Source organism: Cnephaeus nilssonii (assembly GCF_951640355.1).
Source record: "Cnephaeus nilssonii genome assembly, chromosome: 4".
NCBI lineage: Eukaryota > Metazoa > Chordata > Mammalia > Chiroptera > Vespertilionidae > Cnephaeus > Cnephaeus nilssonii.
Window position 1 is genome coordinate 77,553,471 of NC_137075.1, and position 72,089 is coordinate 77,625,559.

Below are 72,089 nucleotides of genomic sequence, written 5' to 3' on the forward strand. Positions count from 1 at the left end.
TTTCCTAATTATGTTCCTTACACTTTTTTCTAAAATATTTTTTATCTTTCTGAGTCTTTGGCTGTATATGATTAAATCCCTCAGTGCTCTTTTCCAATTTATTAGTTTTCTATGTAATTGTGTTCAGTCTAGAGTTTGTCCTATCTACTGAATTTTTAATTCAAATTACTATAATTTTTAGTCGAAGATTTTTAATTGTTTATGTTTATATTCACATAATCTTATTTAATGTATGCCTATTTGTGCTTTAGTTCCTGCTCTTTAAATATTGGGAGGTAGTCCTTCACTTTATTTCTTTGAACACTCTAAAAACATACTTATTTTCAAATTATTTTCAGGCTACTATAAAATAATTTTATTTGGAGTAATTTGTTGACTGCTTTTATTAATAATAGATTCTTTGTGGGGGGTTGGGACTTGGAATTTTGGGTTGCAGGCTTTCCAAATCTTATTTGGGAAGATTTTTACTCTTTTCTCTCCTACCTCCCCCAAATAGTAGTTTGCAGTTCCCTCCCCTAGCCCAGGACCAGGTGAGGCTCCTGTCTTCTGGTGAGATTGGGGATACGTGGATCTAGGCACTGAGCCAACAGGTAGCTTAACTCATTTTCTATTCATGAGAATGTAGTCATATCCTCTCACTTCCCCAGGCTCACAGTTTGCCAAAAGCCATCATCCCAAATGAGAAATTATCAGATTCTAGATAAATGTTGAAGGTAGATTTAATATCATTTCCTGATACATTTGTTGAGAGCATGGTTATGCCAAGGTTTGGAGACTCAGCAACTGAAGGGTGAAGTTGCCATCACCTGAGATGGGAAAAATTGAGGGTGAAGTAGATATGGAGGCCAGGGAAAATCGGGAGTGGATTTGAGTTTTAGATTTCTATTAGACATCCAAATGGAGATATTAAGTAGGCTGTTGGATATATTGGTTTGGAGTTTGCAGAGAGATCTGAGCTGAAGATTTAAATTAGAACTGATTAGAATATAGATATTTAAATCTATGAGCATGGAGAAGAGCACCACAGGAATGAATATGGATAGAGAACAGGCCCAAGGACAGACTCTAACCATTCTCCAACATTAAGATTTGGGAAAGAAGAGAAGGAACCATTAAAAAAGAAACTGAGAACCCAACTGGCATTTCTCAGTGGTTAAGCATCGACCTATGAACCAGGAGGTCACGATTGGATTCCCAGTCAGGGCACATGCCCAGGGTGTGGGCTCCATCCCCTTTGGGAGCGTGAAGGAGGCAGCCAATTAGTGATTCTCTCTTATCATTGATGTTTCTATTTCTCTCTCCCTCTCCCTTCCTCTCTGAAATATATATATATAATTTTTTTTAAAGAAACTGAGAGAAGTGGCCAGTGAGGTACGAGGAAAACCAGGGAAGTGGTATATCTTCACACAGAAAAGCAATCTAAGAGAATCAACTCTACAAAGTTTGCTTAGTAAAATAAGGACTGAGAACTGACCATTGGTTTCAGCAAAGTCAGTAGAGTGGGTGGAAAGGAGAATGCCTGATTGGAGTAGTAATACTTGGCAATTTTTAAAGCCTCCTTTCAGGAGCAAGTAAATGTGGGTGTGTTATTTACCCCACCAACTCCTGCCTTCAAGAAATATACTGGCTTTCATACCCTGCCTCAGGTGGAATTCCTTTACTTTGTAGAGACCAAACTCCCTGTAGATTTCTGGTTTGTGGAGATGTTTACCCATGTGCCAGCTCTACAGTTTTTCTTTTCTATTCTATTTCTTATTACTATGAGTTTAGACCATCAACATTGTATCAAAGCATACATTTGTGGAGCCATATTGTTTGAATTACACTCTTCAAACACCTGAACATTTTGGATGGTCTGTTAGTTAACTATTGCTGTGGAACAAACAATCCTAAAACTTAGTGGCTTAAAATAGCAACCATTTGTTTAACTCGTGAATCTGAAAATCAGCAATTTAGGATGGATCAGCCCTACATTTTTCTGGTCTTTGCTGGGTTCTTTCATGTATCCATGGTCAGCTACAGGTCAGCTAAGGAGCTCTACTTCTGGGGATTAACTGGCTGTCAGCTAAAGCCAGCAGGGGTAACAGGGTTGACTTGGCCACGTGATCATTCACTATCTAGCAGGCTAGCTCAAGCTCGTTACGTGGTAGCTGTATAGAGTTCTAAGAGAGAAAACAGAAACTCAAAGGTCTCTTAAGGGCTAGGCTTGGAAGTGGTACAATGTTACTTCAATGAATTATTAGTCAAAGCAGGTCACATGGCCAGCCCATATTGAAAGGGTGGGAAAATAGATTCTATCTCTTGACTGGGGAAGATGGGAAACCACATTACAAAGAGGCATGGATACAAGGAAGAAAATGATTTGGGCCATTTTTGCAGACAATGTGCTCCAAATAGAGTATGAAATGGACTTCAATTCTGGGATGAAGTTAAATCAGATAGAAAGAGAAAATAGGTCAACCCAATACTAGTAGTTTTTGAGCATTGCATGTAGTGATAGAGGCTCTGCATCAGATTCAAAACAACCAACTGAGTATTTGCTATAATCAAGATAGGTGCTGGGAGCCATGGGAGAGTCACAGAGGAACTTCTTCCTGCCTTTCAAATATCTATTGCTAAATAAGGAATGCAGGGCAAGCCTCCGGCTCTATAGGCAGAATATTAATGCTATAAGATGACTGGTCAAGGGAATGTCTTTGGAATAAGGTAGACTTCAAATGTAGGCCGAAAGTAAAAAGCCAGGGGAAGATTAAAGACTCAAAAGAAACAAAGATTACAGGCAGTGGTTACACTTTGGCCAGCAACCTTATTTAACTGGTAGAGAGGCCAAATGCTGAGGAATACATCAATCATCAGAAGACAAAGGGAAAAGACTCCAAGTTCTCCAGACTGATTTTTTTTTAAAGTTAAACCAGAAGGAATTTATTGGTTTTAACTTAAAGAACACTTGTATCGACAAGAATTCTGTCCACCTCAGCAAAGATGGGTCCTAGCTTGTGGTAGCTCTGGCAGATTTTCAGGGTGTTCCCCAGACACCCCTTTCATACCATAGCTATCCAGTTGTTGATGTTGTTGATGCCCAGACCAAATGAGGCCAGAAAGAGACCCTAGAGACTGGAGCATTCACCTGTGGGTCTTTAGCCCATGACTCCAGCAATCTCAATAGTTTCTTTTTTTGTGGCGTTAGCTTGTTCAATAAATTCTGCAGAACTGAAGGCTGCCAGTCAAAATGTCTTTTGGCTACTTTTTTTATTTGTCTTAATTACCCAGTGATTTTTTTTCATACTATTAAAATTTGACTAGGATTTTTATTCCCAAAAGTTATTGACTATTCTGGCTAACTCTTAGGTTGAAGGCAGGGATTAGGGCTCGTCTTCAATGAGTCTTAAAGGGCCTGAGGACCACAGCTCCCAAGAGAACCATATCTATCTAAGTCATTGCTCCTCACCAAGACTTTGTTATCCTTGGAAACGACCAGAACTCCACCCACTGGAGCAGAATGAATCTGGCACAGGTAAACCAGGCATTCCCATAATGCTTAGTATTTTTCCCCAAGGGTGAGGAGAGATGATACAGAGATTATTCAATCATCCCAATACAAAAACTAGTGCACATTTCTGGAAATATGTAGCAAATATTTAATAACTGTCATTTATGCTCCATCTCTGAAATGAATTGAATTCAACACTGCATTATGAGTATGAATTTGGGGGAGATGGGATTTTTACATGAAAAATTCTATTCTAGACTCAGGAAGAGTAAAGAGATGGAAACAAATAGATTTGAGTGTGACTCTGTGCTAGAAACTATACTTTACTTTGGCTCATTTACCAACCACATCAAATCAATTCCCCTGTCCTTTCAGTTTTGACTCTCTAATATTTCTATGATCCAATCCCTTCTCTGCATCCCCATTGCCACCACTTTAATGCACAACCTCATCATCTTTCGGTAGAATTATTGTAATAGTCTCTGTTATGGACTGAATTGTGTCTCCCTCACCCCCCCCCCAAAAAAAAATTTTTTTTGTATGTTGAAGTCATACCTCCAGTACCTCAGAAGGTGACCATATTTTTAAAAATATTTTTATTGATTTCAGTGAGGAAGGAAGAGGGAGAGAGAGAAACATCAATGATGAGAGAGAATCACTGATTGGCGGCCTTCTGCTCACCCAACACTGGGGATCAAGCACAGCCCAGGCATATGCCCTGACCAGGAATTGAACCGTGACCTCCTGGTTCATGGACTGATGCTCAACCACTGAGCCACACTGGCTGGGCAGATGTGACCATATTTTAAGAGAGGGCATTCAAAGAGGTAATTAAGGTAAAATGATGTCATGTGAGTAGTACTTAATCCTATATAATAAAAGCCTAATATGCAAATTGAACAACCGGTCACTCTGACGCGCATTGACCACCAGAGGGCAGATGCTAAACTAAGGAGCTGCCCCCAGCCCACAGGCCTTAAGCCAGCCAAGGTGGGTGCCAGCAGGGGCCCCCTGATCACCCAACCAGTAGCCTCACAGATAGGCCCTGATCGCCGGCCAGGCCTAGGGACCCTACCCATGCATGAATTTCATGCACTGAGCCTCTAGTCTAATGTAATTGGTGTCATTATAAGAAGAGGAGATTAGGACACACATGCAGAGGGAAGGCCACATGAAGACAAAGGGAGAAGGTGGACATTGACAAGCCAAGGGTATAGCTTTAGAAGAAACAATCCTGCCAACACCTTTATCTCAGACTTCTAGCCTCCAGAATTGTGAGAAAATAAATTTCTATTTTTTAAGATACTCAGTCTGTGGTACTTTGTTATGGCAGCCTGAGCAAACTAATATAGGCTCTTGTCTGGACTCCTTGTTTCCAGCCTTGACCCTTTCACATAGATACTTCTAAAAGTGGAATTGTTAGCAGAGAAATGCATGGATAGCCTTTCTCCATTGCTGGTGGATGTGGGGTTCTTGGGGTATTGCTGGAATAAATATTTCTGGAGGCCCCCCACAGGAAGATGAGATTTGAAAGCTTTATTTGCATGGAATTGCATCTGTTGGTTTAAAGTCCCATTTCTTGGAATAGGTGAAGTTGGGGATTCAGCAGAGCTAAAAGCAAAACCAGTGTCCAGAATTTCCATTCCGTGATGGAGCCGGGTCCGATGTAGTCCATTAGTCCATTGTGTGTGAGGTTCACATGGCAGTGGGCCGTGTGGGCGAATGTAGCAGCATGAGAGCCATACAAGCCAGGAGTGCAAACCAAGAGAAAGAACCCCTTTGTCTAGGAGCTTATGTATCTCAAATTTCCCACACTTGCAGTGGCCACATCTACTCTGTTCCCAGGTGTGACTGACAGACAAGGGCCTTCCCTATTTCACCCAGACTTTACTGGGCATGCATCTAAATTGCAGCTTTCTGGAAAAGCTGCACAAATGGCGTGCCTATGAAATTTGGCCTCCCCTCTTTTTCTTTCCTTTTATTCATAACTAAGTTCTTTACAATGGTGTCAGAGTTATTCATCTCAATCACTAGTTCAACTTCGTCATTTGTCTGTTTAAAACACTTTAGTAGCGCCCTACCTCTCACTGTAGTGTTTTCTACACTAAGTTTTCTGGAACATTACTTCTATAAGATGTCCCCAGTGATATAAGTTTGGGAACTCTGCAAGTCTCCTACTTGAGGGGTGGGGAGCATGTCACAATGTACATTTGGATTTACATTTGCTCATTAAAGGCTTGAAGGTGTTTTGTAGTTAAAAAAAAAACAAAACAACAACAACACCTGCTTAACTGGATTTAACCCAATGTTTGCCAAATTTATTTGACTATGGAGTTTTCTTTCTTAGTGTACTAGTAATACACATTATACCCACTGCAGCTGTGTTCTGGTACACAAACCAGGAAAGGCTGCCCCCGACAATCAAGTCCACAGACTCTGGCATGTCCTGCAGGTTGAGAGTCACCAGATTTGGCAAGCAAAAATACAGGATGCCTAGTTGAATTTGGATTTTAGATAAGTCTAAAAAATAATTTGTTGTTTACCTAAAATTCAAATTAATTGGGTGTCCTGTATTTTATCTGGCAACCCTATACAGCATGGGTGGGGAACCATTTTTCTGCCAAGGGCTATCTGGATATTTATAACATCATTTGCGGGCCATACAAAATTATCAACTTAACAAATAGCCTGCTATGTTTGGTCAAACACTTAATTAACTCACCCCTAATGCCTTGGGAGGGCCAGACCAAATGATTTCGTGGGTCTGATATGGCCCGCGGGCAGGACATTCCCCACCCCTGTTATATAGGGTGCTTTGTGATTCATAATATGGTGAACACACTGAACCAAAATGAATTTGATAAGATTTTTTTAACCCAATTAACAGAGCAGGAAAAGATCAAGTCAAGGTTGATTCTTGGCTTTCAATTGGAATATTTTAATTTGCCACCAATCCTCATTTACTTAAAGCAGTCTCTCCATCCCCACTAGAGATTAGTATCATCTCAGAAACTTTTTTAAAAGTATATTTTTGGGGAAGATCCAAGATGGTGGCATAGATAAACATCTGGGTTGCTGCTGTCCACAACAATTTCCAAAACTACAACTAAAAAACAGAACGTCTACCACCCAGAACCACGGGAAAGCTGGCTGAGCGGAACCTCTACAACTAGACCGAAAGAGACGGGCACAATCAGGGCACTAACGCTGAAAAACTGAGGTACAGGGGAGTGTGTGTGCAATACGAACTGGCGGCGGAGCCCAGCTGGAGGCGGGCATTGCTTTCTTCAATTGGAGAGAGACAAGCCCCCAATCTCTCTGAAATCCAGTTTCTGGGGAGAGACTGGGCTGTCTGCCATTGGGTTGGAGTGAGGGTGGCTTACTAGCAGAGCTGCGTGGAGGTAGAATTGTTGGCTGTACCGGGGTGCCAGATGGCGAGGACGCGGTCGGAGGCGCGGGGAGGAGGTTGGAGGCGGCTCACTGCCAGTCATTGCTGTTTGACACGCCCTAGCCTAGCGATGCCCTGAGACTCCGCCCCGCACAATGTACAAACACACCCAAGCTCCTAGCAGCGGCTTTTGCATATGAATGGCCTTCTCTATTGCAGTTTAAACTAGTAAACTTGCACCCCGGTACAGACAGCTCCAAGGACTCCAAGCTCCAAGCAGGGAGGAGAGGACGGCAGTTCTCACTGTAGCTCCTACAGGGTGGCCTCAGACAGCAGCTGAACTGCACCCCATTGGAGATTCAGAAGCCAATGCACCTAATGGTCAGTGTGAGGCACCAGATTTCAACTCCTCACATCCATAAGTGACACATTCGGGAGGCGGACTCAGTGAGCACCAAAGCCCCACTCAAACAAGCCCTGTACCACAAGCGTGTCTCCAGCACAGCAGTGCTTCCATTATAGACACAGCAGGTCCTCACAGCCAATTGGCCTGGAGGTCAATTCCTCCCAGTGTACCAACAACAATCAAGGCTTTTAACTACACCAAGACTTTCCACTCAGCCCACAAAGGGGTGCACCAAGAGTGACCACCTAGGGTGATCGGGGAAGCTGAGCTACCAGCCCCTATAGGTCACTGACCACACAAAGCCACTCCATCAACACAGGGAAGCAGCCAAAATGCGGAGACACCAAAGTATGTCACGAATAGAAGAGATAGAGGAAAGTAAACTAATGGATGACACAGTGTTCAGAACCACATTTATAAGGTTACTCAAGAATCTTCTAAAAACCGCTGAGAAACTTGAAGAGACCTTCAAGGACCTTAATGAGAATACCAAAAAAATGGAAAAGGACCAGTCAGAAATTATGCATACACTGTCTGAAATAAAGAATATATAGAAACTCAACTGTAGATCACCGTACCCGAAGAGTCAAACCAAAGATCTGAAATATGAGGAAGCAAACAACACCCAACCAGAGAGGCGGAAAGAAAGAAGAATCCAAAAGTGTGAGGATAGCATAAGGAGCCTCTGGGACGGCTTTAAGCATACCAACATCCGAATTTTTGGGGTGCCAGAAGAAGAGAGAGAGCAAGATACTGAAAACCTATTTGAAGAAATAATGACAGAAAACTTCCCCCACCTGGTGAAAGAAATAGACTTACAAGTCAAACTGTCCAGGCCTCAGAAACTTTTTAAAATCCTATACCCCATCTTAAAACAAGAGACTTAGAATTGGAGGACTACTGAATGGGGAGCTTGAAAGTCAGGGCATGAGTGAGGAAAGTGAGGCATGTAGGGAGCAAGATTTAAGGCGGCCCTCACTCTCAGGACTGACCCTACGCTTGCACAACCCTGAGAGAGAGAGAACCTCCTTAAATCTTGTGTCCTGAACACCTGCTGGCCTCCCCTGGTCAGGCCCTGTCCAGAGAAGTACACGCACAGGATTGTGGAGAAGAGTTTGCAGGGGATTTCTGAACAACTCTGGATCTCCTCTCTGCATTCTGTTGCTTTACAAGGAAATGTCAGCCTTTTCCAGCTTTGGACACTAACTCCAGCCCGTAAGCGTTGAGTCAGGAGGGGCTTTGCCAGGCCAGATTTTCCTGAAACGTCAACTTGCAGCTGGCTCGTTTCCTCTACAAGGCCACTCAAAAAAAAAAAAAAAAAAAAAAAAAAAAAAAAATGCTTGGGCTCCTCATTCTTTTACGGCTGGTGGTAGCTTCTATTTCATATTCAAGGATGGTTTTAACTTTCTGAAAACATATTGAAAGTATATGCTTCACTTTTCTCTCCCAGGTTTTATAGATTCTCATCCTTACTCTCCCTCCTCCTCCTCTCTGCTTTCCACCCTTTCTTGTCAGTGATTTCATACCCCGTCACTGGCAGTGTGGTCAGAGGGCACATCATTAATCCTCACTGGAGGCAGTGACGAGAATAGCTCGCCCAGGAACATCCAAGGCCATCCTCGGGAGGCAGCTCCTTGAACGGTGTCTTCCTTCCCTGGCCTCGAAATTCCATGATGTCATTAGCATCCTGACCCTGCTTCACGGGTAATGGCTGGTGGCCAGACCGTAACTGCTCACTCCTAGAACCTCATCAAGTTTTAAAACACTAGGGAAAGAAACTTTGTAATTTTCCAGTGCTGAAAAAGGATGGTAGTGGCTGGTGGGAGCTCCCAGCACAGCCAAAATTAACTTCTTTCTATTGTGATAATTGAATGGTTTTTAATGAAGTTCTTCCTATAATTGGATTCAAAAAGTACCCCCTCAGAGGAAAATTTGGAAGAGAAAAAGAGGGAAAGGGTCAAATAGGGCAGCGTTTGCAGCAACTTCCTGGCAATATCAAGATCATGAAATTGTATGGGTGTGTCTCACTTGGCTTAAGAGCCATGTCTCTGTAAAGTTTCACATAAAAGGAATTTTTAAAAAATTAAATCACTATTACGTGCACAGGGAAAGATTGCTAAATAAAGGAAACTTGGAGTGCTAGACTCTATAAAGTGGATTATATTTATATAGTGTACAGTATCCCTCCCATGTACACACATTGTTTTTTTTTTCTAAATTTGAAGTTTTACAGGATTTTCATGAAGTATGCATGCTTCTTAGTTACAATGAGGTCTCAGCTGTTCTCAGTTTTTCATGATGTTCTCTTGGGAGAATGAGTAGCTGCCAGGTTCTGTGGGGACTTCTGAGCTGAGAAAACCACCCCTGTGGGTAAACTGACCCAGAATCCTTCTTGCCTACCTCCAGAATGACATGGGCTCTGGGGTACCCAGATTTCAATGACTGGACAAGGGAAGTGTTGATGGGGAACAACCTGGGGCTAAATGTTGACAGATGCAGCAAGAAAAGCAGTGTGGTATAGTGGACAGAAGCATGAGCTCTGTGGCCAGATTGCTCTAACTCTCTCTGTCCCTTAGCTAGGTTGCTCCCTGAACCTCTGTATCCTCATCTGTAGAAAGGGATGAATCGAATAGTACCTACCTACCTGAGGGTAGCACCTGGCATATATTAAATGCTCCAAAAGTGAAAGCTATTTTTAACTTCCTTGGCAAGCTAGCTCCATTAGGACAGGAGGGAAAATATCAAAAAAAAGATCAAAGATGCTAATGTCAGTATGCTGAGGGCTGGTCCATGCCAGATTCATGCTGAATACTTTCATTTATTTAATACTTAATGTCACACAAACAGTACCACCAATAGTATCCCTATTTCCCAATAGAAACTAAAGCTCAGAGAGGTTAAGCAATTTTTCTGATATCACACAGCAGATAAGTGACAAAGTAGCTCTCTGAGGCCAGTGCTATCGTGGGATCGGGCCTAAACGGGCAGTCGGACATCCCTCTCACAATCCCTCTGGGATCGAGCCTAAACGGGCAGTCGGACATCCCTCTCACAATCCCTCTGGGATCGAGCCTAAACGGGCAGTCGGACATCCCTCTTTCCACTCTGTCTCAGGCCTGAGAAGATCAAAGCCTGAAAGTGACTTTTTAAAGATGAAGGCACAGGGCCTGGAAAGTATTTGGATTTAGAAGTCAAATTGGGTCCGGGAACTATATCAAGATTTATTGAGGATCTACAGTGTGCTGAAGGCACTCCAGGCACAAAGGTAAATAAAGGCCTTGCCCGTGGCCTCAAAGTCCAGTGGGGGAGATAGTCCTGTAAGAATTTAGGGGTGAAGAATGTGCTACTGGGTCCCTAAGCAAAAAAAAAAAAAAATGACCAACTTTATCTGCGGAAGGCTTGAAGGGAGATGACATTTGAGGGCTTTCAAGCATTATCTCATTTAATCTTCTTGTGCTTGGGCGATATTATTACCCTAGGACGGGGACACTAGCCCCTTCTTACTTAGTAGGAGAACCTGGCGTGCCTTGGGGAGGCCATATGGCCAGCTCCAAGTCTACATTTTCCAGCCTCCCTTGCGGCAACTATGGCCCATGAAATGGAAGCAGAGGTCATTGGGTTTGGACTTCCATAAGTTTCTGAAAAAGGGTATAGCCTGCCTCCTGGGCTTTTTCTCATCTTTTCTCCTTTGTCCTGCTTCCAGTCTAGAGGGCAGATTGATGGCTAAGGTGCCAGACCCAACTTGGGACCTTGAGAAGGCAGGCTGTGAGCTAAAGGTGGGGGTATGAGGGGTGGGGGTGGGGGGATAGAAGGACAGAAGGAGCCTGGGCTCCTGATGATCCTGACTCGTGACTCCCTGCACCAGCCTCAGGCTGCCTCCCTGCAGACTTGTTTGTTAAGTGGAGGCAAAACAAACTTCTACCTTAACTAAGCCTCTGTTATTTCTGGTTATTGTTATTCCGCATCTGACCCAGTCCCTAACTGGCAGTCGGCCCCAAGGTTATTATGGTGCTGGGATCTAAACTCAAGCAGCATGACTTTCCAAGCCACATTCTGAACCACTGCCCTAGCCCCGAGGTCGGCAAACGGCGGCTCACGAGCCACATGAGGCTCTTTGGCCCCTTGAGTGTGGCTCTTCCACAAAATACCACGGCCTGGGCGAGTCTATTTTGAAGAAGTGGCGTTAGAAGAAGTTAAAGTTTAAATAATTTGGCTCTCAAAAGAAATTTCAATCGTTGTACTGTTGATATTTGGCTCTGTTGACTAATGAGTTTGCCGACCACTGCCCCAGACTGTTGGGGCAAGCCTGCGGCCCAGCTGTAACCCAAGAGCCTAGCACATTTCCTTGAAATTTTAATCTCTTTTTGTCAACTGTTTGGCCCTGGCATCAGGCACTCGTACTTAGTGGCACTCGATAGTGTATGTTGAATGAATATAACAGAGAGCTGCTCGCCACCATTTCCCCCGTAGGAACTGTTTTTGACCCCTGCTTCTCAGATGTCCCCAGGCCAGTGTCAGCATGAGCTCATGAGAAACCTGCAGGGCTTTGAGACAGTAAAAAAAGGAAAGAGTAAATTAAATGTGTCAGATAAAAATTTAAACAAAGATACACATAAAACCTCATTTAATTAATAATTCTTTTCATGATAAAGCAAAATTGTATATTTTTGTACGAAAGACTAAAAAATTTAAATGGGATGAAAGGAAGAGTTGCTATCCCAACTTCTTTTTTTAAAAAATTTTTATTTATTTTTTTCACTAATTGCAAAAATAAATGATTGTGAAAAATTGAAAATAAAAGTCCTCTCCTAACTGCTATATAACAGATTAGTAAATATCCTTTCAACTCTTTTTCTTACCTAAAAACATATTAAATATATAGGGTTATAAAAATGAGCTCATGATGTATATACTATTTAGCAACCTTTCCTATTTTTTTAACTTAACATGATATCTTGGACATTTCCTCATATCTTACATTTCGGTTAATCTAGTTCTATTTAAGGCAGTAGAGTATCCTTTATCCCAACTCGCCCTTTTCTGTTGACTTTGTGCTGTAAAGTGTGATCAGGTGTCTACACGAGGTGTCTATTGGAGCTTAGCTCTCACTCCTAACTGAAACGAGTTGGGCCCTGGAATAGTCAGAGAGGCTGGAAAACATCCCGTTTGAGGGAGAAGAATATTCCAGAATGAATGCCTTGTGGATACAAAGCCATAAAGTCTTGAGCTAGGAACTAACAACTTGGGCTGGTCAAGATCCTATATAATAAAAGCATAGTATGCAAATTGTCCCCCAACCGGGGGCAGGCCGGCCGGGGGAAGAGAGGGAGGCTCTGGCCGGCAGCCAGCAGCCACTAGGGACCCTACCAGTACATGAATTTCGTGCACTGGGCCTCTAGTAGTCTATAAGCTTCTAGGATTCCTGAAAATGGCTTTCTCAGACACCTTTCTAGCAGCTGCTGTCACTGGCGCTGGCCTGGGGGTGGGACAGGGTGATGGTCTCATTCTAGAACCCCACAGAAAACCGGCTCCTTGTTGGCCTTTCCCTAGAGCAGGCGTCCTCAAACTACGGCCCGCGGGCCACATGCGGGTGTTTTTGCCGTTTTATTTTTTTACTTCAAAATAAGATATGTGCAGTGTGAATAGGAATTTATTCATAGTTTTTTTTTTAAACTATAGTCTGGCCCTCCAACGGTCTGAGGGACAGTGAACTGGCCCCCTGTTTAAAAAGTTTGAGGACCCCTACGAGCATTGAGAGCCTGAGGGGTGCCAGATACTCAGCCCTTCGGACTGGGGCAGTGGGGAGAAAGTGGTCAAAAAAGAAGGCCAGCAGGTCTAGCCTCTGCACTTTGGAGTTCAAGCTCCGGGTAGGGAGATGAATGGTGTGACTCTCACTCCTACCACCCCACCCAAGTCAAACATATCACTGTCCACGTGGTTATCCCAAACCCATAAATCAACCTAGGCAGCTACTGTAACTGAGCTTGCTTGGTAAACGTTGAGACTACAAGCTGGGTAGCCAGCTGGGCTCAACCAAGAAGACTTTAGGGAAGAGGTGAGGGCTTAAAGGAGGAAAGGAAGCCCAGAGGTCAGAGCCCAGCAGGCACAGAGCGCATGTCTGTGGGGAGGTGCAGGCTGGGGCTGTGGCTATAGGGGTGGGGTGGTAGAGAGGAAATCAACAAGGAGATTTGTTCAGGCACAGAGGAGAGTGTAAGGGGACTGTAACAAACGGGGAATGGGACAGAAAGCGGAGAGGCTTTCGAACCTGTGTGGAGGAGATTTCCTTGGATAGACTGACAACAGAGAGCATCTGTGCCTTGGGTGGGGCATCCCTGAAGTTGGCCAGGCAGGCCACAGCTGCACCTGCTGGCCCTTCCTGCCACGTGCCTACAAGGAAGCAGCTCCACCAGGAACCGCACCAGCCCCTCTCTTCTACAAGTTGGGTAATACGCACCTGGCATACATCTAGTATTCTTTCGCTGGCAAAGTGGTTTGGGATTTTCTAGCTAACCGGCTGGCCCAACTAACATTTCTCCCTCCAAGATGGTAAGACAGCTGGGCCGGCCTTCCAGTCCAGAGTGTCCATTCCCTCCAGCCAGATACCACCAGGATCACCAGAGGTGAACCATGTTGGATCTACCGACTAGTTTCCATGAGGGGTAACATACACCACTGGGAGCCAGGAGCATGTCAGTAGGAGAATATGCCAGAGAACTTGGAGCATTTAGGCCTGGGTTAGGGGGTTTGGGGGAGAGTTCAAAGAAGGGGTCTTTGCTTCGTATTGGAGGTTATCAGGAATCAGGGGTAATTGCATGATTGGGTATCTTAATCATTCATACCCGGAAGGCAAGGAGGAATGAGACAAGGTAAAGCTATAATCAGTAAAGAAACAGCAGGAAAAGGGCATCTTTGGTGATTTTTTTGTGGTTTGGAAAATGTCCTTATTTTTGTCTGGGTCCCTGCATGACTGTGGAGTAATCTTTTTGTGTTTGTTTTGCCCCATCTCGGTCACAGAGCAGCCTTGTCTGATGTTGATGGTCTATGGAAATATTTATATTCAACGGGAGAACACCACGGCCCAGCTGTGAGCGCCAGGCTAGATTCTGGCCCTTGGGGACTGCTTTTCTCTTTCTCAATAGGAACCAAGGCCTGTGTGTAAAGGCAGCCGGGAACTCTGGAAAGAAAGAAAAATTCTGAGGGCTCGCAATACTCATTTCTCAGCAGAAACGCCTCCTGGAGGGCTGGCTGGAGGAGAGGCTTGGGGAAGCGGGGCGCTCTTGTTTCAAGGCTGCTTCTGGTCTGTCCTCTCAGCCAACAAATACTTACTGAATAGTTAATACAACTCAGGCACTTGGGATAGAGCTATGAGCCAGAGAGCTCTCTGGGAATGCATGTATTAGTGAAGGGCCCGGACAATATGAGTGATGGACAAAGAGGATAGTCTCAGGTAGTGATGGGTGTTATAAAGGAAAGTAGAGAATGGCTGGGGGCCACTTTGGAGAGGGGGTCAGATACATTCTGAAGAGGTGATGGGAAGGTGCCCTGTGAAGTGACAGGATAGCATTTCAAGTGGAGGAAACAGGAAGTGCCAAGGCTTCCAAGAATAGGAAGAAGGTATGTGTCTGGGCAGTGTGGTGAATGAGGGTGGGATGGGTTCGGAAGAGGTCAGAGAGATAGGGTGGGCCAGGGAGTTTGGGTTTTATCATCCATGTCCTGGAAGCACTGGAAGACTTTACAGAGGGCCACAAGGCCTTACATCTCCCCCTGAGATAGCAGAACTTGGCAGCATAATCACCTCTCTCCACATCCTAAGGCCATTCTCTTACCTGTCACAACTCTTCTCTCCAGGCGTGGGGTCTGGAATATGCCAGAAATGGTCTGATCTCTTTATCTGCTGAAGTCAAGCACTGTTGAGAGGAATGTATTAGTTTCCTATTGCTGCTGTAACAAATGACCACAATTTAGTAGCTTAAAACAACACAAATTTATACCTTAAAACAAGGTATTGGCAGGGCTGTGTTTCTTCTGGAAGTGCCTGTCTCCTGGAGGCCACCTGCATTTCTTGGCTTGTGGCCCCTTCCTCTAGCTTCAAAGCTGGCAGCAGAGCACTTTCAAACCTCTCTCTCTCTCTCTCTCTCTCTCTCTCTCTCTGATTATAACTCCTGCTTCCATCATCACATCCTGTTCTCTCACTCTGACCCTCCTCCCTTCCTCTTATAAGGACCCTTGTGATTATATTATAGGGCCCATCCAGATAATTCAGTATTACTTGCCTGTATAAATGGGAAGAATATTTTCCCGTTAATCCAGGAAATCATTACATCACATGCATTAATGTGGTATATTTATAAAAATAAAAAAAGTCATAAAATATAAGGTACACTTAGGAAGTATTCTAAAACCTATGAAACATGGGAATTGCCTTGTAATTCAGTGCTTTAAAGTGGTATGCTGAATAAATGAATAGGTCTGCGGGTCTATAGGCCACACTCAGAAAGCATGTATTTCATGCCTATTTCTGTATGAGTACCATGCATGTGGTTACAGAATAGGTGCTGAATGAATAAGGCAATTCCCAAAGACGATTCTTCTGGAGAAAGCCACCCTGGACCTAAACCTCTTCATTGCAGAAAGATTCTGGATGCTCAATAGGCATATTTTGCATTTTTCTGAATTTTAAATGCTATAGTTTCTTTCCGGTGCCCTTTGCCCCTCAGTAGCTGAGCAGAGAGGGAATGAGAGACAAATGCCAACAAGATTTGAATCTGCACTGTACGAAGTGGATGAGAAATAAAGAGGACATGGGCGGCAAAGGGCACCTGAAAGAAACTGTAGCTTGAGTTCCCTGTAAATGTTGGAGATTAAACCCTAATAGGAGATAACATTGGCAAATATGTTCTCCCATGCAGTGGGCTTTCTTGTTATTTTGTTGATGGTTTCTTTTGCTGTACAGAAGCTTTTTATTTTCATGTAGTCCCATTTGTTTATTTTCTCTTTAGTTTCCATTGCCTTAGGAGCTGTATCAGTAAAGATAGTGCTTCGACATATGTCTGAGATTTTGCTGCCTGTGGATTCCTCTAATATTTTTATGGTTTCCTGTCTTACGGAATTCTTACCATTTGCAACAGCATGGATGGAACTGGAGAGCATTATGCTCAAAGAAAGATAAATATCACATGATCTCACTCATTTGTGGAATATAATGAACAACATAAACTGATGAACAAAAACAGATCCAGAGACAGAGAAGCATCTATCAGACCATCAAACCTCAGAGGGAAGGTAGGGGAGGATGGGGGTAAGGGGGATAGATCAACCAAAGGACTTGTACGCATGCATATAAGCCTAACCAATGGACACAGACACCGGGTCGGGCGGGGGGGGGGGGGGGTGAAGGCATGAGTGGGGGTGAGGGGGGCAATGGGGTGATAAGGACACATATGTAATACCTTAATCAATAAAGAAAAAAATGTTAAAAAATATATATAACAATATCCATGCCAGGATTTCAGCATTAAGTGAAGTAAATCACAACATCCCAGCATTTCCATTTTGCCTTGGAACTGGCAGCACCTACAGGGAGTGGAGACGGGACTTGTTCCCATGCCCCTTGGTGAGTCTGAAGTTGCTTTCAGCACCCAGCTCAGTGCGTGGCACCTGGAAAACTCTCAGGAAATGTCTGGTGAGAAAATGACTGAAAAGAATGCCAGGGGCGGTAGAGAGAGAAGGAAAAGAAGACAGAAGAGAGAGGGAAAGGTCCAAGAAGAAACGGAGGGAATGAGGCTGGGGTGGGGTGGGTAACGAAAGTGAGACAGAAGGAACAACTGTAATGTGGCCTCTGCCTTAGACGTCTTTTCTCTGTGGCAAATGGAAATCAAAGACCATCTCCATGACATACCTTGTTCAAAATATTATTTCTGGAACCCACCTGGTGAAGTGGCAATTTTGTTGGAAGTTCACTGGAAAATTCAGCTTCTCATCTGCAATAGAGAAAGCAAATCTTGCTGAAACAGCTGACAGACAGACGGACACGCAGTTGCTTAGTCTTTCACATTACTCCTGTGTGCACTTTGCTATGATAACCAAAGTCATGTCACGGAAATATCTGCATCGCTCATCTACCATTGTTTTCTTTTTATCTCTAAGGATCGTACATCTGTTTGGGAAGGAGGGTTATGGTTATATTGTTTCTCCAATAATAAAAATAATAAATGCTCATTATTTTTGAATAATCAGAAAATACAGATAGCCATAAACAAGAAAGTAAAGATTCCCTATTATTTGAAACATCCAGAAATGATAGTGATTAACATTTGGTGGTCTTATTTTATTATATTTTAATATAAACATATAGAAAAAAATGAACACGTAGATAATCATGCTACATTCCATTACATAATCTTTTGTTTTACTTAATATCTTGAGGACATCTCTGTCCATCTTCTTGCATTATTACATAACTTCCTTTTCCCCTACTGGCAAATATTTAGGTTTGCCAATCTTTTTTTTGGTCATCTTTTTTTTTTTTTTCTTTTTTATTGATTTCAGAGAGGAAAGCAGAGGGAGAGAGACAGAAACATCAATGATGAGAGATAATCATTGATTGGCTGCCTCCTGCACGCCCCACACTGGGGATTGAGCCTGCAACCTAGACATGTGCCCTGACCGGGAATTGAACCATGACCTCCTAGTTCATAGGTCAACGCTCAACCACTGAACCACGCTGGCCAGGGTAGGTTTCCCAATCTTGTGTTTTGCTAAATTACACACTAAAGAAACTTCTTGTACAGGCATTTCTGTGCATCTATCCTGTTAATTCGTTAGGATAAATTCTTAGAAGTGAACAATTAGATGTCAGTATACACATTTTAAAATGCTATATCAATTTGCCAAATTGCCCTCCAGAAAGTTTGAACTAATTTATATTCTCTTTAAAGTGTATGAAAGTACCTATTATCTCACACCCTCATCAACACTAGTTATTATCATTCTTTTCAAATTTTTCCAGTTTTATAGGTTAAAAGGTATTTTTATTTTAATTGGCATTTCACTTATTACTAGTGAGGTAAAATATTTTTCATGTTTATTGGCCATTTGTATTTCTCCTTTTTGATGTAACTTGCTTAACCTTGCTTTAACTGTATTTTCTAATTTTTAAAAAAATATTTTCATTGATTTCTAAGAAATATGCATAATTCAAAAATATATGTTGCAAATTCTTTTTTTTACAGTTTTTCATAACTTCAAGTATGTAGTTTAGACATTTTGTTTTTGTTTTAAGTAGCCAGTATATCAATAACTTTCTTGTTTTTTACTTTTGGATCATGCTTGGAAGGGTATTTCTTATTCTAAAATTAAATAAATTTTTATCTGTGTTTTTCCCTATCCTCTTTGGTTTTTTACATTTATAATTTTATGCTGTCAGGAATTTATTTGATGTGTGGTGTGAGGTAGGGATCTTAATTTTTTTCCTAATTTGTTAATGAGTTGTCTCATTAACATTTGGACTGAACAGTGCATATTCCTTCTATTAATTATGAGTATCAAAGGGCTTCTTTACCATATTCTAAATTTTGATGAATATTTGAGCTCTAAATCCAAGCATATTAGTCTTTTAGAACTATCCATTATTTTTTAATTATCCATATTGGAAGTTCTTATTCCATAGACTTTTTAAGATGCTACTTTTAATAGAAAGAACAAGGTTTATTTACTTACATTAGAGTTGTGGTAAAGGAAAGAATTTTTTCTCCCTGGGATCATAGAGCTTCAGATGTGGAAAGGTCTAAAGACTTAAAATTCCAATACCCTAATTTTATATGTAAGTACTAGAAATACTAATTGACTTACTTGTAGTTAACATAGCTGTCAGTGGAGAGCTGAGGTAGAAGCAGGACTAGAACCAAAGCTAGTTAATGGAGAGGTGCCACGGAAACCAAGATATATTCCCCTAAAGCCATGAGGAAGATGCTTACAGGGAGGGTCTATCAAAGATAGCAAAAGCAGATTTAATAAAAGGATGGCTCTTTTTGTCCTAGGTCTCTGGGACCTAGCAACCTTGAGGGAAATGAGAGGTCTCTGGAACACCAACTTCAAAGGAGAATGAAAGGTACAGGAACACTTGCTTTTAACTAAATCCTTAGAAAACTCAGCATAAGAAGGGGTGGGCCCTAGCTGGTTTGGCTCAGTGGATAGAGTGTGGGCCTGAGGACTGAAAGGTCCCAGGTTCAATTCCAGTCAAGGGCACATGCCCGGTTGCAGCTTGATCCCCATTAGGGGGCATGCAGGAGGCAGCTGATCAACAATTGGTGTTTCTATCTCTCTCTCCCTTCCTCTCTGAAATACACACACATACACACACACACACATACACACACACACACACACACACACACACACACACTAGAGGCCCGGTGCACAAAATTCATGCACGGGGTGGGGCGGGTGGTTGTGTCTCTCAGCCCAGCCTGCACCCTCTCCAATCTGGGACCCCTTGAGGGATGTCTGACTGCCCATTTAGGCCCAATCAGTGGGATTGAGCCTAAATGAGCAGTCGGACATCCCTCTCACAATCCAGGATTTCTGGCTCCCAACCACTCGCCTGCCTGCCAGCCTGACTGATTGCCCCTAACCGCTTCTGCCTGCCAGCCTGATCACCCTAACCACTCCCCTGCCAGCCTGATCTACGCCTAACTGCTCCCCTGCCAGCCCGATTGCCCCTAACTGCCCTCCCCTGCCAGCCTGCCCACCCCCAACTGCCCTCCCCTGCAGGGCTGGTCCCCTGGTCCCCCCCCAACTGCTCTTCCCTGCAGGCCCGGTCGCCCCCAACTTCCCTCCTCTGCCAGCCTGGTCACCCCTAACTGCCCTCCTCTGCAGGCTTTATCACCCCCAACTGCCCTCCCTTGCAGGTCTGGTCCCTCCCAACTACCCTCCCCTGCTGGCCTGATCACCCCCAACTGCCCTCCCTTGCAGGCCTGGTCCCTCCCACCTGCCCTCCCCTGCTGGCCTGATTGCCCACAACTGCCCTCCCCTGCTGGCCATCTTGTGGAGGCCATCTTGTGTCCACATGGGGGCAGCCATCTTTGACCACATGGGGTGGCCATCTTGTGTTGGAGTGATGGTCAATTTGCATATCACTCTTTTATTAGATAGGCTATGAAGAAGGGTGTGGGTGAAGGAATAGTAAAGGGAGTCAAATATATGGTAACAGAAGAATATTTGACTTTGGGTGATAAGCACACATTGAAATATACAGATGATGTATCATAGAATTGTGCACTTGAAACCTATATCATTTTATTAACCAATGTCACCCCAGTACATTTATTTTTATTTTAAAGGAAACATCACAAGTACACATGCACATTCAGTAGAAGCAGCTTATTCATCATTAAATTTTCAAAGAGAAGTTCAGGCATTTCTCAGTAATACCACCCTCACCCTGGTTGACAGTAAAGGTCGTTTAGGTCAGACACCAGCCAGTGCAGGCAGCAGAGAAACAGGAAATGAGTGCGGCTCTGTGAACTCAGCAAAGGAGAACATTTTTTATGGGCCTGGGAAGAAACACTGATAATCTAAGGAGGATTTTGCATATGTTTCTGTCCTTTTCCTTATTGAGAAAACTCTCCAACTATGTCCTTTAAAAGCCATCCAGGCTCTCCCGCCCACCCCCCACCTTGCGGAAATACATTCTCTGGCAGACTCCCTTCTGACTTCACTGAGGTTTTAAAATTTGTTTACTTTTCCAAAGATATTTTGTAATTTATTTTTAATAGGAAATACAGTCATGTGGTTTAAAATTCAAAAGATAGCAAAGTATATATGGAGAAAAATTCCCTCTCACCCATGGCCCTGTTCTCAGGAAAAGCAAGTCCTAGTTTCTTTCCTACCCTTCTAGAGTTATTTTAGACATATCCAAAATATGTAAGTATACACATATGTTCTTTTGTGGAAAGTTTGACATGAAGAGTAACATACTATACACACTGTTTTCTGCATCTCGACATTGACAATACATCTTAGGGATATTCTGCATCTGTACAAAAGAGCTCCATGAGTCTCTGTTACAGCTGCATCTCATTATACTCAATGGTCCGAATAAAGCATATTTTATTTAGCCAGTTTCTCCATAGGTGGATATTAATTGTCCAAAGTTTTCCATCACACACAATGCTACAATTAATACATTATTTACACATCAGCAAATTGATATCAAGATTGAAGTCCTAGAAGGGGAAATGCTGGATAAGAGGATATAAGCATTTGTAATTTTCACAGAAATTGCCGAATTTCCCCTTTTAGAGATTATACCAATTAAAAACCCCCTCAGTAATGTAGAAAGTGCCTGTTGCCTCATGCCTTTGCTAATATAGTGTGTTGCCAACTTCTTAAAAAGAAGTTAATAACCTTTGTTAATGTGATAGGTGAATAATGGTGTCTTGCTATGGTTTTAAATTGTATATTTCTCTTTATATGAGTGAGATTGAGAATCTTCTCATTTGTAAACTGTTTCTATAAGATGTTCACACCCTTACTCTTTTTTGTCTAGCATGTTATTGACCTTTTTATATAGTGATTTATCTGTTTTTAGGTGTACATATTTTCCCCAGTTTGTTGTTTGTCATCTCCAATGGCCTCTTTTTTACAAAATAAAATAAAAATATATCCAAACTTAAAAAACTTTAAATCAGGATAAATTTTAGAAAGATCAATGATTTAAAAGTTAAAAATAAAATATTTATGGTTTATTTTTAACTTTTAAATCATTGATCTTTCTAAAATTTATCCTATTTAAAGTTTTTTAAGTTTGGATATATTTTTATTTTATTTTTCAGATGGCTAAACAGTTATTTCAACACTATTTATTAAATAATCTTTATTTTCTCTACTGATTTGACATACTGTCTTTATAATATCTATATTTCCAAGGTATTTATGTTATAGTTTATAACAAAACATTTCCCCTTGTAACAACTGTCCTCAAAATCTTTATAAATCTTAAAATGATTTCATACCAGTTTCACTAGAAAATCACATTTTTATAATTTTTTTCCTTTTACTTCCCTTCTCTTCTTAGCTTTAAAATGTTATACTCTGTAATGATTAAAAGTCAACGATCCAGGAATAGAGGGGAACTTTCTCAACTTGAAAAACAACTACAAAAATACTACAACTAACATCATACTTAATGGATGAGAAACAAAACTTTCCAACTAAGATCAGGAAGAAGGCAGGGATGTTCACTGCCATCACTCCTTTTCAACACTGTACTAGAAGTTGTAGCTAATTTAGTAAGACAAAAAAAGGAAGTAAAAGGTACTGGGAAAGAAGAAATAAAACCGTCTTTATTCATAGATAACATGATCATCTACACAGACAATCTAAAGAATGAACAAAAAACAATTGCTGCAACTAATCCTATCTAATAAAGAGGGAATATACTAATTGACTGCCACGCCCACACAAAGAGGGTGGCACCCACAGCCAATAAGGAGGGGGTATGCTAATTGACTGCCATGCCCTCAAAGATGGCAGTGCCCACAGCCACAAGATGGTGGCGCCCAGTCCCCTCAGCCCTGCTGGGGCAGCAGGCATGTGGCATGTCCGGGCCCGCCCCTAGGCAGGTCCGGCCACTCCATGCGCCTGCCTCTGGAGTTCCCCAGTCCCCTCAGTCCCCCAGCCACCCAGGGCTGGCCCAAGGCTCAGGCAAGCCTCAGATGTCAGCTGCCCAGCTGTCCAGGGCTGGCCCAAGGTGCAGGCAAGCCTCAGATGGTGGCTGCCCAGCCGCCCAGGGCCGCCCAGGGCCGCCCGAGGCTCAGGTAACCAGGGCCGGCTGAGGCTTGTGCAGCCGGCAGTGGCAGCAGCAGAGGTGTGATGGGGGCATTGCCTTCCCCTGATCACCAGGTCGCCTCCCACCCCTGAGGGCTCTTGGACTGTGAGAGGGGGCAGGCCAGGCTGAGGGACCCCCCCTCCAGTGCATGAATTTTCATGCACCAGGCCTCTAGTAAGTGATTATAACAAGGTTGCAAGATACAAAGTTAATATACGAAAGTCTATTGTTTTCCTATATACCAGAAATAAATGAGTGGATTTAAAATTAATAACATAATCCTATTATAATAACACCCCCTAAATTAAATATTTAGTTATGAATCTAACAAAATGTGCATTAAGATCTATATAAGGAAAATTATCAAACTCTGGTGAATGACATCAAAGTACTAAATAAATGGAGAGAGACTGCATGTTCATAAACAGAAAAACTCAGTGTTGTCAAGATGTCAGGTCTTCCCACTTTATCAATAGAATCCTAATCAAAATCCCAGCAAGTTATTTTGTGGATACCAAAAAACTGATTCTAAAATTTATATGGAGAGGCAAAAGACCCAGAATTGCCAACACAGTATTGAAAGAAAAAAAAAAACAATCAGAGGACTGACACTACCCAGCTAAAAATCTTGCTATGAAGCAACAGCAGTTAAACAGTGTGGCAGTAAGTCCTGGCCAGATCTCAGTTGGTTAGAACATCGACCCAATATAACAAGGTTGTGGGTTTGATCCCTAGTCAGGGCACATACAAGAGTCAACCAATGAATGCATAAATAAATGGAACAACAAATCGATGTTTTTTTTCTCTCTCTTAAGTCAATTTTTTAAAAAGCAAAAAAGAACAACAACAAAAAAGACAGTGTGGTATTGATGAAAAAATAGACAAATAGATCAACAAAATGAAGTAGAAAGCCAGAAATAGACCCAAATAAATCTAGTCAACTGCTCTTTGACAAAGAATCAAAGAAAATACAAAGGAGAAAATATAGTTTTCCCAATAAATGGCACTAGAGCAACTGGACACCCACATGCAAAAAAAAAAAAAAAAAGCTAGCTACAGATTTTATACCCTTCACCAAAATTACATCAAAATGCATTATAGAGATAAATATAAAATGCAAAACTAAAAATGCTAGACGATAATATAGATGAAAACATAGGTGACCTTGGGTATGACAATTACTTTCTAAGTACAACACCAAAGGCACAATCTATGAATGAAATAATTAATAAGCTAGACTTCACTAAAATTAAAATATGCAAAGAAATCTTAAAGCTCAACAAAGAGAAAATAATCTGATTTCAAAAATGAGCCCCAAACCTTAACAGATATCTCATCAAGGAAGATATACAGATAGCAAATAAGTATATGAAAAGATGCCCCATATTTTGTGTCATCAGGGAATTTCAAAAACCTGAACACAGAGGTTTAAGGCAGCTTTATTCATAACATCATCAGTGAACTGTCAAACTTTGAAGCCATCAAGATGACTTTTAGTGGGTAAATGGCTAAATAAACTGTAGCACATCAAGACAATGGAATTTTATTCACAGCTAAAAAGAAATGAGCTATCAGCCATGAAAAGACACGGAGGAATCTTAAATGAATATTACATAATGAAAGAAGCCAATTTGAAAAGACTACATACTGTAAGATTTCAACTGTATGACATTCTGGGAAGGCAAAACTATGGAAAGGTAAAAAGATCAATGGTTGCCAGGGGCTGGGGGCTGCAGAGGTAAGGGGAGAGATGAATAGGAGGAGCACAGAGGATTTTTAGGACAGTGAAAATATATGCTATAATGAGAGGTACATAATATTACACATTTGTTCACACCCATTGAATGTACACCAAGAGTGAACTCTAATATAAACTATGGACTTTGGGTGACTATAGTATGTCAATGTAGGTTTATCAATTATAGCAAATATATCACTTTGGTGAGAGATACTGATCATGGAAGAGGCTATGGATGTGTGGAGGCAAGGGGGTGTATGGGAAATCTCTGTACTTTCCTCTGTTTTGCTGTGAATCTAAAACTCTGACACACACACACACACACACACACACACACACACACACACACACACAAAACAGGTCTTTATTTAAGACACAAAAGTTGTACTCCGCAGGCCAGTTCCTCATCTAAACCTCTCTCACATTCTTAGCATCAGTATTTCTGTCTTCCCAGATACATAATACCCCTACTTTTAAGATTATTTGTATCTTTTCTTCCCCTTTAAGGAGAAGCTGCAAATTGCTTTCCTCCCTCCATCAATCCTCGCTCTCATTCAGGTGGGCAGAGGTGAGTGGCTATAAAGAGTGGAGTTCCAGACACAGGGCAGTGCTCTCAGCATAGACTCAGGGGCCGTTCACACAGAGGTGGCTGCTGAAGCCCAGAGAGTGCTGATTTACAAGAAGAATGTGCAGAGGAAGAGTGATGGATGCTGAACTTTGTGTTAACCGATAAAGAAAAGTGTGAAGGAGGAGCTAGAGGAGAAACGACAGGAGAAATGGAAGAGATACTAGGAAAAGATGGAGTCTCTGAGGAAGACCACCAGGGCCAGCGGGTTTGGTGACAGGAAGATGAGAGCTGCTCCATCGCCCTTCCCAGGTCAATTGCTTCCTCTTCCGGGTGGAAGTTGCTGTCAACAGATCAGCACACCCAACAGAATCATGGGAAAAGCCAAGTAAAACACAGACGTTATCTCTTTGAAGGATGCTGTGAACTGCTGGGGCAAGGAAAACCGGAAGATCTGAGGCATCCGAGAAGGGAAAGTTGAGAAGAAAGCGTTGCTTCCGCAGCCACTCTTACACTCAGGGCATTTGCAGGAGGCCGAGAACCACAGCTCCAGATGCAAGTGCAAGCCTGGCAGGTACGGAGGGAGAGAAAGCAGCAGCGTTTGGTGAAAGACTTGGGAGGGCCTAGGCATTCAGACTGCCTCCCCCTGAGAACTTCACCAATATGGGGGGCTGTTCAGAGCAGGGGTTTTAAAATGCAAGTGGAAACCCTGCCTCTGAAAAGCAGAGTGAAGTTTTCCAGCACTTTTGTGAGACCAAGGTTAGAGTTTAGCCCCCACTGGGGGAGGGGCTCGCAGAATACAATGGGTTTTCTGTTGAAAGTGCAGGTCAGAGAATAAACCAGTGGGAGAACGAGACTCACCGGGAGCTATGCTTCAGCCTTGACTCAGCAAATAACTAGCTGGGATAACATTCTGATCACCCACCATTCCGTCTGGACAGCAGGGAGATGGTAAATTCTCTCTGATACAAGATTTCATCTGAAATCTCTACAACTTAGTATACACAATGTCTGGCATTTGATTAAAATTTGCTATGTACACCAAAAGACGGGATCACGTGACTGAAAATCCAGAGGGGGAAAAAGACACAAGTGATCCATATGTTGAACTGAGCTGAGAGGACTGTCAATTAATTACCATTGCGTGTTAAAAAGGAAAAGATGGAGTCCATTGCTATGAAGCTTTCTCTGGTCCTCCATATCTAGAAGTCACCTCCTCCTCCTCCACATAATCCTAAAAGTTTATCTGTGCTTATTGCACTTACAACCTTATAAAGTAGCATCCTGTCAGTAGTTGAAAGCATGGAGGTTTTGAAGTCACATTGGGTTAAAATTCGAGATCAACTCCCTGTTAACAACATGACCTTGGATAAGTTACTTATCTTATTTGAGCCCCAACTTCCTTGCCTATAAAACGGAGTCAACAATAGTACTTTTCTCATATGCTTGTTTTCATACACTCACACTAACTCAGTTGCAATAAAAATGTGTTTAATTTTTAGTTAGCCTGCTCTGGTTTTCCTCACCAACTCCTTCTGCTGAGGAATGTGGAAAGAACCTTCATTTTTGTCTGATCCCATCATTTTATGCTGATCTAAGAGCTCAAATATTTCTTTAGGAATCTCAGTGCTTTGGGACTAAATGTCAGGCCTTTGCTTCTTTCCTCGAAGATGGTCTCTGGGTATATGAAGAGAGGTCTATGGCTCAGTGACCCTGTGACAGCAGAGAGGCAGGGTCCTTAAACCCACTCAGAGAGGGCCCTCTGGATCCCTCCTGCTTCCTGCTGTGGAGTAGCTAGCTGAGTTAGCTCACTGGACAGGTGAGCATGGATGCATCCTTGGTCCCATCTGGCTGTTTGGGCTCCATGGGCTGGTGCTCACCACTGGATTCCAGAGCCTCAGCCTCTTGCCTCTAGTCCCATAGACCCTTCTCCCCTTTCTGCCTGGCCACCAACCTTCTTAGCACTTCTACATCTTCTCACTGGGATGTGAAAGAATTATCACTGCTTCAGAACAGGTGCGCTCATTACATACTCCCCTCATTTCTTGTTCCAGTCCTTCATAGCACTTTACTAAATTGGCAACTTTATATTTTTGTGGGAACATTCGTTTAACGTTTGCTCCCATACCACATTGCAATCCTTGTGGTGGTGTGTGTCCTGTCCAGTTTGCTCATTCTGGTGCCTAGTATATAACAGGTGCTCTAACCTCAGGACCCTAAGATTGAAGAACATGGAAGGTCTTGCCGCAAGTCTTTTCTCATCCACATGAGGAATCTTAGTTAGTTTTCTACCTAACAACCATTCTCCATGTGTTCTTTGCTATCAGAGCATTGATTTTGTTCGGTTGGAAAAATGTCCAGCCAAGAGACTAAATTATGAATTGGTCTAAACCAATCATGACAATTCTATTCCCTTTCACCAGCAATGGATCAGAGTAGTTATGCCACAATATTCTGGCTCGTGAGCTAGAAGGAGGCATCTAGGGGGCTTCTGGGAAAGATTTTTGTCCTTGATGAAAAGAAAGAAAAATGTGAGAACTCTTTTTGGCCTCCTCTGCGCCCAACCCCTTCTTACATGTGCTAGGGTGAGGATGTGATGTTTAGAACCATGGTAACTATCTTGCAACCGTGAGGAAAAGGCCCGAGGATATGCCAAAATAACCTCATTGAGCTTCCCACCAACCTTGGAACTACCTCCAGCCTTCTTGTTATGTGAGATCACAAATGCCTTCATTATTTAGGCAACTATTATTTTTTGAATTTCATATTATAGGCGCCATTTTTTTCTAACTAATATACTTTGGAACAACTTCAATTTCATATGCATTCTGTGACCTAAAGCTAGGATAGCAGATCAATGGCCCTGTTTTACCCCCAAATAAGTACAGTCTGCTTCAGCCATGGCCTCACTAATAGGTCAGATATGCCTTCCTTCTGGTAACATCTCTAAAGCCCTCTGAACAAAGAATATCTAAATGGTCACAGCTGGTGACCAGGTAGCCACAGGTAAAGGGAATGGGATGAGGAAGCAGAACTGAAGAGGCGGAGGAGTGAGGCTGAAGCCAGGAAAGCAAAGAGAAATCAAGAGGCTATAAAAACCAAAGGGGAAAGCAAGACCAGGGTGGAGGAAAAGTCCAAGCAAACAGTCAGCAACAGAAAGAGCCAGAGGAACGAGGAATGGAAAATTTTAATCTCTTAATTGCCTAGTAAATAATCTAACATAGATGTACAAGACTATTTTTAGAGAAAATTTTCATTCCAATAATGGACATAAATAGAGACCTGAATAAATAGAGTGATACATCAATTATATGGGACAATTTAATATTTTAAGAATATCTCTTCTTCACATATTAAACCACAGATCCAATGTAATTCCAGTAAAATGCCCCCCTCCAATTTTGGGGACTTTAAGAAACTGATTTTAAAATGTATATAGAAGAAAAAAACATCCACAAACAGCTAATACAAAGATGTGAGCAAAAAGAGATTTGTCTTACTAAATATTAAGGTATATCACAAAGCCACACTTAAAGAAAGGGGGAAGAGGGCAAGTTGACAAATGGAGCAGATCAAGAACCCAGAAATAGACGTAGCTGTAGATGGGATCTTGGTATATGATAAGAGAGGGTCTGGCAAATCACTGGAGGAAGCAATAGAGTAGTTAATAAATAGTGTTAGAAATATTGGCCCCATCAATCTCCCCTCAGGCAATCATTTTAAAGAAACCCCAAATCCGGCCAGTGTGGCTCAGTGGTTGAGCATCAACCTATGAACCAGGAGGTCATGGTCTGATTCCCAGTCAGGGCACATGTGCAGGTGGTGGGCTTGATCCCCAGGAGGGCGTGCAAGAGGCAGCCGACCAATGATTCTCTCTCATCATTGATGTTTTTTATTTCTCTCTCCCTCTCCCTTCCTCACTAAAATCAATAAAAAAATATTTTTTAAAAATAAAAAAACTCCAAATGTATTAAAGGCCTAAGTGTTAAAAGTAAAACTTTATAGTAACAGAAGAAAATATGGGTGAATATCTCTGTGACTTTTGAGAGGAGGTCTATAACTTAAAAAAAAAACCCCAAAAGCATACGCAGGAGAAAAATTGATGGATTTGTCTATAAAACAAAATTAGAGATTTATTATGACAAAAAATACTACAAAATCAATAGGTAGATAGTAGGCTGAAAGATGTTATTAATATCCCAAATCAAAGGATCTATATCTAGGAAATAGACATAGAAAATAGAAAAAAATTTAGCAAGGGAAAATAGGAAAAAAATTAGCACAATGTATGAATAGGGAATTCATAGAAGGGGAAACCTCTGAGTGGCCAGTCCACATATGAAGAGATGCTTAACATCACCAGCAATCTGAGAAATACAAATTAAAGCATCAGTGAGAGGTTAATTGAAGCATTAACTTCACAGAAAGTTAAATAATATCAAGTATAGCAAAGACGCACTGCCAGAGTGTGACCTGGAGGAGCCAGTCTACAGAGCAGTTGGTCCCAAGAAAGGTCACGGAAGCCGTCTCAGCCCTGAGTATGTTACCAGTACAACTTTAATGTGCAGATCAAAAGGATACTGCAGTGTAAAGGACATTCTTTACAGCATGAGTGTGTGTGCGTGTGTGCAAGGACTTAGAGGCAACCTAGTGTTTATTAATAAGGCAATGGTTTAATTAACCATAACATAAACAATACGGGCCACACGCTAGCCAGAAGTAGTAGAAGAGACTTACAAACAGCAGTATGGATAGGTCACCAAACCTTAATCATGAACAAAAAATAGGTAAGAAGCAGACTTCCATAGCCCAGAACCATATTTGTGAAGTGAGAACACATACAAAAAAAAAAAAAAGGCACCAGATGGTATATTTTTAAGAGTATATATCTAACATGTGGAGGTGGATTGGAAGGATACATAGAAGTTCAAGTCGGTACTTGGACTTGGAATGGGGACAAGAAGTGATTATCTTGATTGTGGTGATAGTTTTACAGGTATATACAGATGTCCAAACTTACCAAATTGTACGCTTTAAAATGTACAATTTCTGTATGTCAACTACATATACCTCAGTAAAGAGGGTAGATGGATAATGACAGTGATACCTGAACTGATGAGCGATGAACTCTATTCCATTTCCCTGAGCACCAAATGAAATAAAAGAAATACATGGGGCCGGTGGCCAAAGAACTGCAGTGGCTCTCACACGTTAATGAGCATGACAATCATCGGAGGTACTTGCTGAGAATAAATCTGTGGGCCTCACACCCAGAGATTCTGAACCTGCATTTAAACATCTGGGGATGATGCTCCTGTAAATGGACCAGGGCATACTTGGAGATGCCCTGAACGAGGTAAAATCCAGCTGCCAGGAGAGTGACAGGAAGTGAGTGAGCAGGGGCACTGGCAATAGAACATCTGTGCAGCACCCGCAGCAAGGAAAATGATGAGCTCAAGCACCTGGCCCCGTAAGCGTGGGCTGCCTTTCTTCCCCTCCCTTTTGTGTGAGCCGATCCCAGTAGGCTTGGCCAGAGGGGTTGGGTGATGGAAACTGACAACAGCCGTCTGGGGAGAGCATCTGTGGACAGGAAGCCCCAGAGGCATCTTCCTCACAAGGATGGAGTGGGCGTGGTGCCTCCAGTGGTCCTGGGCTCTACGTGATCCCCCCTCACCCACAGACAGCTTTTTGGGAAGTGGGGGGCAGGGGAGGAAGAGTGGCTATGAAAAGAGGAAGAATGACATGTGTGAGACGTTGTCAGATGCAGATGCTTGAGTCTGACCTGAAGAGACGCGCAGGCTGACTCATCAGCTTCCAGCCAATCTCCTGGGGGGCCTTTCAGTGCGCAGACGGTCCAGGACTTTAGCCGCAAGACTCTGCCAGCCCTCCAGTGCCTGCTGTGCCCTTGTCTCCTCTGGTCCCTGCTTCTGGCCAGTGTTCCAACAGCTGGCCTGTTCTGTGGGAGAGTGTGCACCATGTGGAGGAGATTTTTAAGAGTGACGGCTTTGAGTGCAGGCAGATATGAATTGGTCGTAAGCTTGACGTTAGAAATGTCCAATGGCGCGCTCACCCTGCATCTCCGGCCACAGAGACGTTTACCTCCGAGTGAATGGAACACAACCTCCCCAGCCAAGAATGGACCCCGGGCTCCCTTCCTTCCACTGTTGTTTACCCAGGCACCCTGCCCCTGACGGCCCAGAGCACCAACGGAAGCCTCGCTTCACGGTCCCTTTCCTAATATGCAGAATGGCCTGGTTTCCTAAGGACAAGGAAGGTTTTTCAGATTTATCCAAACAGACCAGCATACTTGTGGGTATCCAGGTAACAAACCCAGTTTGCAACTCCTTTTGACAGCATAATTCATAGCCCCAGACAGAAATGCTAATGTGAACACAGATGCTCCAAGGAACCAGCTACAGTGGAAAAGATTAAGAAAGGGTCCCAAAGATAGCTCTCTCTCTCTCTCTCTAACAGGCCTCTTTTCACAAATGTGAACATTTTCACGTAAAAGCAAAAGAAAAGGGAACAAGAGAAAGAATGGCAGAGAATCCAGAGATGCAAATAGTTCAGGCTTATTGATAACCAGTAACAATTTTCTTTCTCTCCTCAGGAACTTCTTGGGGTCAGCTGTTTGATGCTGATGGCGTGTGATGTGTAGGCTAGCGTGTGCGAATCTGACTGAGCATCCCTGTATGTCTAGGGGCCTGGGTCTCCCGCGCCCGTTTGAATGAGACCCGGTGCAGCTGCGGCTCCCATGGTGCCGAGCAGCCCAGCCCGGGCAGGCTGACGGAGCCATTCTTCTCTCGGAAATGTGTTTGCTTAAGCATGAACATTAGTGTCAGAAGCGCTTAGTGCAAAGCCCCCTTTCGGGGGTGAAGCAGGTATTGCCAAGTCTACGCATCTGGGAATCCGTTATGTCTATTCACCTGGGGGTTAAGGGGAAGCTTAGGCATCTTTTGTATTTTCTAATGAAGTTGAAAATCGTTTTCAAAAAGAACACTATTTATAAAATTATCCTTTTTTGGGGGGCGAGTCTGGCTGTGAAAACCTCACTGCCTTGCACTGGGGCTGCCTTCCTGAAGAACTGAACAATGGCTCTCGTTATGTGGGTCGTATCCTCTTGCCCTCATCAGCCCCGTCTTCTGAAATGAGTGAAGTGAACGTTATTTAACACCCGAACTTGCACAAAGCTAATGTGCCTAATTAGCGGAAGATTTGCTTTTAGGATAGAATCTGCTTTTAATCAGTAGCGTTCCATCTCTCATGGGCAGACAGAGTGTTGTTTCTGGTCTTTCTCACAGTGGCAATGAATGTGAGCTGAACTGACCAATCCCCCACCCCTGTTGCCACCATGGCCGGAGGCATTCACTTCTGAGGCAGCTGGCCAGCGCTGGGCTGAGGGAGCTCACGGGCCACACGGTTCTTGAAACCGGGCTCTGCCATAAGGTCTAGAGGCCTGACCGGCATGGCTCGGTGGTGGAGCGTCGACCTGTGAACCAGGAAGTCACGGTTCAATTCCCGGTCAGGGCACATGCCCATGTTGCCGGCTTGATCCCCAGTGGGGGGCATGTAGGAGGCAGCCAACCAATGAGTCTCATCATTGATGTTTCTATCTCTCTTTCCCTCTCCCTCCCTCTCTGAAATCAATAAAAATATACTTAAAGGAAAAAAAAAAAAAGAAAGAGCTAGAACTAAGACACCCCTAAGAAGCCATGTTGCTTAATTTTTGTCTTTTGGACAGGTAATATAAGGGCCTGATACAAATCAAGTCTCCTTCCCGCCACTGTACCCCTACACTCAAGGTCTGTTACCAGCTTGCCGTGGAATAGTCCACTCAGTGACATACAATGGCAGGGTGATGGGCCAGAGAGGCCAGAGAGGCTACAGGCAATAAGGGGGTGCACTGCTGTGGAGAAATCTAAAACAATAACAAAACTGACAACAAGCCAGCTTGCTACTTCTCACCAATGCTGACAATTTAAAGTGACCATGATAAAATACTCCCTATAAGCTCTAAACAATTACAATGGTTGCTCCTGATGCAGGTACACTCAGCCACAGGTGTTCCTTTTGAAAGTAAGTTTGTAACAGGTCAGAATCATCCAAGCTCCCTTGGGTACATTTTGTGTCTCCAACCCCCTTGCCCCCACGACCCCGCGTCCACCTCCTGCCCCTCCCCCCATGATACCATCCATCCTACATTTAAACAGGTTTGAAATAAACAATGACAGAACAGCAATTATCTAGGCAAAGAAGCAGACTGTGAGTTATTTCCATTGTATTTGACCATAAGGAGTTTTCATTTGTGTTTAAAATTTAAGACAATGAAACAGATTGCAAGCAGCATGTTGTAATATTTTTATGTGCAAATTTCATTTCACGCATGACATAGTTTACTGAATTTGAACGTTTAAAATTAAAAGTTATTCTTTATCAAAATGGTTAGTTATTTAAAAACTGAAGACGCTGAGAGTGAGTGCCTTCAATTTTGTGCCTCACCCCACTCTAAGCTGAGCCCCTCTGAGCTTGCAGCAGCTAGAGCACTGGCCTTGACCTAAGCCTGCCCATCAAATACAGCAGAATTCCACCTGGAACTCTGCATCTGGAGCAAATGACTCAAAGACGCAAGGGCCGTTTGGGATCCATTCTTGTGGGAGTGGTGATGGTGCCAGGAGTGGTATTGGTGCCCTGCCTGTCCTGCTACTTTGGCTGTAAGTCTGGCCTTCTTTTTTTTGTTGTTTGTTAATGTATTTTATTGATTTTTTACAGAGAGGAAGGGAGAGGGATAGAGAGTTAGAAACATCAATGAGAGAGAAACCTCGATCAGCTGCCTCCTGCACACCCTATACTGGGGATGTGCCCGCAACCAAGGTACATACCCTTGACAGGAATTGAACCTGGGACCCTTCAGTCCACAGGCCGACACATTATCCACTGAGCCAAAACAATCAGGGCTAGTCTGGCCTTCTTACCTAGCTCGGTTTCTACTTGCCAAGCCTGATTCTCTAGTCCCGCAGTTGATTCTCTGAGCTCTCTGATGTCCTCCTCGTGAATTTCTTCTCTGCTTCAGTTAACCAGAATCAATGTGTTATTTGCAGTCAAGAACTCTTACTGATATTCCCAGCTCAGAGGAATACTTTGAGAATGAATTTTAAAATCAAGGTCATTGTGTATAGCAGACAAACAGAACCTAAAAAAATGCAGAGCAGTGATCTTACTGGAAATGTCAAAACATATTTCCTAACTTATCAAAGCATATCTTACACACTAACTGTCCGCAACCATCCTGGCCAGATCTTAGTAGATCTAGCAAGACAAACACCAGAGGCTCTTTTTTTATGAGAGGGATTTTCATAGTTTACTCCATTTAAAATAAATTAATAGGCATAAACCATTTTTAAAAATTGGGAAAAGTTGTTGTTAAATAAAATATATATATATAAATAATAGAGAAACAGAAGGTAGCTTGTCAACAAAAGTCTGAAAGCCAAGCTAAAAATGTCTCATCAACCATGTATCCATGTATTTTTAATTGCTTACTCTGCCCTGAATGCTCTTGGATCAAAGGAATGGAAAGCTCAACAGTAAGCTGCAGATACATATTAATTCCATCATATGCCACAGGAATGAGTAATCCTATCTAATAAAAGAGTAATATACAAATTGACCATCACTCCAACACACAAGATGGCTGCCCCTATGTGGTCAAATATCCTGCCCCCATGTGGACACAAGATGGCTGCCACAAGATGGCCAGCAGGGGAGGGCAGTTGGAAGGGACCAGGCCTGAAAGGGAGGGCAGTTGGGGGCGATCAAGCCTGCAGGGGAGGGCAGTTGGGGGCGACCAGGCCTGCAGAGGAGGGAAATTGGGGGCGACCGGGCCTGCAGGGGAGAGCAGTTGGGGAGGACCAGGCCTGCAGGGGAGGGCAGTTAGGGGTGACCAGGCCTGCAGGAGAGGGCAGTTAGGGGAAATCAGGCTGGCAGGGGAGCAGTTAGGCATCAATCAGGCTGTAAGGGGAGTGGTTAGGGGGTGATCAGGCTGGCAGGCAGAAGCGGTTAGGGGCAATCAGGAAGGCAGGCAGGCAAGTAGTTGGGAGCCAACAGTCCTGGATTGTGAGAGGGATGTTGGACTGCCCGGGCAGTCGGACATCCCTCGAGAGGTCCCATATTGGAGAGGGTGCAGGCTGGGCTGAGGGACACACACCCCCATGCACGAATTTCGTGCACCGGACCTCTAGTATTAGTATAAAAAATAAGTTCCAACTCTACTAATTTCCAAAATGATTCCATTCTTATAGTCATTGTGTATGTTCATGGAATATGTTCACGCCACATCCAGAAATCTCAATCCTGGGAAGACAAAAAAAGTACATCGTAAGAAGCAATACCTAAGCTGTTCTTTGCAGTTCCTTTTTGAAGAAGTAGGGGAGGGGCAGTGAGAGGTCATCGGGTCATTAACAGTTCCAACAGGGTGGGATATATGTTTATTGCAAGGAATGGGCTTATGTGACTGTGGGAGCTGACTGGGCAAGTCCAAAATCCATAGGCCTGGCTGTCAGGAGAGGCAGGCCATCCAGAAGGGCAGGCTGGAACCTCCGGCAGAGGCTGAGGCTGCAGTCCAAGGCGGAATTTCTTCTCCACATAAACTTCAGTTCTGCTGTGAAGGCCTTTCAGCTGATTGCACCAGGTACACCCAGATTATTGAGGATGATCTTTCCAGAGTTAACTGATTGCAGACGTTAAGCACAGCTATAAAATACCTTTACAGCAACACCTAGATTAATGTTTGATGGAACTGCTGGGTTTAGCCTAGCAAAATTTACACAGAAGACTATTATTCTTCCTGTTGTAAAAGCAATTATAGAAAAATAGGCAGAACAGATAAAAAGCATGGAATTTTATCACATACAGACAAGCTATTAGCACTTTGTTGTGTTTTAGTGAGTGCCTTCTAATTTTGCTTTTCTAGCCATCCTATATAATAAAGATGTAATATGCAAATGGTTGTTATGCCGTGAAGCATAACAACTGACTGCGTAACGACCGGATCACGGATCAGCTATGAGGGTGGGGCAGCGAGCTACAAGCGGGCGGCGGTGAGCTACAGCAGGGGGCAGGGCAGCAAGCTATGAGGGGGGGCAGGAGGGAGGGAAGGCAGGGGGAGTTATAGGAGGGTGGGTAAATGGGCAGAGAGCTACTGGAGGGCAGCAGCAAGCTACTAGCGAGCTACTGGCACACAGATTCGTGTGCAGGGCTACTAGTTTATTTATAACTAGGGGCCCAGTGCACGAATTCATGCACCTTGAAAGGTGGAGATTTAAAAAAATCCGTACTCTTTTTATATATAAAGCATGGATATACACATAGTATGCTAACAAATTTACAGCATATCTATGGTATTAAAAATCCATGGGGGTGGGTGATTAAGAAAAAATGTCTAAAAAGTTTCTTTAGGGAGGTTACTTTTCAAAAATGGTTGAGAAAGACTGTGAACAGGGGGAACCCAAACTTAAAACAAATAAAAATTAAAAGATTTCATTTGTTAGAATGACTGGTCAAATATGAATTCTTACCTCAGTTAGTTATGTGATCTGTACATTAATAAAATATTAATGTTTAAAAACAGGCACAAGCCTGGCCTACAAGGGGCTCCTGATCCAGAGACAAACACCAGTCATCAACCTGACGGGGGAGTCCTGCCACTCTCAATCTCACTGATACTACTTACAGCCCCGCTACCTACCCACCTGCCCACCTAACCTCCATCATTTCATTTCCCTTCCCTGATGGTCTTGGTAGAATCATTTTGGATTAAGAGATAGAATCAGGGTTTCTTTCTTTTTTTCCAGCAAGAAAAAGCCCAAAACTTAAGCATACAAAGAAGCCCCATGTTTATGAGAGTGAGTTAACTGGAAAGCGGTCAGGCATTCTAGGGAATGAAGAGAGTGAGAATGGAAGAAGTGGTCAGAAAGCCCTTTCTATCAGGTGAGGAGGGAAGAGGCCGTGGCCAGGCACAGGCTGGAGGGAAGTCATCCAGGATCCACCTGAGTCCCCTGTCCTTTCACGGCAAGTGCAGGAGGTGAGAGCAGCCACTGGGGCAGCTCCAAGGTCAGACTGATTAGGTTGGACTCCGGATGGTAATGGCCGGCTATGGGAGCGCTCAGGGTGTCATGTGGAGAAATGACTCTAGCTGCAGAAAGCTGAGTCCTTGAAGGGCAAGGGGGAGGTTGAGGAACCAGTCAGGTGGTTAGGACCAACCATGGGTATTTGGCAGCCAAAACAAAGAGATCAAGTCAGTTCTGAACCATTACTCAGCAACACAAAGCCCTGAATTCTTGAAACTGACCCAAGAAAGATTTTCTTTTATAGCATTTATACAAAAGCTAGCCAAAGCGCTTTAATGTCATATCTCATTTTAAAATAAGGCAAAAGATTGATGAACACCATTGTCCTAACTTTGCTCCTGGGTCAGAAGAAGGAGGCCCAGGGATCTAACTCGGGCCAGACTGGGCTCCTGGAGTCCAACTGGGTCCAGGGAGAGCAGGGCTGCCTGGGGGAGGACAGAGAAGAGACAGAATTGGTAAAACCCAGGAGCTGTTTACACAAAAGCAGATTTTCACACGTCTGGATGGCTTAGGCAGTAGCAAACTAGACAGATGCTCAAAGCTCCTTTCTTTTCTTTTAATATATATATATTATTAATTTCAGAGAGGAAGGGAGACGGGAGAGAGATAGAAACATCAATGATGAGAGAGAATCCTTAATTGGCTGCCTCCTGCACACCCCACACTGGAGCTGACAATCTCGGCATGTGCTCTTGACGGGAATCAAACCTGGGACCCTTTAGTCCGAAGGACGACGCTCTATCCACTGAGCCAAACTAGCTAGGGCCAAAGTTCCTTTCTTACTCCTCTGATTCAGTGAGCTTTATCTTATGTAAGTGGTCAAGATATTTTCTCCTTGTGAACTAGCCCTTGGAGAAGCGTGTAAAGCTTTGTGGCTCGCCAGGTAAAATTCCACTCCTGTTCAAAGTGCACTGCTGGTAGACAGTGAGTCACAGTGATTTCCGGGTGTCCGGCAAATGCTTTTGCGTATTAGTGATCTTAACTTCTGCTTCCCACCCAAAGATAAAGCTGAGGAGCTCAACTGAAGATACAGTTGGAATCATCAAAATACCTATCCTTTTTTGAGGGCTTACTGAGTGCCTCTTTACATGAATTATATTATTGTATTCTCACAACGACCCTTTGAGTTTATTGGTGCCTATTTCACAGATGGGAAAACTGATGCTCTGGGAGGTCAAATAATTTGCCCCAATGTCACATAAGTACTAGATGGAGTACTTAGCTTAACTCTGGGGGTGATACACTACATTTCCTCTCAAAAAGAGAGAATAATCGTTTTGTTTGAAGTGTTATAGCTGATCACTCAAAACGGTAGGCAGGTAAAGAGAGCAAGGGAGGTCTTTGACCTCAGAGATTTCCTCAGCAGGCGCTTGAGATGAGACAGTTCAGAAGATCTATCTAAGGGAGTAGATAACTTAGTACCGTGGTCAGCAAACAGCGGCCCGCGAGCCACAGGCGGCTCTTTGGCCCCTTGAGTGTGGCTCTTCCACAAAATACCACGGCCTGGGCGAGTCTATTTTGAAGAAGTGGCGTTAGAAGAAGTTAAAGTTTAAAAAATTTGGCTCAAAAGAAATTTCAATCGTTGTACTGTTGATATTTGGCTCTGTTGACTAAGGAGTTGGCCGACCACTGACTTAGTGTATTGACCTGGGGGCCTCCAAAGTATCCTGCAGCTTAGCCAAGGGCCCCTGAGTACCTGGATTCCCCCCGGAGAGCGCCAGGAGCTTGAGAAAGGTCAGAGGAACTCTGCATTGCAGCATACTGGGCGATCCTCCGGTTTCCTCCCCGAGTGTGGTTTGTAAAGAATTATAGCGCCGTAAAAGAAACTTCCTCTTCTTGCCAGCGACTTTTCAATGTACCCATATTTGGTTTCAAATCTCAAAAGTCTCGCCCACTCCTGCAACTCCAGGAATCTCAGTACGTCCAACCCCTTTTTCTCTACAATTTCCGTGATGGCTGCCATCTAGTCCTCCCCTCGCGGTGGCTGCGCCAGCCCGGTCCTCCGCTCCTGCTGAGGGCAGGTGGGCCTCGTGACTGTGTGCCCAATAGGAAGCAGGGGAGGTGGCCTTTGGCTTTCAGGTCGGGTCAAAAGAAACCTCGCTGCTTCCTCCCGTCTGAGTCTCTCAGAACACCTGCTGCTGAAAGGGAGTTGCTGAGTGATGACTGTGACTATCCTGAGACTGCCAGTCTGTGAGGAGCCCTACGCACATAGGGAGGCCCTGGAAGAGAGAGCGATGCCAAGGAGCACCCAGGCACCCACCTGTGGGTGAAACTGTCATCTTGAAAATGGACTGACCCGCCAATCCCACTCACCACCGCTGGCACCATGGAGGTCAAAGCCAAACCACCCAGGCTAGCCCTTCTCAAATTCTGGATCCACAAAATCCTGGGGCCAAATAAAATGCTTGTTTTAAGCCATTCTGTTTTGGAATAGTGTTTTGGTCTAAACTGAAACCAGCATTTAACCATTCCCAAGTCTCTCTTAGCTTAAGAAACAACAATAACCAAACAACAACAACAAAAAAAAAACACTGCATCCTTCTCTAGCTAAGACCCAATCTCTTTCCTCTCACTCATAGCTACCAAGCGCTTAAGTGGTGTCCAACAGATTTCTCTGCTTTCTCACCTCCCACTCACTCCTCCGCTCACTTTAGCCAAGATCCTACCCGCTTCTGAAATTGCAAACAATCCTACCAGCTCCGTTACTGCTGACACCCTTTGGTGGTTACCTTACTCGGCTTCCCTGCAATCTCTGCTACTTGTCTACTTCCCCTTGGAAATACCCCATCCCCTGGGCTGTTTCTTTCCTACCAGTCCTTCCTTCTCAGCCTCCTCCTCCATCTGCAGGCATCTTAAAAGAACCAGGTTCCCTGGGATTCTGCCTCCAGCGTTCTTCTCGTTTCACACTCTCCCTGATGGTCAGACACAATAATAAACACGATATCATGTGCCTTGCACATGATATTGTGTTTATTAAATCCACCAGAGGGGACCAGAAGGTCAGAGTTAAATTAAATTTCAAGATGTAATCAACAGGGCTATCACAATAGCCCAGCAGTGGAAGCAACCCAAACGCCCATCGATGGATGAACGCAGAAACAAAATGTGATATATGTATACATACAATGCAGTGTTATTCAGCTTTGAAAAGGAAGGGCATCCTGTCCCATGTTACAGCATGCATGAACCTTGAAGTGAAATAAGCCAGTCACAAAAACAAATAGTATATGATTCCATTTACATGTGGTATTGTAAGAAGTTAAATTCATAGAAACAAAAAGTGAAATGGTGGCTACCAGGGACTGGGGAGAGGGGGGAGTTATCATTTAATGAGTACAGAATTTCAGTTTTGCCAGATGAAAAAGTTCTGGAGATTTGTTTTGCAACAATATTAATATACTTAATACTATAGAACTGTACACTTAGACATGGTTAAGATGGCAAATTATATGTTACTAGAGGCCTGGTGCATGAAAATTCATGCACTGGAAGGGGGGGTCCCTCAGCCCGGCCTGCCCCCTCTCACAGTCCAGGAGCCCTCAGGGGCGGGAGGTGACCCGGCAATCAGGGGAAGGCAACACCCCCATCACACCTCTACTCGAAAACCTCAGCCAGCCCTGGTTACCTGAGCCTCGGGTGGCCCTGGGTGGCTGGGCAGCCGCCATCCAAGGCTTGCCTGCATCTCGGGCCGGCCCTGGGCAGCTGGGGGCTGAGGGAACTGGGGGACTCCAGAGGCAGGCATGCAGCAAGGGGACTGGGCGCCGCCATTTTGTGACTGTGGGTGCCACCATCTTTGAGGGCGTGGCAGTCAATTAGCACATTCCCTCCTGATTGGCTGTGGGCGCCGCCATCTTTGCAATGGTGTGAGGGTCAATTAGCATATTCCCTCTTTATTAGATAGGACGTGGTTTTTACTGCAATAAAAGAATGCCCAAAAAGATAACCCTGTAAGCTATTAACCAGTTGTATATTAATATTTTTAAAACTATTTATTTTTAAATTGTCAATAAATAATACACAGGTCTTCAAAAACATGGATAAAAGTATGCCCCACTGCGGGACAGCTGTGAAGCAACATCTTAAGTAAGCCTAGCATTTCCTCATTTGAAGAGGAACATCCCTTCACATACTTCATGGAGTTATAGAGCTGGAGAGACTTAAAGATGATGTAGCTCTCCTCTACTGTGTCTCAGAAAGTCCATTGTAGTTGTAGAGCCGAACGTTAAACCATGTGACTGAGGAGAGCTGGGGCCTAAGATTTCCTTACCGATTTATCCACCAGCTCTCCTTTTTTTTTTTTTTAACCACGCTATTTTTGCTGGAGGAATGGGTAGTGGAGGAAAGGAAGGAACAGAAGAAGGAAGAACACTGACAACAATGAAAGGGAAGTGTGGATCCTTCTAGACTCTAGAATCTAGAGGGACGTTTCTTTCAAAAGCATAACTAGTGACCTTCTGAAAGAATGATAGAATATTGTATAGTTGTAAAATATTCACACCCAACTGACATTCTCTGACACCAAGTTCATGGGATCATTGTTTGGGGTTTTTACTTTTAAGAGCAGGAAAATGTGAAACAGGAATGTTTCTGAAGAGAGAGAAAAAAAAAGCAGTGTTTTGTGTGAATGCATTTTGAAGATGACCAGACACTTGAAAGAGCCAAAGCAGTTCTTACCAGAACTTGATGCCAATTTCCAAGGACCTGGGTAATCAACAGGGTAAAGCGACATGCGATGAGGAAAGAATGAGTTAAGAGCATTACACCAAGGGGGAAACACGTATTGGTTGTTCCATCTGAAAGCTTTCTAACGAACAGTAGCAGAGCAATGCAGGAAGCTATGGAATTTTACCTCCCGAGTTTCAGGACTACTGATTTGGATCCACTGTTTCTTAAAGCAACATGGGATTAAATCAATTTAGCAAAGACATGCTTTGTGATGGTTACAGACTCATGATCTCGAATGTTAGCTGCTGTCCAGAAGATATGTTGCAAATAACTAAAATGGTGAGGGCAAAAACCAAGAACATGATTAAGAGGAGCACATGGTTAGCTCTGGTTGCCTCTGCCTATAAAAGCTACAAGAGTGCTACTCATCTCTTCCCCGACCCCTTCTTGTCATAAATTGAATGTAGCCCGGGTCCAACGGCATCGGTTATCCCTGTCCTGTGAACGAGCAGAGGCCTAGATTTGTATAACACATCTCAGTCTGGCTTGCTGAGAGGCAGAAGACAGTGTAGATAGATTCTCCTGCCAACTCGGGGCTCACATTTCCTTTCTCGTTTCTCACTTAGAGTAGGAATGAATCATCTGTGCTTAGTTAAAGAGAGAAGGGTTCTTTGCCAATACACCCGTGTAACTATCCCAAATCTGAAACTGTTCCCAGACAGAAGGATTATGGACGCTAAGACATCTGAGCTGTTCTCCCCGACCTAGCTGAGCTCCCTTTCTCTGCCTCTCTCGTGGTATGTGCATATCAGAAATAAAGTCTGGAACTGGTAAAAAAGTCATTACCACAATTTCTCAATTTAAAAAAAAATAAAATCTAAAAGACTTCACCATGATTTGTCTCTTCTCATGTGATGATGAGTTAAAATGCAATTTGCACTCAATATTTTTTGAAGATTATATATTAACAATATTCATATTAGCATTGATTACGTTTCAAGTACTAAGCGCTTTATATACATTTTCCTATGAATCCTCACATTAAAAAAAAAAAAAGATTTACATATGAAGAAGCCAAAACAAAATAGTTCAAGGAGTTTGTCCAAATCCACACAGCAAGCAAAGAGGGAAGCTAGGGCTCAAAACTAAGTCTGTCTGATGCTAAAGACCATACTATCAGCTGCATAGAATATTTCTGTATCGATTATAAGTGAAATTATATACAGGTAATGAATGTAGAAATTTTACTTAGACTTCAGCCAGTGTCTAATCTGACTGACACTGACAGATATAGATACTGACATGTATCTAATTTTTTAAAACATCTCTGCCAGTGGAATCAGGTTACCATTTCCTTTGATCTTTTGCATCTAATTCTACCCATGTGTCATATAACCCCCTGAGATGGTAAATTTCATGTGTCAATTTGGCTAGGCCATGCTACCGGATCAAACATTATTCTGGATGTTTCTGTGAGGGTGTTTGGGGATAATAGTAACATTTGTTATTTTTTAATATATTTTTATTGACTTCTGAGAGGAAGGGGAGAGGGAGAGAGAGATAAAAACATCAATGAATGAGACAATCATTGGTCAGCTGCCTCCTGCACACCCTACACTGAGGATCAAGCCCACAACCTGAGCATATACCTTGACCAGGAATCAAATCATGACCTCCTGGTTCATAGGATGATGCTCAATCACTGAGCCATGTTTTCTGGGTGATAATAGTAACATTTAAATTGGTACTCTTTTGCCCTAGCCAGTTTGGCCCAGTGGATAGAGCGTTGGCCTGAGGACTGAAGGGTCCCGGGTTCAATTCCAGTCAAGGGCACGTACCTAGGTCACATCAGTGTTTCTCTCTGTCTCTCCCTCTCCCTTCCACTCTCTCTAAAATATCAATGGAAAAAATATACTTGGGTGAGGATTTTTAAAAAATGGTGCTCTTTAAGTAAGAAAATTACCTTCCATAATGTGGATGGTTCTTCTCTAATCAGTTGAAGGCTTGAATAAAACATAAGACTGACTTCCTCCATGCAACAGAGAATTCTGCCAGCAGACAGCCTTCAGATTTGAACTTCAGATTTTGAATTTGTAGCTTCCCTAATTGCATTTATTAAAAAACAAGTCTCCTCTCTCTCTCCCTTTCTTTCTCTCTCTCTCTCTCTCTCTCTCTCTCTCTCTCTCTCTCTCACACACACACACACACACACCTAATTCTCTGGATAACCCTAATAGATGCCTCTCATATACTACAAGTTATAAAACATCTCTGAGAAAAACCTAGGTCAATATTAGAAATATTCTTAGTATTAGAATTCCTCAAAACCAATGTTTTGGAGCTTATTAAAAATACAAAGCCTGGGCCCACCTAAGAGTTTCTGAATTAGACTCTCCAGGAATAAAACCCGAGTATGTATATTTTTATTAAGCTTCATACTGACTGTGACACCAATTGCTGGTTAAAATATAGCCACATTATAAGAAATTAGATATGGCGGATATTAGTCAGTTTAGGTAAGGTTGTGCTGTGGTAATGAATAACCCAAAAATATCACTGTTCATCCTATGTGACCAATACCAGTTGGGGGAAGAGTCATCTTCTCATGATAGTTGTCCTTTACTCTGTCAGAATTCTGGTGGGAGACAGATGATATATTCACATAATTAATTAAGGAGAGGTTAATAAAAGGACTGTTTACAAAGATGAGGGTCAGGTTGAGAGAAGTCAACAAAAGATGGTGCAGTACCCTGGGACCAGGTACAGCAACTACCAGAACCCAAAGAGAGTAGGTGCCGCCCAACAGGAGCTGGAGATCTTTGTAGAGGAGTACAGCCAGCCCCTGGAGACCTGGAAAGGAGAAAGTGAGTGAATACATATCTCAATGCCACCCTCCTTCTGCTTGCCCTCTGATCCCTGGCCAGTATCTCTCATTAATTGAACTGAACTAGAAGACAAAGGACAAAGCAACCTGTTGCTACAGTCCATAAAAGGCAGCCTCCCAGGGCACAGAGCATCATGGACAGAGTGGATGTGTAGGGGCAAAGACAAAATGTCTAGTATACTCTGCAACCCAGGCTGGCACCACCTGGAACCTTGCTGGTCAACATGGTAGAGGAAAGATAATGAAGAAAAACATAAACTAGCTTTTAAAGCTTCTGCCCAGAAGTGGTGATAGAATTACATTTCATTGACCTATGAAAATCACATGGCCAAACCTCACTTCAAAGGATGCAAGGGGGGATGGGACTGGGGTGGGGGTGGGAGAGGTATAATATTCCAGAGAGAGGAGGTGAATATTGATGATAGTAAATAATCCATGATGCAAGAAAGGCTAAGTAGATGGCTGGGAGATGGGGGAGAGGAAGACTCATTTTTTAACTTGAGGCCCAATGCACGAAGATTCATGCAAGAATGGGCCTTCCTTCCCCTGGCTGCCAGCACCGCCTTCGCTCCAGCACAGAGCCGCCTTTCCACCTTCCCACGCTGCCCAGCCGCTCAGTGCCTGTGTATGCAAATTTACTCGCCATCTTTGTTGGGTTAATTTGCATACTCATTCCTGACTGGCTGGTGGGCATCGCGAAGGTATGGTCAATTTGCATCTTACCCTTTTATTAGTGTAGATGTATATCTTTTCTTACCTTTTCAATTTGACAACATATGAATATATTACCTACTATAAATAATAGTAAAATTATTAAAATTACTGTGATAAACAGGTCACTATAGTCAATATTACTCATTCTTTAGGCTGCCCAGCATTTGAACCACTCACCTTATGAAGAAGAGCTAACCTCCCACTGTGTGAGCTGAGTATTCCAAACATTCACTTTTCCTGCCTCCTTTGCTGCTAGGACATTGGCATGTGACCAGGGTTCTGCCAATAAGGTTCTGTTGCCACAGACCCTACATTGGAAACTAGAGATGCAAAGCGGGGACTGAACAAAAACCATTGTGGCAATGGGTTGTGCCAGAAATGGAAGCTACATGTAATTTGCAGAATCAGCAGGGAAAGTAGAAACATCCAGGTCTAATTCTGATGATTCTGGGAATGCAATGTCTACCACGCAGCAGCAAGAGCGGGGTGTGCTCAGAATGAGATCCATGACATGATTTCCGGCATTGTTTCTAAACCTGATTCTTACACCTTTTGGAAAGTTTGAGAACTATCCAATATCCTTTTTAATAAAGTCCATTTTCTGCTTAAATTAGCCAGAGTTTGGTATCTGTTGTTTGGAGCTAAGAACCTCAACCGGTACAATGCCTAGCTTTTAGCCTGTTAATGCAAGAAAGAATAATTATAAGATCTAGATGGAGTACTCTTTAACTTTATTTTTTAAATATATTTTTATTGATTTCAGAGAGAAAGGGAGAGGGAGAGAGATAGAAACATCAATGATGAGAGAGAATCATTGATCGGCTGCCTCCTGCACACCCCACAATGGGGATCAAACCCGCAACCCAGACATGTGCCCTGAATGGGAATCGAACCATGACCTCCTGGTACATAGGTTGATGCTCAACCACTGACCCACACAGGCCAGGCTTCAACTTTCAATTTTTTTAAAACAAGAAAGAAATTCAAGGGGTTGGGTAAATATGTAAATAGCAGCTTAACCTTCCTTTAGCATTTCCTCATGTACAAGCTTTTCTGAGCAGGCTGCTTGTCAACATGCAAGGTCAACATGCATCTTAAGCTATTTAAAGGGCCTGAAAATTAAAGTGAGCTTGACAACGGTTTAGATTTGAGGATTTTCTTAGGATTTTATCTTAATTAAATAAGACATTATGAAACCAAGGCCACCAGGTAAAATAGAGTAAACGTTGAATTGGACGTCAGGAGACCCGGGTTCTGGTTTGGGTCTACATCTGACAGAGATTACTAGGTCTCTGTTTCCTCATATCAATCAGATGATTGCTTAGGGTCCTTCGTCTCTGATACACTACTTCTAATTTGTTAAACCCAGAGTGAATTCTGTTCCAAATTGGTCAAAGCAGCTCAAAACGGCGCCCGTCGGTTAGAGTCTGACTGACTTACTCTGTATTTAACTTCTCTGTACTTAAGACTTTTTAACTAAAATGCAGTGTGGAGATAGTACCATACAACCAGGAAATGAGGTCATCTGTTATCATCTGTTTACTCTACCCAGTAAACTTATCTACAAGCCACAACCTTTCTCCTACTGCTTTACATTTTCTTAAGGTCAAAAGCTAAGACTCTAGTGACCAGAGTTACATAAGAAACAACTCATCAACCAAGAAGACTGGCTGATTATGTTTGTTTTATGTCTGTGTTATTCATAATTGCAAAACTTAGAAGCAGATATTCTTCAGTAAGTGAGTGAATAAACTGGTACATTCAGACAATGGAATATTATTCATCACTAAAAAGAAATGAGGCCTGGCTGGTGTGGCTCAGTGGTTGAGCATTGACCTATGAACCGACAGGTCACCAGTTTGATTCCTGGTCAGGGCACATACCCGGGTTGTGGGCTAAATCTTCAGTGGGGGGTGTGCAGGAGGAAGCCACTCGATGATGTTTCTCTCTCATCAATGTTTCTATCTCTCTCCTTTCCCTTCTCCCTAAAAATCAATAAAAAACATATTAAAACATAAAATAAAAATAAATCAAGCCATGCAAAGATATGGAGGAACCCTAAATGCATATTAGTAAGTGGAAGAAGCCAATTTGAGAAGGTTACATACTATATGATTTCGCCTAAATGACATTCTGGAAAAGGTGAAAGTATAGGCAGTAAAAATATTAGTGGTTGCTAGAAGGTTTTAGGGAGGAATGAATAGAAGAAGCACAGAGGATTTTTAGAGCATAAATATCCTTGTATAATACTATAATGATGAATACCTGTCATCATACATTTGTCCAAACCCATAGAATATACAATATCAAGAACACTAATGTAAACTATGGACTTTAGGTGATGATGTGTCAATGTAGGTTCACCAGTTGTAACAAATGTACCACTTTAGTGGGAGGTGTTGATAATGGTGAAGGCTGTGCAAGTGTGGGAGACAGGAAATATATGGGAAATCTCTGCATCTTCTGCTCAATATTGTTGTGAACCTAAACCTAGTCTAAAAATTAAAGTCTATTAAAAATAAACAAACATAAGAGGCCAAAAGGAGACCCATCAACCTATAAGATTAGCTGGTTTTGTCTGTTCCCAGGTGATTGATATGAAGAGGCGGCTACCTACCATTCTACTTACTGATGGACAGAGGAAAAGATGCATTTTAAGGCTGAACAGGTACCCACAAACTATTCCTTAGTGCCAGAGAAAAAAAACACAGTTAGTAGAAAATCTATGCTCTTATTCAATTAGTTGTATCACTCCATCCTCTGCCTTCTTCCTATTTTTTAATGAAATATATAATCTCTCTATTAGAAATCTTGGAAGGAGTTCAAAATTGAATCTCCTCCTAACTAATTTAATTTCAGCGCTTTGTAGAAGCCTTTTAATCACATTCCCCCCTAACTCCCCAATTGTACACAGCTGTGGAATAGTAAGGCTCTATTCAGAGTTCCAAACAACCTCCCTTCCTTGTTGCTGACTCAGATTTGTAAAACTTAGTCTGTGACTGAGCCTAGCCATGAGGAGAAATTTAAATTTGGAGAAAATCATCTTCCTTGCCAAAGAGAGGTCCTTCTTCAATGATAAATTGGGTAACGTTTGTCTTCTACGTTCCAACTTCTTTCTTAGTTTCTTTTTCCCTGAACCAATAGATAACTCTTGTCATCTCTCCATTCATCAAGATATGTTTTCAGAAAAGGATTAGACACTTACATTTAGTTGAAAAGTAATCCAGGGCCGACTTCTATACACACTTCAACACATTGTCATCCGGCTCCAGTGCTAATCCCTAATCTACCTCCATGAAAACAACTCTCACTAAAGCCACCAACACCGTCCTAATTGCCAAATCTGAGAGACACTCCTCAGTCCTATTGTTACTACACTTTTGTAGGAGAATCACATTGAAAATTGCTTTTTTCTCATTCTTCTAACAGAATTTTTTTTTTTTGCCTAGCCCTCTGGGATGAGTCATGATTAACCTAACTAAGCCAGTCACGGCAACCGCATTCACTTTACCAATGATTAATCTAGGAGTGGGCATGAGCCTTGGTTAATGAGACATAAGGGGAAATCTGATGGATCTCCTGAGAAGGTTTTCCTCCTTGAAAGCAAATGAAGCACAGAAAGAGAAAGCCTGATCGTCTCCACCCTCCCAACTTTCTGCTTGCAATACTCTCAGTTGCTTAGCATGGCCAACCTGTGGTCCCAAGGGAAGCCTTTGACACACTGAAGGTGGCAGAGCAGAGGATGGAGAGTGCTTGGGTCTCCCATAACATTGCTGGGTCACAAAACCCATTGAGAGACTACCTACCTTAGACTTCTTGATAAGTCATTTGAAATGATGTAAGTCACTTTTATTCTGTTACTCGCAGCCAAAGGCATCCTAATTAATACACCCTCTCTCTGTAGCATTTGATATTATAGATCACGTTTCCCTTAAAAATCTCTTCTCTCCATGACCCCAGTTAGCTCTGGTTCTCGTCTATGCATTCCTCTTTCTTCACATTTCCCTCAGATTAAGTGCTTCCCATTGATTAATGTTTAAACCTCTTCTCTGCTTACCCTATGGAGGAGAGGTCCTATGGGCCCACTGCTATAATTACTGCCCATACTGTGACACCCTCAGACCCCTCTTCCAGGCTTTATCTCAAGATATTTAAAATCAAACTCTATCATTTTCCTTTGCAGATGTGCAAAGCCTCTGCTAGTAGTTAATGCTACAGGCTCTACCCAGTCACCTAAGACAAAAACATGGGTGTCATTCTAATCTTTCTTCCTCAATCATTCACACTCTCTATTATCTTCACCACAGTAAATTTGTTACAAAGTCATGCTCAGTTTAGCTCACCTACTAAATATTTTGAGAATGCCTTCATCATCTCTACTTTCACTGCCACCTCATTGGTTCACACTTTCTCATGTCTTGCCCAAACTATTACAAAGACCTCTTAACTGATTCATTCTCTAGTCTTGCCTCCATCCAATCCTCTGCACTGTCCCAAGGATGATCTTTCTGTAGGTCATTACAGGAGCATGCCTCCACTTAACTCTTCATTGACTCCTTGCAATGGCATTCAAGGAGTAGTCTTCCAGTTTAATCCTCTGAATATGATCTGAAGGGCTCATTTTTTTTCCTGCAAAATCTAATTTCTACACTCACCTCTATCCACCTGGTTCACTCTCAGTCCATTTTAATTATTTTAGTTGTGAAGAGTCTTTCTCCATCCTCACCACTCTCCTTCCTTTCTTCTATCCTCTAAGAAAGAGTTAGACATTCCCCCATAGTATCTTGTGATACCTCTACTGTAGCATGTACCAACCAATTCTGGAGTTTCTAACTACTTTGTCCAATCTCCATTAGATTCTGAGCACCTTGAGGACAAGGACTGTCTTGTTCATGTTTGTTACTCCAATGTTTAATAAGTACTAAGAGATAATAAACCAGCAAATGTTTAATGACAGAATTAAATAAATGAATGATGTTCTAACTCTTGGGACATTTACATTTTATAAGGAAAAAAAAGAAGAAACAACAAAGCACTAAGCCATCTATACTAATAAAAGCCTAGGTGGCCCTCGCATGCGACGTCATCACAAGATAGCTGCCACAAGATGGCCGCCACAAGATAGCCGCACGCACACCGGAGGTGGGGCCCAGTGGCCGCTCCACACGGTGAGATCTGGGGATCCTGAGGCTCTGTGGGGCATGGAGAAGGCATGTCCTGGCATCTCCGCCGCCTTGCAAGGAGGAGGCGGATCCCAGCGGAGGAGGTAGGTCGTGGCAAGGGAGGGCAGTTGTGGGCGATCAGGCTGGCAGGCAGAAATGGTTAGGGGCAATCAGGCAGGCAGGCAGGCGAGCCGTTAGGAGCCAGTGGTCCCGGATTGTGAGAGGGATGTCCGACTGCCAGATTGGAGAGGGTGCAGGCCGGGCTGAGGGACACCCCCCACCCTATGTATGAATGTTGTGCACCGGGCCACTAGTATAAAGAAATTTCTAATTATCTGATATACCATCTCAAGGTACAGTGAGGAGGCATTTTCCTGATGCTGGTCAATCACACTACAGGGACACCTATTAAGCAACAATAACATCCCTGTGTTGCCTGTTGGGTACATTTCCTTCCAGAAAATGTCAGAAAGTTTGGCTTTTCAACAAGGCATTTCAAAGTCTGTAAGTTGTCAAAAATTAATTAGAGCCTTTTGTGAACATGCAGTCCTTTCCCCATGTAGCTAGGACTTTATCCCCTTAAGGAATTGATATCACAATATGTCAACTGAAAGAGATGTCAAATTATTAACCTGTCTGGGGTGCCCATATGGGTGCTTTCTTCCCTGATCCTGACCACCTCTTCCTCTCCAGCATTGAGTTGCCCTTTTTGACCCTAATTTTTGACCCCAGTTATGGTGATGTCTTACCAAGACGTGTTTGCCTCTACATGTGGAGGTGTGGCAAATGCTCTCCACCCTTGTGATATAAGTTCACAAAACAGACCTGTCTTGGGGTCCCAATTTTTAACAAGGGCTTTTGTAATATAACTTGTCACTGTTCTTTCTTCTTCTTCTTAACTTGAATTCTTATTGCTACCCTCTTTCTAGGATTTAACCAAACATTTAAGACACTGAATAGAGAACCAGTTTTATTAAATTGAAATCCATGTCTCCATCCCTTGTCCTTGGGACAGGACCCATTGTCCTTGAACCAGGCATCTTGATTCCTTTACCTTAAGGTAAGGTAGCAAGTATCTTGATTCTCTTACCTTAAGGCTAATTTCTTTTCCATACATTTTAAATATAAGTATGTCCTATGCAATATTTGGGATATATTTGCAGTAAAAAAGGGGTGGGGGTGGGTATTTGTTGTTTACCTGAAAGTCAGATTTAACAGGATGCCCATGAATTATTTGAGACATACATTGCTTGTCTGAAAGTCAAATTTAATTTCTACTTTACTTTAGCTGGCAACCTTAGCTACATGGTGCTTTAGTCAACAGTACATTTATTGCTGTTTATATTTAACTGTTTTAAAACCTGGAATGGTAAGCACATGCCAGACAATTACTCTAAGCAATATCCTGTTTGGCCCAGCTACAAGTGAATAGGTATAAAAGGTTTATTAAGGAAGTATCAGTTGCCATATTTGTCGAACATTTCTTATGCATTCCTCATATCCTCTTGACCTCACCTCTCTCCAGGGCCCATGGACACTGGTTCTGTTCCAGCCACTTCTGTGGTACCAGCTCTGTGTGGGTTTTAGTCAGTTTTGCACAGGAACAACCTGAAAATGCCTTGCCTCATGTCCATAATACATGTGTCTGACCATCTACCCTGGGGCTTTCTCACTGCTGCTGAAATGTGATGCTCTGAGGTCCACTTGCTACTTAGGGAGGAAATTTTTCACCAGTGGGAGACAGGAGCTGGCGATCACAGTTTGTTCCCTTCCTCCTCTGATACTGGCTGTCCTGAGATGCAGTAGTTCATATGACCTTTCATGAAACAGTCCTTGGGGATTAAGGAATCAGTTGTATTTAATATAAAGTGGTTGCTCATATTTTATCTGCGGTTCTGCTTCCTGGGAAACCCAGGTTAAGATGTCATATCACCGACACCCTAGCAATAAAGCAGTCTGTGTGATAGAAAGAGTAAGGGACTTGGGTTCTGGTCTAGTCTCTGCCATTTGCTGACTGAGTGCCATAAAGAGATTGCTTAACCTCTGTGGCTTTCAGAGTCTTCATCTGTGAAATGAGGATAGAATGTGTACTTCCTAGAGTGCTGAAGACTCAGAGAGATAATATATATAAGAAGCACATTAATATCTATCACTGCTAGTTTTCTATGTGTGAGCACTGTAGTAAGTGATTTATATTCTTCTCAATAAACCCAGGGATGGGATCCCATTACCAACTCCATTTTACCAACTGAGGCATTAAAACAGGGATGGGGAACATTGGGCCTGCAGGCTATATAAGGCCCACGAAATCATTTGATCTGGCTCTGCCAAGGCAACCGCAGGTGGGACTCGAAATTCAGTAAATCTAGGCGCTCCAGCAATGATTGGCTGACGAAAAGGGTTGATTGCAGTTGTCAAGGAAGAGCTGAATCGTCTCAGTCTTGATCCAAGTGATTTAATTATATGCCACTGCATCACACACCAAGGAAGTCTCTGTGCACAGTCATTGCGGCTCAACGGTGTGATGTCAACAGTAGCGTCATGCATACATTTTGTCAAAAGCAGAGGGTTTAGCAGCCGCCAGTTTAAGGAGTTACTGAATGATCTTGACTCTGAGTACAGTGAACTTGTTTATCGCTGTGAAGGGCGGTGGCTAAGTCTCAGGAACATGCTCATAAGGTTTTACGAACTGCAGCATGAAGTCAAGCAGTTCATGGAGATGAAGGGAAAGCCTGTCCGGGAACTCAGTGAAAGCAGGTGGCTGTGTGATCTAGCGTTCATGGTGGACATTGCCAAGTACCTCTCAGAGCTGAACATCAAGCTGCAGGGCCCCAACCAGCTTCTCAGCTCCCTGCTTTCAAACGTGAAATCATTTGACGCTAAATTAAGGCTGTGGAAAGTGCAACTCGAAAGGAATAACACGGTGCGTTTCCCCACTCTGGAAGGACAAAAGCCTTCTAGGACACTTGAATAGGCTGATGAATGTGCAAAACTAATTGAGGCGTTTAACGAAAGATTCAGGGACGCGTGGAGTAAACAAATGGAATTGAACATCTTTGCTAAACCGTTCAATGAGGAACCAGCTGATGTGCCTGATAACCTACAACACGAAATCATTCAGCTGCAAAGCGATGAGGAGCTGAAAGCTAGGTACAACAACCTCCCACTGCTTGAGTTCTATAAACTCGACATAAGCAATGATGAATTTCCCACGCTGAGGAGACATGCATTGAAATGCACATCCATGTTTGGAACAACTTACTGCTGCGAGCGGTTCTTTTCAAAACTTACTATCACAAAGACTTGACTGCACTCCAGACTGACTGTCACAAACCTGGAAAAGCAGTTGGGAATAGCAACATCATCAATACCAGCTAACATCACCCACCTCACCAAAGAGAAGCAGGTCCAGCCATCACATTAGGGGTGAGTTAATTAAATATTTGAGCAAATATAGCAGGCTAACTTTTAAGTTGATAATTTTGTATGGCCTGCAAATGATGTTATAAATATCCAAATGGCCTTTGGCAGAAAAAGGTTTCCCCACCCCTGCATTAAAAGGTTACGTTACTTGATTAAGGATACAAAGCTAGTATGGGTGGAGCCAGAATCTGAAACTAGGCGTCCTGACCCCAAGCCTATACCCTTAACCATTACATGATACTCTTCATCCAGTGAACAAGACGGTGCCTGGCACAATATACATTCCCTCTCTCCTCCTTAGTTACAGAATCCTGCGCTTATTGGGGCAGCAATGTACCCAGTTAAATGACTATAGCTCCCAGCCTTTCTTGCAGTGAGGTATGATCATGTGACTAAATTCTGACCAATGTGTATAAGTGGAACTGCTATGTAGTAATTTGGGGGGGTTTCCTTACCATGGAGGGAAGCAGGTCCTACTCTTGCTTCTCCTTTCTTCTGACTAGAATTCAGACACAAAGGCTGGAGTGCAAGTAGCTAGTATGGATCATGAAGTGACATAATAAGCTTGAGATAGCAGCAAGATTTTCTGGAACCAGTACATGCACCACAAACATCCTATTTCAGATCTTCTTTTAGGTTAAGAGAGAATTACCCTCCTACTTACTTTAACCAGTGTGTGTATGTGTGTGTGTGTGTGTGTGTGTGTCTTCTTTTATTGTTATTTTCTGTGTAGCCAAATTTAATCCTAACTGATGTAAAAGTTGACAAAATTTTTGGCTGCCTGCCTATCCATTTATATTGTAAACCATAAAGTCATATACATTTTTTAGTTAGAGTTATTACATTTATTATTGAAGATGTGTGCTCCCCGTGGAACTATAGTCCCTGCCTAAGCAGGAGTTTGGTTGGAAGACAGGAAGAAATATGAGTATACTTATTCCAAGAATCAAAATCAGTTAATATTGCTACACATATTGCAGAACAGCTGCTGTCACATAGAACGAATTCCATCTTTTCAGTCAAGACTCATCTCTCCCCAGGCAATATGCTACTTACTTCATGCAAATATATTCCTTTTTCCATAAAGACGTGGTAAAGGAAAGCACGCATTAATTTACCAAGGTGAACTTTAAAGTATTGAACAAAATCCCATACCCATAATTATTTTTAAGGCCAATAATGTCTGGAAGATCATAAAGATCTGAAAATAAACACTTTAACAAAGCAGGTAATATTTATTCTTGGCCATTAGCAGATTTGGCAAAGGATTGGAAGTTATTTTTATTATCACTTCTGATAATGCTGCCAGAAAAAAAACATATATTTTTTCAACAAACTTTCTATGTATAATGATACCCGTTTACACTATCAGATAAGTTATATTTCAGCCTTATAAGTAGTGCCCATCTTGTCAAAAACAAAATAAAACATTACAACTCATGGATAATGAGAATTTTGTAAAGAGCAATTAAAAACAGAATTTATAACTGTCACTGCCTACTCTGATCTATTTTACATTTATACCTTTTTTATTTCAATGTGGCTAATATAAATCATCATATTTAAAAATATATGGTCAACTTTTAGAATAAGAGTCACCAGATACTTGAATTAAATGACTTGCTACAGCTTTTAATTTGAAGATTTTTAGTAGCTTTGACAAAAATAGAAACATATTGGGCTATATTGTACCTTTGTCTAAGAAAATAACGTTTCAGGTAAATATAAAAATGTTTAACCTGAATTTGAGGATTAATTATTATGTGGTCCTCAGACAATGGGACACAATATCTCCAACTACTATTTTATAAAATTAGGAAAATGTTTTAGAAAACTTTCATATAGTGATCCCATATAAAGCCTGAAGATATAAAATGAAATTGTAACTCAGTGATGGCATTTTATTGAAAAGATTATGTGAAATTATATAATGATTTAATTCTGTGATTCCATCAAAACAGAAGTACATATATGCTTATAAGTACAACACATTGCCATGAAACTTCCAGTTATGGATAATTAATGCCTTCTGCATTCCTGTCCTCTGTTTCTCTCCCATTCAAGAGAGCACATTTAGGTGCAACTTAGGGGGACAATATCGTGGGTATAATCATAATACTTTTTTTTTTCATTTTTTCCATCACCATTTATCCCCTCTGTGCCCTCTTCCACTTCCATCTTAATAATGTTTGAATTTAGAAAATAAAGTAAATCATTGGCAAAAGTCAGCTCTAACTGTTTTAATACCAAATTACTTGCAACATGAGCTCTTTTCCAAAATGGTCCTTCTCGCCCTGGCTGGGTGACTCTGTTGGTTAGATCATTGTCCCTACACCAAAATGGTCCTTCTCCCATCTTCCATTCCCATGATCCCTCTCAACTTAACTATTGAATTGTTTAAAGAGTCTATGTTTAATTTTTAAGTGATGAACATGTACTAAATAGGGTTATTTACTATCAATTCATGATGATCAAAATGTATTGACAATTTGATTTCTTAGTACAACCCTTATGTTTTCTCATAAAAGAGAATAGAAAGAATTACCTCCAAGAAACTCCATATCTTGATTGTGGTCTTGCCTTGAACTTACTAAACTTTACTCAATCCTCTACTTATAGTAGAGTTAACAAATGACAACTTTCCAAAAAAACTCTACTTGGATTTTGTAGGATTTAAGACACAAAGAGTAGTCCAACAATAGCCCCTACTTTCCCAAAACTAGGAGTGGAGAGAATGACTCAGGGAAAACTACAATTTACCTACGAAGTATCACAAATTAAAAAATCCTAAATCTGGCTTCTCCATGATTTCCTCCTTTTGATATTTTCCCAGTGGTATCAAATATGAAACAGCCTGACTTCAACTTAGACTTGAAGGATTAGGAGGGAGTAATACCCTTTTCTTAAGTAGAAAAGTAAATGACAAAAAACTGATTCCTTTTATTACATAGAGGATATACAATGATATATAACTATAATTTTGCATTTAAACATTAAATTTCTTTGTTATGCAGCATGTTTTATTAAATAAGGTCATTAATAATGAGGTCCTGGAATGCCTCCCAGCTGATGTAACGCTGAGAGTTCCCACAGGTCCCGTAGGTGTGTAGACACTGGCTGAGAAGCTGCTCTAACCCAACACAGAGAGAGAAAACTGGAAGGAGAACCACGTAACCTCCTTTGGATTGTCCCTTTTAAATATGAGATGCCTCAAGGGAAACCTTGGAAAATGTCAAAGAGCATTTTCTGACAGTGGAAAGTGTGGAAACCCTATTTTTAAATGCAGGGAGATTTAGCCAGGCACCTGAGAAAGCAGGAACGAGGGAAGAAGAGTTGTCATTCAAAACTGGCCAAAAAGTCATTCCTCTTCAATGCTGGCAACACTATGAGGGTGCCTAGCATCTAGGTTAATGTTTTTCCAAAAGAAAAACCTTAAAATCTAACCATGATTACATGGCAGGGATGTGGTTGACACTGCAGAGTTCTGGACCAACGTGGAAAATATGATTTTGACAGGAAAAAGTATTAAAAGTGGGGTTAACAATTGATTGCCTTGATGATGATGGGACTTCACTGTCTTCTGGAAAATATCTAATTTTTCACATTATTTTGTTTTGGTAGTTTAGGCAGATAGATTAAAAGAAAAATATACCAAAAATTAACATGATAAATTAATCTAGCACAGGGTCAGGCCAAAGGAACTCAAGGTTACTGATGGAAAGAAAGAACAAATGGCAGAATGAATTATCTATTTGATGGAGTGGTTTTCTATTTCAACTAATTGAGGAAGATTAACAATGGAGAGGTTTTAATTTTGGTATTCTTTAGCCATATTGCTCTTTCTGGAAATTATTAGTCAGTAGCTTCTGTTTTGAAAAAATAAAACCAGCCCTCAACAGAAATTTGATTTCCTTTTTGCTCTATCTGGAAGACATAGATCCTATTCATTTGCATAATGGTAACAAGTTAATTTAAATATATATTAGAAAAAAAAAGAGACAAAGGACTTAGAACACAGCCCTATTTGCTATAATTTAGGGTTGGAGTTCAATGGGCGCAAGACTTGGACAACGATGCCATGACACAGACATAGAAGAAGCATTAATGGCCAGTAACCTGGAGACAAATTAAATAGTTTAGTCCCCTGTTTACGACAAAGTGTGATAAATGAGAAAATTGATCTGCACTATAAAAGGACTTCCATTATTTGTGGCTATTTTTTTTCTGAAATAAAAGGGAACAGAGCAAAATCATTAGTGGAATTGATGCCATAGCCTCTTTGTTCCTCATACAAGGTACTAGACTGAAAAACTTAACCCCATAATTTGAGAAGACATGAGTGCTTCTGAGAGCTATCCAACAGACGAGTGGTCTGTAATTTGAGAGAGAAATGGCTCCCCATTCCCATCAAAGAGAACAGTAAACCCCCAATTACATAAAGAACCTCAGCCCAAGGCTTTGTGTTTTAAACGAGTCCATCTTCTAGATTTCAGTAACCAGAGGCTCAGAACATTGGCAAACGTTGCTGACAAAGACCACGTCTCATAGGCGCCTATTCTTCTGGCCTCTCTGGGTTTATGCAGTAACATAAAGTTTCCTCTTCTCGGCTTCTCTGCCGTGACCTCTTATTTACAGAGACATTCTCAGATTATGCCTGATGCTCTGGCCCTCTTATGAGCAGCTCTCATTTTCACTCTCAAAATGGTCCCAGTTGGGACAGTAAATTATATGGATGCTCCCATGCCTTATCAACCCCGTGTGGAAGTCACTCTTCCAAGGGTGTTCCATAAACACTGAAATCTGCCTCTCTACTGACCATCCTAGATCTGAAAATGCCTCCAGTACTATAGGTAATCAATTGAAGAAGAGCAATTGGGATAGTATACATCAACTCTCTATATGACTATGACTATGAGTAGGTCATTTAAATTTCCTGGGCCTTGATTTCCTCATGGAAAATAAGGACATTAAAACAAAAGATTTTTTTTAGCAATAAATGGCATCTTGGCTGAAAGCAACCCAGTTTTGGCCCTCTACTCATTTCTCTAATTCACCCCTAGGGCCTGGGCACACCAGAAGGAAGGGTCAGGTGTCCCATCATAGACTACTCAAAGTCTCTCTTGAAGTCTAATAAACTCAACCATTATGAAACGGCTGTGGATTCTTTATCACCGTTTTAAGGTTCAGACAAACATATCCTGAGTTCCCAGAGACATTCAGACCAGCTTGAGGGAGGCAGAGCCACCAGACTGCTGTGTACAGAACACTCCATCCTCCCACTCCATGTTGTCCCTAAAGTATCGTGACTGAGAGCAATGTTCTCTTCAACTGCCTGGAAGACTCGACTCTCATTTCTGAGAAACCCTGGATATAGTAGACAGGGGTCACCATTTATGACTCTAGAAATAGTTAGGTGGCAATTTTATCAACTCAACTTCCCATTATTTGCAAAACATTCATTGTACTACCTCTTCCAAAAAAAAATTTTCAATTTGCTTTCTTCTCCTCATTGGGATAACTACAATCTTGTTAGTTTTTTTATTGATTTGCTTTATGATCCAATCATTTCTACTTAGTTTCTAAGGGCAACTGCCAGGTCAGATGTGAAAAATTAAGTCAGTCTCTTTGCAAGCCAAAATCATGCATAGGATGAAGTTATGGGCTAGGATGTGAAGGAAGAATCAAGACAAGGGAAGATGCTCTATAGAGAAAATGTAAGAGATGATAGAAACAAGAAACTGAGAAGCAAGATCTGAGATCAATAAAAGGAATCTTTCTAGTTCTCCTAGGGGGTGACTTGCCCTTGTTGTACTAGTATTTCATTTGTTTTTCAATTCCCTGTATCCTTTCAATCAATCCTCTTTTCATTCGAAGTCTCAGTGAGTCTCTGTTCCTTGAAACCAAATAATCCCTTAAAACCAAAAAGATCCCTGTTCATGAAACCTTTTAGTGTAACTCCAGTCTAGGTGAATATATCAGTAAGAGCTCCAACGGCACATTCAACTTGAAGGTTTACAAAGGTGGAGGTGAGGGGGGGGGGGGGGCGGGGCGGGGATTAGTAGAGCCACACAGGATGGTACTGAAACCCAAGGTTAGTAACCACAGAGAACTTAGCACACCTACACCCAAAAGAACAAAGGGAATGACCAGTTACTGGAATCAAGAGAGAAACACCTTGAGAGGAGCAGTGACTTAGGTCAAGAAACATACCTAGCCTGAGGTGACTTCACAGGGAGAGAGTCATGGGACATAAGCCCTGGCCTCACTTCCCTGCCCCGTGTACTTCTGTGGCTCCCATTGGCTGCGCCCACAGGAAGCCAGAGTGCAAGAAAACCTCTAGGCTCAGTGTCCCAGGGTAGAGGAGTCTACTTTGTTTGCATTTACCTGGATACATGTCTGGCTATAGCTTCCTAAGAAAATGGATAAATCTCCTGCATTCACAGCTGAAGGGGAGAATGCATTTTCCCCCCTGAAATGTGAGGTGCAGAGCCTACCTAGTCAAAAGCAAATACCCCAGACTGCCAACAGCATCTACCTGGCCCAGAAAGGCAGGTCGGCCTGCCGGGGAGGAGAAGCCGTACTGAGAGAGGAAGCAGTGGGCAATAATAAGAAGTGGCAGCCGAGTGTGAAATCCTGCCACTGGCCAGCGGCAACTGGCAATAAGGCCGAAAATAGCTCAGGCAGAACCCCCGCTTCAGGACAGGGATAGAAACAGTGCTTTTACCCAGAGGCTTCCTTTTGAGCCCTGGTAGAGAACTTGTGGAAATGGTATTGTTATGTTGTTTTTATTCCCAGCATCCATTCCCAAAGGAACCCTGAGCCACAATGCCCTTCAGTGTCTCTGTGGGAAGCCAGGCTATTCTGGGAGGGCCGAGAAAGCTACGTGAAGGGACACAGGCAAGTGACAGTTTACAGAGGCTGGGATCCAGGACAAATCTGCATGTGAAACATGAGGAGAAAACGCTGTCTCACTCTCAAAGCTACATTTATGTGTGTGTGTGTTTGCGTGTTTTGTTGTGTGTGGTTTTTTTTTTGGGGGGTAGGGAATAAAAGTATCTATTTTTTCATTTTATTACCAGGTCTTTGTAGAATAGATGATCATGTTATCAGTTCTCATATTGATTCTAAGAAACCCAGATCAGCTGCCTAATAAATAAGTGTCCTAAGGAATAAATGTGTTTTCTTCCCCATCTCTACCAGCCTCTCACAACTGCTGCCTGGAAATTATGAAAAATGTCATTAAATATTGATATTTGTGCTATTTTCTTCACAAAAGAAGTATTACAAGCCTCAAATATGATTACTGATTCCAGAGCATGAATTCTGAATCAATATAATTCAATAGACTAGTACTGAGTTTCTTCTATGTGCTGGACACTCAGAATACTAAGATGAGTTTTAAATGGCCTGGTCTTCAAGGAAAGGGACACATAAACAAAGAATTATAGTATAGCACAATATGTAAAATGAGATTTATATTTTATAGAAAGTAAGCTCACTGCATATACGAGAAGGAATGATCAAAACTTTTGTGGGCATACAAAGGCTTTCTAGAGTAAACGGCTTTTGAACTTGGCTTTAAAAGATGAATAGGAGTTAGGAGGTGGTGGCTAAGTGTGGAAGGGCATTCCAAGCAAAGGGAAGAGTGTGTGCAAAGGCAAAGAGGCCTAGACGAGCAAGTTGTGTCCCAGGATGTGGAAGCGAGTTGGCACTCTGAAGCATAACACACTCGGGGGCGAAGTCTGAAGAAGGAGGTGGACACCAGGCGATGCCAGGCAGTCAGCAAAGCGTGATCAGCAGAGGTGCGTTCCAGGTAACCTACTGGCCTGCAGTAGTTTGAAAATCGTTTCTTTTTTGCTTTTGTTTTCATAATTAAATTAGAGCGTCTATCCCCATAAAAGTTTCATCTCACTCAGTTCCATTCTGATAGGAATTCTTGAATGAGAGGTGTTAACGAAAAAAAACATTGAAACCTGTAAAGAATTTTAGTGAGTTTATTTGAGCCAAACTGTCGACATATGCCGGGAAGCAGAACCTCAATGAATTGAGATAATGCTCCGGAGAATGCAGGGTTACATCTATATTTATACATTGAAATCAAAGGAAAGGGACGTAGGTGAGTTACATGAAATCCATTGGTGACAGATTAGGGAGGTGGGACAAAGCAAAGCGGGGAAACCTCTGGGATAGGGTGAAAAGCGAAATGATGGACATGGGCTTCTCTTACAGAGATGGATACAGGATACTTTAGTAATTAACAGTTGACAATTAACTTGATAACAATAACAATGAGGGAATGTCCTGGTGCCCCATTTGTTGTGCCCTGAGGGGTCCGGGGTAAAAAGGAAGTTACAAGTTACCCAGACATCTCACAGATATGTTATCTTAGAGGCAAAAAGGCAAATGGGCTCAGTAAAGAAGATCTAAGTTGATCTTTGTCAGGGAAGATATCGGACTAGGACATGACTACCCACTATAACCTGTTTGTAGTTAAATATTTAATTTTCAAACCATCCTTTGTGGTTATTCCAGGTCTCTGAGTTTGCAAGACTGCCATGCAGGCCTCCCCTGAGCTTGTCAGGTTAGCATGTGGCTCCTTTCGTCCACAGAGGGTAAGTGGCATTAACTCCATTGAGCATCACCTGTGTACCCCTAGGGAGTGTGTCACTCAAGTGAACACTGGATAGGAAGTGCTGCTACAGGCTGCAAAGAGACATCAAAGGGTTGAAGCAGGAGTGTGAGACAGTTACATTTGCATTTAACAAGATCCCCCTGACAGCTTTGTGAAGAGGTGTTTGTGTTGGATGGTGGGAGGCATAATGCATTAGTTTCCTAGGGCTGCTGTAACAAATACCACCAACTGGGTGGCTTCAAACAACAGAAATTTATTTTGTCCAAGTTCTGGAAGCCGGAAGTCCAAAAGCAAAGTGTCAGGAGGAAGCATTCCTTACTCTTCTAGCCTCCTGCGGCTGTCACCGTCCCTGTCTCCCTTGGCTTGTGGCCAAAGCACTTCAGAGTCTGCCTCGGGTTTCAGTCAACTTCTCTTCTGTGTGTTTTCCTCTTTTGTCTCCTGTAAGGACACTTGTCATTACATTTAGAGCCCACCTGGGGAATCCAGGATGATCTGATCTCAAAATTCATAACTCAATTATGTCTGCAAGGTCTTTTTCCAAATAAGGTAGCATTCATATGTTCCAGGGATTTGGGTGTGGACATATCTTTTGGGGAGCCATCATTCAGCCCACTACACAAAAGAATCTTGTTTCTCAACCTGTGACAAGCAGACCAGCTGCACCAGGACTTCCTGGAATGTATTTTATCATTAAAATAAAATTACATGTTCTGTAAATATAATTGCAAGGGAATATAATTGCACTGTCATTTGTACATTGCTGGACCAGAGATGTGAACCCAGTTGGGGGTGTCAGCAGCCATGGGGATGAACTTGTGTTATGGGTGTGGAAACTAGACTTAAAATGGTAAAGACCCAGTGGTGACTTAAAGTGGAGGTGAGGGGAATGAAGATGGGAATTCAGGGAGAAAATGTAGAACCCCAGGAATCCCTACCTTGGGTTTTTGTCCTTACATGTGATTCAGAATTTCCCTTTTTGCTATCCTTAACAAATGAACATGCAGTTTCTGTTTAAGCAATTCACTTTGCAGTATGTGATTTCATTTTGTCTGTTTCCTTTACTAGCTTATAAATTAAAGGAAGGAAGAGGTCATGTTTCTTGGGTTCACTCTTGTTTCCCCAGCACCTAATAGAGTGCCTGGTATATCGAAAGTGTTCAATATGTATTTTTGAATGAGTAGATGAATGAATGAGCAACTCCAGGGACAAGAAGATGGGGCAACTAATTAAGAATTAGGATGGTCGAGAGTTATCAATAGTTATTACAGTGGTTACTCTTCCAATTGGGGCAGCTGTAACTCTAAATTCTTCTTTATACAGTCACTTCTTTTGTTCCCTAGATTGAATCTAAAAGTCTTCTTCTACATGAAAATTTCTTTCAAATACTTTGAAGAGAACTACTATGTCCACTGAGTCTTCTCCTCCCTGGCTGAATATCTTCATTCCTTTAACCACATGACCCGTTTTAGAAACCACAGTTCTAGGTGCTCTCCTCTCATTCACTCAAGTATTTCTGAGTGTCCACTGAGTGCTCTGCACTGGGACTGTGATTCAGTGGGGAACACAACAATCATGCTCTCACCCTAGCTTGTCAGCATCTCTCTTAAGTTATTAAAGACTAGAGGCCCAGTGCATGAATTCGTGCATTGGGTGGGGTCAGGCTGCCCGCCCCAATCAGAGCTGATAGGGCCGGGCCAGCCAGGGGAAGGGGCCATGGACAGTTGGCCAGCCAGCCCCGCCCCCTGGTCAAACTCCAGGGCAAGGGGACAATTTGCATATTAGCCTTTTATTATATTGGATAACAATCCCCAGAACTAAGAGGAGCAGATGCACCTTCCATTGTATTGGATATAATCTTTTCACAGTATCTAAGTAAGAGTTTATTATTGCCTTTCACTCACTTGTTGGTGGTTCTGGACACAATGTTTGTACAACCATGGGCCATAAATTAATTAAGTGTGACTTTTCTTTTTGGTACCAGAATGTCTTAGTCTGCTTGGGTTACTATAACAAAATACCATAGACTGGGTGACTTAAACAGAAATTTATTTCTCATCCCTTTGGAGGAAGTTTGAGATCAGGGTGCCAGCATGGCTGGCTTCTGGTGAGGGCCTACTTCTTGCTTTACAGATGGCCGCATTCTTGCTGTATCCTCACATGGCAGAGACAGAGATCTTCTCTCCCCTGTCTATTCTTATAATGGCACTAATCCCCTTCATGAGGGCTACACCCTCATGACCTAATTACCTCCCAAAGGCCCCACCTCCAAATATCATCATATGGGAGATTAGGACTTCGATATATGAATTTGAGGGAACCCAAACATTCAGTCCATAGCATTGAGCATACATTGAATTTGAAGTCTATTCAGCCCAATCACCAACAGCCTTCCATCTCTTACATAGAGAATATGTGTAATCACAATAGTGCAATGAGCAGAAATGGACCTCAGCCATCCAGAGAGGCTGGGCATCCTTTCAGACATCTGTGAGAAACAGATGCTCTGTCAAGCCAGGGAGAGAAACCACTTTCTTGGGGACTTGGGTTATATCTTGTGTTCAGTGAAGCACATCAGAATCCTTTACATAGTGGAGCCTGTTTAGCTATTTTTTCTTATTCTTCTATCATTTTATGTGTTTGTTCCTATTTTTATAATGATGAAATAATCCTGCAATAAACCAAAAAAGGAATTCAACCAAGCCAATGGGAATTTCCTTTCATTGCAAATGTATGTTTAACTGATTTGTTGACTAATAGAAGTTCCCAAGCTTCAGAAATGATATTCTCCTTTAAGGGGACACAGATGTTTAACTTAAAACTTCATATTTATGACATTTCAATATTGGTATTCTCATTTTTTTTACTAATGAAATTGTAAGAAAACAAAATCTGCTTGTCCTACAGCAATTTGGCTGCAGTTCAAAAATGTTTTCATTAAAATAAAATGATATGTTCTGCAAATATAATTGCAAGAGAATGAAATACACTTACCAAATAGTTGTCTGTGATACAGAAGAAGAAATGCATTATAGGAAAACAGTGCCAAGAAAGGGACAGTAGAAAGAGGTTCTAAGGAACGTTTAGCCACCTCTGTGAGAGTCATTTTGGGGTCCATTTTGTGTTTTTTAAGTGAAAATTTAAAACCTCATGCCCGATTTTATGGTATGAAATGGCACATTTCTGTGACTCTCGTTGCCCTTAGAGAAGTTGATGTGAATAGATTAAAGGTTGTTTGCAGTTACAAGTCACTAAGTTTTTCAACTATAGCCAATAGACTTGTTAGAGTTACAGCCAATAGCCAATGGTTAGAAAGCAGGCAAGAGAGATTTAGTGGAAGATGGCTGTGGTCATATGGGGTGTACACAGGTAAAACTGGTCAAAACTTTTTGGCCATTTAAATTCACCTAAGTCTTCAACTTCACATAAAAACATTTAGTCAATCAAATCACTTGGCTCTATAACTGTTTCAATTCCCCAAACACTATTGGATTATCTGTTCCCTAGTGTGAAGTCCAATGCCAGGTACATAGTAAGTGTTGAATATTTGTAGAATGATGAGGTAAGTGAATTAATGAACAAAAATTCCACACCTTCTGCTTTCCTGATAAAAATATATAGGTCAGTAAATACTTCTGAATTCTGATACCAATATTCAAGGTGCAAACATTTGATGCCCCCCAATGGAGAGCTATCCTTCACATTATCATTGTAAACAGAACACTGGATGATCTGATCAGAATTCTTCTCTGATAAAGAACTAGGATGTAATTAGCATTTAGCTGAAAAAATAATATCTTTATAAATACATCTGCATAATTAAATTTTTCTGTTGTGTCTAGAATTTTTATCTATAAATGGTTTCCAAACTAGATTGTGTCTCTGATTAATTGGATAATTTAAGCATTTTTAACTGATATAAACTATTGCAAGTGATTTGGAAACCCAGTGATCCTTTTTGATAGTTCCAGTCACGTGCTACACATACATCTAGTCCAAGCCACACAGATTGCAACAAAGATATGCTTGTGCATGCATGTGTGTATACATGTATATGCATATATGTGTGCATGTGTGTTTATGTGTGAAAGCATTTGTGAATTTTTTGTTTGCTTATTTTGATTACATAATATTAATCTCTGCATTTCAGTCCTTGAGAATTTTTGCACATTCACCTTTTACATAAGCAACTAAATAATCATAGGAAGTCAACTTGACCATATAGGGGAAACGCTAGTGTATCTTGAAATAACATACTTATTAAATTTTTCTTAGTAACTGCCAGCATACTCAGTCACAACCTTTGTACTATGCACTTGAAAATACAGAAGCAGCCTTGGCCCAGTGGCTCAATTGGTTGGAGCATCATCCCATATACTATATGGTTTCAAGGTCAATTCCTGGTCAGGGCATATAAATTGGTTATGGATTCGATCCCCAGTCGGGGCGAGTACAGAAGGCAGTGGATCAATGTTTCTCTCTCACATTGATGTTTCTATGTCTCTCTCCCTCCCTCCCTCTCTCTCCCTCTCTCTTTATCTTTCTTCCTCTCTCTAAAAATCATTAAAAACATACCCTTTGGTGAGATTTAAAAAATACAGGAGCAAAGAAATGACATCACAGGAACAAAAACTCTGCAGGTAAAAACTAGCATAAAACAGATAAGCATTCTCTGGTTGGAATACAGAGCTCTCAAACCTCTTAAAATAATTAAACCTTACTCTGAAAACACTACATACCAGATGTGAACTGTCCAAACTTGTTTCTAAACAGATCCATTTGTGTCCATAGAGTTTAATGCACAATTCATGTTCATACAGTTTAATTCATGGATCATTAAACTACTTCAGTGCTTAGCCCATTCATTGATCTGAGTGACTATACCTTAAAATGAAGTCTATTGTTCTTTCCCTTCCATTTAAAGATGAGAAAAGACTATTTCTACCAATGACTTTGATTCTACTATCTAACTAAAAACAGGCCCGTTGCCTACCATACCTATACACAAAAATTACCATAGGCTTTCCTAAATTGAATAGTTACATCAATTGCTTTGGTGTCATTGAGGTCTACATATTGGCAAGGTAGCAAGAAAATAACATTGCGCGTTATCACCCAGCCCATCTGGCTCAGTGTTTGAGAGTGGACCAATGAGCCAAGAGGTCACCAGTTCCATTCCCTGTCAGGGCACATGCCCAGGTTGCAGGCTCAATCCCCAGTAGGGGGTATGTAGGAGGCAGATGTTTCTCTCTCTACAATGTTTCCATCTCTCTATCCCACTCCCTTCCTCTATCTCTAAAGATCAATAAAAATAAATAAATAAAAAGTATGTAAAGTTGGGTGTTATCTCCTCTCTAGTGGAAGAAGCACAGGAATAAGAGAGAGCAGATTTGCATTCTAATCTCGGCTGAGCCTACAAACAGCAGTGTGGCTTTGTGAAAGAAGGGCACTGCTCTAAGCACATTAAATCCTCACAACACACTGAGCAAGGTTTAGATAGGTGCTATTAGTATCCCGCTCCCCCCCCCCCCCCCCCGTTGTGTTTTTTGGGGTTTTTTTTTGGTTGTTATTAATCCTCACCTAGGGATATTTTTTCATTGATTTTTTTAGAGAGCGTCGAAGAGAGGGGGAGAGACAGAGAGAAACATCAATGTGAGAGGGACACATCAATTAGTTGCCTCCCTCATATGCCTCTACTGGGGCCAGCCAGGGACTGAACCTGCAACTGACGGACATGCCCTTGACTGGAATCGAACTGAACCTGTGACTCTTTAGTCCATGGGCTGACGCTCAATCCACTGAGCCAAACCAGCTAGACTAGGGCTGCAGCCCCTTTTACAGGTGAAAGGACTTAGATACTTCACCAGGGTCAGGGCATAGTTTGAGGGCAGAGTCAGGGTTCTCCCTTGAACAGATCGACTACTAGACTGCTGCTGTGATTGTGTATGTTAAAGGACTTTAAGAAGTATAACGAATGGTTATTCTGACACAGGAAGGAAGCTCAGTAACAATATTCATGTGCTGAAAATTGGAATGGGGGTAGAAGAATGAGATAACTAAAGGTGATGGCTGTCGATGGTTATAAGGGTGATTTTGAGTAGTGGCAAAAGTTAGTTACATGGGTAGCTATTTAAACATAGTCTTAGCATGTAATTCAGTGATTGCACTCCTAGGTATTACCCAACTGATCTAAGAATTTATGTCCACACAAAAACCTGCACATGAATGTTCATAGCAGCTTTTTTTTTAATAATCACCAAAAATTGGAAACAATCAAAATGTCCTTCAATAGGTGAATGAATAAACTTTGGCACATCCACACATCTCGTGGGATATTATTCAGAGGTAAAAATAAATAATCTATCAAGGCACAAGAAGGCATGGCTGGATCTTAAATGCATAGTGCTAAATGAAAGAAGCCAGTCTGAAAAAGCTATATACTGTTGGTTTCAATTATATGACATTTTGGAGAGACAGTAAAAAGATCAGTAATTTCCAGGGGTGGAAGAGTTAAATAGATTAAGCACAGGCAATTTCTCCGGGTGGTGAAACTATTGTGTATGATACTGTAATTATGGATACGTGACACTATGCATGTGTCAAAACCCACAGAACTTTACAGCACAAAGAGTGAACTTTAATGTATGCAAACTTGAGATTGAGGGATTCCAGAATAGAATGCAGGAAGTAACAGATACAATCTAACTTTTTAAAAAATATATAAACAACTTCACTGGAGGAGGTAGGCGGAAAAGGTGCTGATCTAAGTGATTTTGGAAATAGGTGGAATCTATATGGCTAAAGGCAAAAGAAAATGTCCATCAAACTGTATTATGGTTGAGTAAAGTTGTTTCCCATGGAACTGAGTGTTGAATGCAAACTATAATCAAAAAATAAAATAGTAATAAATAATTTTTTTTAAAATGTCAAAGAGAGAATGGAGACATTGGAAGCAGTGAACAAATACCATATGATATCACTTATATGCAGAATCTAAAGAACAAAGTAAACGAACAAAGTCAAAACAGACTTATAGATACAGAGAACAAACTGACGAAGGCCAGAGTGAAGCGGGTATTGGGGAACAGGGTGAAATAAGGCGACGGGATTAAGAAGTACTAAATGGTAGGTATAAAATAGCCATGAGGATGTAAGGTAAAGCATAGAGAATATAGTTAACAATATTGTATTAACTAGCATTCCTGTTGCAGGAAAAATCCTGCAATAGGGTTTCCTGCTGCACTCTACCCCACCCTGCCTGCTCTCCTCCCTTGTCCCCCGCCCCGCGATCTCCGCCAGCCCCCCTGCTTTTCTAACTTCTCCGCCAGCCCACTCTCCTTCCTTCTTCCCTGGCCCCGCCTCCGCTCCTCCCTTCTCCCCTGGCCCCGCCTCCACTCCTCCCTTCTCCCCCGGCCCGCCTTCTTTGCCAGCCCACCTGCTTTTCTAACTTCTCCGCCAGCCCGCTCTCCTTCCTTCTCCCCTGGCCCCGCCTCCGCTCCTACCTTCTCCCCTGGCCCCGCCTCCGCTCCTCCCTTCTCCTCCCCCCAGCTTGCTTGCTTCTCTGCAGCTTTGCTCCCTTCTGCAGCTCTTGGCTTCTTTCTACGCTGTCATGATATGCAAATTAGCCGCCATCTTTGTTTGGATAATTTGCATATCCGTCCTGATTGTTTGGTGGGCGTGGCTTGGCTGGTGGGCGTGGCTTGGGCGTAGCGAAGGTGCGGTCAATTTGCATATTTGTCTATTATTAGATTAGATACTCTATGGTGCCAGGTGGGCACTTGAATTATCAGAGGGAATACTTTGTAACCTATATGAATGTCTATCTCTGTGCTGTACACCTGAAACTAATACAAACTAGTGTTAAATCCATTCTCTCTTGAATCCACGCCAGAAAGGCATTTGCCCTAAACTCCACATAGCTGCTGTTATGAAGATCAATGATAACTTGTATATGGCTAAATCTAATCATCAACTTATTTTAGTTAGCAGCAGCATTCTATACAGATAGATGGTCACTCTCATCATGGCTTGTGTTGCTCAGTGGTTAGAGTGTCAACCTAACTACCAAAGGGTCACAAGTTTGATTCCCAGTCAAAGGCATGTACCTAGGTTGCAGGTTTGATCCTGGGCCCCTGTACGGATGCGTGCAAGAGGCAACCAATCAATGTGTCTCTCACATCAATGTTTCTCTTCCTCTCTCTCCCTCACTCCCTGTTTTCCACTCTCTCTAAAAATTCAATGGAAAAATATCCTCAGGTGAGGATTAACAAAACCCAAAACAAAAAAGAAACATTCATTCTCTCCACACTCACTTATTCTCACTCTCTCTAGGTGAACTCATTAAGCCTTGTGGCTTTAAATACCGTGTATATCCCTATGACTTCCAAATGTTTTTCTTTAACCCAAATCTCTCCTTGGCACATCAGACTTGTACATCCCACTGCTCACTCAACATCTCTACTTGGATGTCTAATAGACATTTCAAACAATATCTCCCAAACTGAACTACTAATATCCTCCAAACCTATTCCTCCCTCCCACATTCTTCTCCTTTTCATTAAGCTTCTCAGATCTACTCCATCTTCCAGTCACACAGCCCAAAACATTGGCATGATCCTAGACTCCTCTCCTTATCTTACACCCTGCTGCACCTAATCCATTAACCAGAACTGCTGGCTCTACTTTCAAAATACAGCCAGGCTTTGCCCACTTCCCACCACCTCTACTGCTGCCTCAAACCACCGCTCTCTTACCTCATTCTCTCTCAATAACCTCCTACATGCCTCTTCTGTCCCTCACTTTCTCACCCTTTAGCTCTGTCCTTACTACCCTATAGTGTATTTCCTACATAGAGTGATCCTGTTAAATAATAATTCAGACCAGATGTTTTGTCTGCTCAAACCATCCTCGTGGTTTCCATAACACTGAGACTAAAAGGTAGATTCCAAACTATAATCTTTAAAACTCCATATGATCTGACCTCACATTATCTCTCAGATCTCATCTTGCTCGACACTCCCCTGGTGCACTGTGCTGCAACCACATTGGACTTTTTGTGGTTCCTCGGACAC

The 72,089-nt window shown here is 42.2% G+C and overlaps 1 long non-coding RNA gene across 1 annotated transcript; it reads right to left on the reverse strand.

The window, feature by feature from the left end:
• Positions 1–11,301: 11,301 nt before the first annotated feature.
• Positions 11,302–35,019, reverse strand: LOC307097877. Its single transcript, XR_013813385.1, has 4 exons — positions 34,389–35,019; positions 17,213–17,264; positions 15,111–15,191; positions 11,302–11,828 (listed from the first exon to the last, which is right to left on the reverse strand). It is a non-coding gene; the product is annotated as an uncharacterized lncRNA (long non-coding RNA).
• Positions 35,020–72,089: the final 37,070 nt, after the last annotated feature.